The sequence below is a fragment of the Pristiophorus japonicus genome, chromosome 18 (assembly GCF_044704955.1).
Source record: "Pristiophorus japonicus isolate sPriJap1 chromosome 18, sPriJap1.hap1, whole genome shotgun sequence".
Taxonomy (NCBI): domain Eukaryota; kingdom Metazoa; phylum Chordata; class Chondrichthyes; family Pristiophoridae; genus Pristiophorus; species Pristiophorus japonicus.
Window position 1 is genome coordinate 32,905,760 of NC_091994.1, and position 72,089 is coordinate 32,977,848.

At 44.8% G+C, this 72,089-nt stretch overlaps 1 protein-coding gene across 1 annotated transcript; it reads left to right on the forward strand.

Moving 5' to 3' along the window:
- Nucleotides 1-11,417: 11,417 nt before the first annotated feature.
- On the forward strand, nucleotides 11,418-37,892 carry LOC139228636 (E3 ubiquitin/ISG15 ligase TRIM25-like). The gene is made up of 6 exons (XM_070859849.1): nucleotides 11,418-11,981; nucleotides 22,046-22,141; nucleotides 24,772-25,005; nucleotides 27,654-27,676; nucleotides 32,183-32,328; nucleotides 37,279-37,892. The coding sequence occupies exons 1-6, from the start codon at nucleotides 11,418-11,420 to the stop codon at nucleotides 37,854-37,856; spliced, it is 1,641 nt and encodes a 546-aa protein (XP_070715950.1). The 3' UTR covers nucleotides 37,857-37,892.
- The last annotated feature ends 34,197 nt before the right edge of the window (nucleotides 37,893-72,089 follow it).

Sequence of the window (72,089 nt, forward strand, 5' to 3'; positions counted from 1 at the left end):
CAGGTCATTTACATATATATGAATGGTGTTTCTCAAGGATCAGTATTGGGCCTCAACTTTTCACTATATTTATTAATGACAGCACAACAGAGAGTCACATATACAAGTTTGGGGATGACATGAAGATTGGTGGTGTAGTAAGTAGTTAAGATGGGAGCATAAAATGACAAAGAAACATTGATAGATTAGTGAGTGGCCAAAACTGGCAGATGGGTTTCAACACACGTAAGTGAAAGGTCATCCATTTTGGACCAAAAAGGGATAGATTTATTTAAATGGTATTATTTAAATGGTAAAAAGTTAACAATAGCGGTCCAAAGAAATTTATAAGCCCATGTACACAGATCATTGAAATGTAGTCTGGTACAAAAAAACTAATCAAAAAGGCTAATGGAATGTTAGCCTTTATAAACTAGAGGGACAAAATATAAAGGGGAGGAAGTTTTGCTACATCCATAGCAAGCACTGATTCGACCACAGTTCTGGGCATCGCATCTTAGAAAGGATCTATTGACCTTGGAAGGAGTGCAGTGCAGATTCACCAGAATGTTACTAAGGCTCCAAGGGTTAGTTTATGAGGAGATTACATAAACTAGAATTGTATTTCCCTGGAATATAGAATGTTAAGGGGTGATTTGATTGAGGTTTTTAGGATTTTCAAAGGAATTGATGGAGTAGATAGTACCACCACTTTTATCTGCTGGTGGGGAGTCTAAGACAAGGAGACATAACTTTAAAATCAGAGTCAGGCCATTCAGGAGAGAAGTTAGGAAACGCTTCTTCACGCAAAGGGTGGCAGAAGTGTGGAATGCTTTCCCACAAGCTCAATTAATAATTGAAGTCTGAGATCAATAGGGTGGAGTTGAGATACAGATCAACCATGATCTCATTGAATGGTGGAACAGGCTGGTGGGGCTGAATGGCCAACTCATGTTCCTATATAGTAAGTAAAGGTAGGAGTGAACGTTTGAGGTCAGTTAGTGAAAGCTGTCAAATTTGCTGATGACAAAGCCTTCTGGCAAGTACCATGGCTACTACAGTTGCCGATAGCCTGTGCTGCAGTAATGGGTTATGAAATGAAAATCAAAGTGGGCACGGTCAAAGTTATGAAGGTTTCTAGAAATACAGGTGAAAGAGTAAGCATTTTAATAAACTTGGATCAGGTGTAACAATTTAAATATCTGGGAAGTATAATGACTGAAGGTGGTAGATATAAGTGAGAGCTAGGATTATAATGGGAAGCATTGCTTTAAATAGGAAGGATATTGACTGGACAAATGAATAGAGAACTGAAGAGAAGATGAGTGAAGAGTTTGATGTGGAGTGGTGCTAAAAGACGGACACGCTGGGGAAAGAGGAGGTCTTTTAGGGAGCTTTGTGTTAGGGTTTTGGAGCGGCATGGAGAAAGTAAAGTGGATAGATAAGAAAAATAACAAGGTATTGGCGATAGAAGAATGCAGTTTGATATCAGAAAAATGCAAATGAATTGGATTTAGCGTGTGTTAAGAAGGGATGGGATATTGCAAGAGGCGATAGGACAGATGATAATGAATCAAGGGATTTCCTGAGATTGGCCTCATTACATACTCATGGCGATCCAAGTCAGGACTGGGTCTTGTAGCAGTTCACTGAGTAGGAAGAAGGACATATAGTCTGCATCTGCAACACTTAAAGGCTGCAGTTGCTATTTAAAGGGTAGACTGGTGCTGGCGAAGGAAGGAGAGGTAGTAAGTACCGGAAGGAGCATTTCTGCTCCATTCTTTGAATGTTGGATGTCCTGTTAGAAAAAGTGAAGCAAAAGAGCGTTGGTGCTTTTGACTTCACATGGCATTCTCTAAGAAATATGCTAGCTGTGCAGCAGGATATGGTTGTCAGAGTAAATTTAAATCTCCCAACTTTCAGAGCACCCGGAAGCAGATGATGAAAAGGTTGATAGTCTCAGGAAGTCTGCCATGGTAAGGCTAGCCAGTATTGCACAGTATCAAGTGGGCAAATTCACCTTGTTACAATTGAAAAAATGTCCAAAAAAAAACAAGCCTATCAAAACTAATCTGATACACGTTCATTTATTTGTACATAAGCTGCAATATGGGGTGGTTACTTGCCTGTAACTGGTCCATTTGCTCTTCAAACTCCCAACATCTCAAGACTACTCTAGCACATAAACAGGTGATTAGGGGCACTTCAATCCCAAAAGACTTGCAGACACTCATCTGCAAGCCACCTCACTTAGTCCAGTGGGACAACACCTAGAAGCAGCAGTAGGGATAGGTTCTAGAAGGCATGTGACAAATATTGTCAACAAGTGGAAAGTATCAGGCCAATAACGCATGTACAGGTTATGGTATATTTATTTGCAATATCAGCTGTAGCCAGACAATTTTCTTGGGATAATATAAAATAAGATTGTAACATAAAATAAGCCATTTCAGGCCAGTTCGTGCAGAGGCAATATTGGTGAGGTTATATTTGGTGACTCTTGTGCACAACTGGAGGACTGTTAATGCATCGGACACTTAGATGAAGGTTTGGCCAATGAAAGCCTGTCTGCTCTTGCTGCCTGCTCAGGTGGTTCAATGGGAATTTCTTCTGGCCCTATTTTTTATCTTGCTTAGCACTTGGCTATGGATTGGTGTCTCTTGTTTCACCTGCGTTATGCTTATGCCTGTTTAGCAAAGGTATGAAACATGATGATCGTTGGAGACCCTAGTGGGCTGCATAGAGGTGTCTCTTGATCTGTCCAGAATCTAATATGCTGTATCGAAATGCCAAAAATGTGTTTAACAATAATTCTGGTTGCTCTATGGGCCGATTACAGATTTTTGGGTCTGCCTTGTATCAGGACCAGGAGTTTATTTTCACTAGCCAATATCCAGACATGATAGCATAACCTGGGCGCTGTAACAATAAGATCGGCCTGTTATATATACTGAATAGTTTAATCCTTATACAAGCCCTCTTGTACGCTTCTTCAATCTTCCATAAGATGGAACTGATTAATATTTTGGTAAAATCGAGAAGCTGATTTATTTTGCAGAATGCGCATGATTGAGCAGATTAGTAAATCCAGAATTTTAAATCTCAACATTTCCTGTAATGTACAGAACAAGAAAGCACATTAATACAAAAGCAAAATACAGCGGATGCTAGAAATCTGAAATAAAAACAGAAAATGCTGGAAATACTCAGCAGGCCAGACAGCATCTGTGGAGAGAGAAACAGCATGAAGGTGCTCTGCAAAGTGATCGTCCAATCTGCGTTTGGTCTCCACGGTGTAGAGACTGCATTGTGAGCAGCGAATACAGTATATTAAATTGAAAGAAGTGCAAGTAAATCGGTGTTTCATCTGGAAGGAGTGTTTAGGGCCCTGAACAGTGGGAAGGGAGGAGGTAAAAGGGCAGGTGTTTCATCACCTGGGCTAGCATGGGTGCTAAGGGAAAGGAGGGAGTGTTGGTAATAATTGTGTTGGGAGTGGGCCAGGATGTCATGGAGGGAATGGTCCTTTCGGAATGCTGAAAGGGGAGGGGAAGATGTCTTTGGTGATGGCATCATGCAGGAGGTAGTGGAAATGGCGGAGGATGATGCATTAAATGTTGAGGCTGGTGGGGCGGAAGGTGAGGACAAGGGGACCCCTATTGTGGATCTGGGAGGGAGGGGAAGGGGTGAGAATAGAAGTGCGGGAAATGGGACAGACACGGTCGAGGGCCCTGTCAACCATGGTGGAGGGGAATCCTCGGTTGTGGATAAAGGAAGACATCAGAAGCAATGGTATAGAAGGTGACGCCGTCAGAATAGATGCACCGGAGAAACTGGGAGAATGGAATAAAATCCTTACAGGAAGCAGGGTGGGAGGAAGTGTAGTCAAGGTAGCTGTGGGAGTCAGTGGGCTTATCATAGATATTGGTTGACAATCTATCCCCAGAAATGGAGATCGAGAAGTTGAGAAAGGGAAGAGTCGGAGACGGACCATGTGAAGGTGAGGAAAGGGCGGAAATTAGAAGCAAAGTTAATGAAACGTAGATATTTCCTTAAATTCAGCATCACATGCTGGGATTTGTAAGGATCTCTGAATCACAATATCACCTGCCTAATATCTAGGTAAATGTAGTGAGACTCAAGGGTTGGAGAGAGAACCCTCAGCACCCTACTGCGACTTACTGGAATATAACACATGCTGCCTCAACCTGAGAATGAGGAAGGATATACACTCGGTGTCCGGCTATAAACCACTAGACATTTAGTGAACATTAGCCCTCAATGTAAAATTGACCCTTGGAGTGTAGTCTTTATTTCTTATGCGGCTATATGCTACCATGGTGCCCCCTGACTAGCTTCATATTCCTGATGGCCTCAGTCTGACTGACTATGTTGCAATACAGCCAAGATATAATTCCAAATTCCTTTGAAGATAGACCAGAACAAAGGGTATTAAAAATAGCTATGTCTCATTACATTTAGATGGTCAGGCAGTCACAGCATTGTAAACAGCATTTGCCCAAATAAATCATAGGCAGTCCCTCAGAGTCGAGAATAAATAGAGGTGTCATGTAAACATTACCTGTCCAAGGTGCTTGTAATTGATGGAATGGATTTGACTCTTCCCTGAGGAAAAACATTGATTTTTTTTTTCAAACTACTTGCAGTAATCGCAATTGCGCCCCATCCCCATTGCCCGCTCCAAATCCCCCTCCCAGGACCTACCTTCTGGATGCTGCGGGCATGGACTGCTTCAATATCTGAGGAACTGTGAATAGAGCTGAATATGGTGCAATCATCAATGAACATCCTCACTTCCAACCTTATGATGGAGGGAAAGTCATTGTTGAAGCAGCTGAAGATGGTTGGGTTTAAGAAGCTGCTCTGAGAAACTTCTGCAGCAATGTCCTGCAGCTGAGATGATTGGCCTCAATCATCTTTCATTGTGTCATTTATGACTCTAGACACACGGAGAGTTACCCCCCTAATTTCCATTGACTTCAGTTTTACTAGGACTCCTTGGCGCCACACTCGGTCTAATGCTGCCTTGATATCAAGGGCAGTCATGCTCACCTTACTTCTGGAATTCGGCTCGAATCCATGGAAGGTCCAAGGCTGTAATGAGGTCTGGAGCCAAGTGGTCCTGGCTGAACCCAAACTGAGTATTGGTAAGCAGGTTATTGATAGGTAAATGACACTTGATAGTGCTGTCAATGACACCTTCCATCACTTTGCTGTTGGCTGGGTTGGATTTGTCCTGCTTTTTGTGGATAGGACCTAGAATCAATGAATGATGCAGCACAGAAGGAGACAATTTGGCCCATCGTGCCTGTGTCGGCTCTTTGGTAGAAATATCCAATTAATCCCACTCCTCTGCTCTTTCCACATAGCCCTGTAATTTTTTCCATTTAAGTATTTATCCAATTCTCTTTTGAATGCTACTTCTATAATTTTTTGAGGATGTAGCTAGTAGAGTGGACAAGGGAGAACCAGTGGATGTGGTGTATTTGGACTTTCAAAAGGCTTTTGACAAGGTCCCACACAAGAGATTAGTGTGCAAAATTAAAACACATGGTATTGGGGGTAATGTACTGATGTGGATAGAGAACTAGCTGGCAGACAGGAAGCAGAGAGTCGGGATTAACGGGTCCTTTTCAGAATGGCAGGCAATGACTAGTAGGGTGCCGCAGGGCTCCGGGCTCAGTGCTAGGACCCCAGCTATTTACAATATACATCAATGATTTAGATGAAGGAATTGAGTGTAATATCTCCAAGTTTGCAGATGACACTAAGCTGGGTGGCGGTGTGAGCTGTGAGGAGGATGATAAGAGCCTGCAGGATGACTTGGACAGGTTAGGTGAGTGGGCAAATGCATGTTAGATGCAGTATAATGTGGGTAAATGTGAGGTTATCCACTTTGGTGGCAAAAACACGAAGGCAGATTATTATCTGAATGGCGGCAAATTAAGAAAAGGGGAGGTGCAACGAGACCTAGGTGTCATGATACCTCAGTCATTGAAAGTTGGCATGCAGGTACAGCAGGCGGTGAAGAAGGCAAATGGCATGTTGGCCTTCATAGCTAGAGGATTTGAGTATAGGAGCAAGGAGGTCTTACTGCAGTTGTACAGGGCATTGGTGAGGCCTCACCTGGAATATTGTGTTCAGTTTTGGTCTCCTAATCTGAGGAAGGACATTCTTGCTATTGAGGGAGTGCAGTGAACCAGACTGATTCACGGGATGGCAGGACTGACATGTGAGGAGAGACTGGATTGACTGGGCCTGTATTCACTGGAGTTTAGAAGGATGAGAGGGGATCTCATAGAAACATATAAAATTCTGACAGGACTGGACAGGTTAGATGCAGGAAGAATGCTCCCGGTGTTGGCGAAGTCCAGAACCAGGGAACACAGTCGAAGGATAAGGGGTGTAAGCCATTTAGGACTGAGATGAGGAGAAACTTCTTCACTCAGAGAGTTGTTAACCTGTGGAATTCTCTACCGCAGAGAGTTGTTGATGCCAGTTCGTTGGATATATTCAAGAGGGAGTTAGATATGGCCCTTATGGCTAAAGGGATCAAGGGTTATGGAGAGAAAACGGGAAAGGGGTACTGAGGTGAACGATCAGCCATGATCTTATTGAATGGTGGTGCAGGCTCGAAGGGCCGAATGGCCTACTCCGGCACCTATTTTCTATGTTCTATGAACCTGCTTCCACCACCTTTTCCAGGCAGTTTATTCCAGAACTTGCTGTGTTAAAAAAAAAGTTTGTTCATGTTACCCCAGGTTCTTTTGCCGATCACCTTAAATCTGTGTCCTCTGGTTACTGACCCTGCTGCAGCTGAAAACAGTTTCTCTTTATTTACCCAAAGCCATTCATGATTTTGAATATCTCTTTCAAATCTGTTAAGCTACTCTGTTCTGAGGAGAACAGCCCCAAACTCTCTTTTCCTGCACCTCCTCTAAAATTGTACCATTTAGTTCATATTGCCTCTCCTCATTCTTCCTCCCAAAATGTACCACTTTACACCTCTGTGTTAAATTTAATCCGCCTCGTGTCTGCCCATTTTACCAGTCTGTCTATGTCCTCCTGAAGTCTGTTACTATCCTGTTCATTGTTGACTACATTTCTGAGTTTCATATCATCTGCAAACTTGAAATTATGCCCTGTATACCCAAGCCCATGTAATTATATATATCAAAAAGAGCAGTGGTCCTAATACGGAACTCTGGGGAACTTCCCTCTTATCCGAAAAACAACCGTACACCACTACTCTCTGCTTTCTATTCCTTAGTCAATTTTGTATCTAACAAGTATATTATGTGCTACTTTGTCAAAACCTTGTGAAAGTCCACATACACATCAACTGCATTATCCTCATCAACCCTCTCCGTTACTTCTTCAAAGAACTCGATGAAGTTAGTCAAACAGGATTTGAACAAATCCATGCTGATTTTCATTTATTGCCCCATACTTTTCCAAATGCCAATTTATTTTGCTCCGGATTATTTCTCCAAAAGTTTCCCCACCACCGACTTTAGGCTGACCGGCTTGTAGTTGTCGGGTTTATCCCTCTTGTCTTTTTTGAATCATTGTAACATTTGCAATCCTCCAATCCTCTGGCACTAGCCTTTTATTCAAGGAGGATTAGAAGAAACATAGAAACATAGAAAATAGGAGCAGGAGTAGGCCATTCGGCCCTTCGAGCCTGCACTGCCATTCAATATGATCATGGCTGATCCTCTATCTCAACACCATATTCCTGCTTTCTCCCCATACCCCTTGATGCCTTTTGTGTCTAGAAATCTACCTATCTCGTTCTTAAATATATTCAGTGACTTGGCCTCCACAGCCTTCTGTGGTAGAGAATTCCACAGGTTCACCATCCTCTGAGTGAAGAAATTTCTCCTCATCTCAGTCCTAAATTTCCTAACTCGTATTCTGAGACTGTGACCCCCTTGTTCTAGACTTCCCAGCCAGGGGAAACATCCTCCCCGCATCCAGTCTGTCCAGCCTCGTCAGAATTGTATACGTTTCAATGAGATCCCCTCTAATTCTTCTAAACTCTAGTGAATACAGGCCTAGTCGACCTACTCATACGATAGTCCTACCATCCCAGGAATCAGTCTGGTGAATCTTCGTTGCACTCCCTCTATGGCAACTATATCCTTTCTTAGGTAATCCTTCATTCTGCATGTTGAGACTCTGCTTCTCATTTGCTGTCTTTGTGTTAGTTAGTGTTTAGCTTGTGCATGTGTCTTGTGCCTCTCATCTGACATGATGGCCTGGAGGCAGACTCCAAACCTGATACCTGCAAATGTGATCTTTGTGCAAGTATGAGGCACCAATAGGCAGTCTGGGAGCATGGGGAAATGGTTGCTGGCAACCACATGACTGACAAGTCACATGGCTAGCACAGACTCCTCAGACCTACAGAACAAATCAAAATCTTATTCATTTATAGCCTGAATAGATAGTTATTTTATTATAAACTGCTACATAAACATCCAAAGATCAATTACAAAGTTCCATACTCTATAGAAGGATCTATAGACAAGCTGTTCAGAAATACATTGAGCACAAATATTTTGGGAACCATGGAGAAGATCACAAGGGTATAAACCATTCCAGATTGCCACCTCTGCTGTGCTGCAGAATGGGACTACTAAGATACTCAAAAAGATAGATGAAAACCTGCAAGAGGCCAGGGAAAATAAGGCTGCTGCTCGAGGTGGAGACAGCCAATCTCAATCCAGTGGAATAGAGGCCACAGCAAGACCCAGGAGCACTCAATAGGTGTAGGGTGTGGGATTAATTCATTTGGCACATTTGTTACTTCATACAGACACAAAAGGCAACCACTCAACAGGGGAAGGTAGATTTCTATGCATGTGCACTTTTTTTGCATCTTTGTTCAAGCAGACCCAAGCTGAGTGAGTAGGCCGGGCCATGTATTATCAAGGGAGTATATATCCAAGGCCAGGTATGTTCGTGAGGCCGAGTGAATGTGTTAAACTATGCAGGGGAACATTGGAGCAACAAAAGATGGGATGGTTATATTTGTGTTATTCGCTCCTAAAATTGAGTGTGTGTGTTTATTATACACCATATCAATTTTAAAATAAGGAACTAGCTTTGATGTTTCTTCACACTACAAATAAGCCATTAGTTTGGTTGCCTCACTTATCAATAAATGTCCCGTCATTATGTTGAAAGATTTTTGATCACTTTCCCAGTGCAAACAGCCAGAAAATAAAGCAAAATCACTGACTCCAGCAGAGGCAGTCTGGCTCTTAAAAACAGGACATTGACTGCATGCAGTCAGCTAAAGGCTGCAAGGACAGGGTATTGGAGAAAGGAGTTAGGAAATCATTTTTAAGTCATGCAACATGATCCATTTAAATAGAATAGGATGATTGGTCATTATTTTTATATTGCACATGACAAGTTTTATGGATAGGAAATAAATTAATCGGATCCTAACTTTTCTGTAGATCCAGATGATAAAACTGCTTTACTTCTTATCAAATCTCAAATTACCAAATGTTTGTTCAAGTCTGCCTTTGGAGAAATTGAAGAAATGCATGTGCGGAAGGCACAAATATCTGGTCCGGATCACAATTCTCTACCACAGAAAGTTGTTGAGTCCAGTTCGTTAGATATATTCAAAAGGGAGTTGGATATGGCCCTTACGACCAAAGGGATCAAGGGGTATGGAGAGTAAGCAGGAAAGGGGTACTGAGATTGAATGATCAGCCATGATCTTATTGAATGGTGGTGCAGACTCGAAGGGCCGAATGGCCTGCTCCTGCACCTAATTTCTGTTTTTATGTTTCTACAAGGGAATGTTACTGTTATTCCTGAGTTGCACTATCATACAGATAGATAGAAGAGTGTGGCCAGCGGCTCCACAATTTTAACCCTTACTTCCCTCAGTAACCTTGGATGCATCCCATCTGGACCAGGTGACATTTCTACTTCGAGGCCTGCCTGAGCACACCTGAGCAATTTTCCATTGTTGGGTAGTTGCCAGTGTTGTAGCTGTACTGGAACAGCTCAGCTAGAGGCAGCTAGTTGTGGAGCACAAGCCTTCAGTGCTGCAGTCCGGATGTTGTCAGAGCCTAAAGCATTTGCTACGGCCACTACACTCAGCAGTTTCTTGATGTCATGTGGAGCAAATCGAATCGGTTGAAAACTGCCATCTGTGATGGTGAGGATTTCAGGGGGAGGCCGAGAAGGACCAAGCACTCAGCACGCAGGCTTAAGATAGCTGCAAACGCTTCAGTCTTGTCTTTTGCACTCATGTCCTGGGGTTGCACCATCATTGAGGATGGGGATGTTCATGGACCCTCCTCCCATTAGTTGCTTAATTGTCCACCACCATTCATGTCTGGATGTGGCAAGGTTGCAGAGCTTGAACCTGATTAGTTGGTTGTGGGATTACTTTGCGTTGTCTATACCATGCTGCTTTCTCTATTTAGCATGCATGTAGCCCTGTGTTGTACCTCCCCCAGGTTGGCACCTCATTTTCAGGTTCGCTAGGTGCTGCCAGATGCATCCACCAAATATGGGTGGGCATACTGAAATGAGGCGATGGTGCTGGAGTAATTTCACGTGTCGCATTTCTGTCATTACCAACAATGGACGCTGTTTACTCCAGAATTCAACAGGTTGGTGTTGCTAAGGGAGACAGAATGGTGGAAAAAATTGAAAGGCCAAAGCAGGGTGATAAATGAACTGGGTACAGTGGATTGACAGTTCTGTGGTAGATTTTGCCTATTCATTTGATGGCTGGAAATATTTATTTTTGTTTAAGTTGCTGCCGATGTTTCGTCAAACTGCACTGAGCAGGAGAGAATCCCACTGACAGTCCACAAAATAAATTATAATAAAGCTTTTCCAGAAAGCTTCACTGAAGTCAATGAGGGGACAGACAGGTGAGCACTAAGCTCACCTTACCACAGGTTAGGTAGGCCAGGGTGGAAATCGTTGTTGTTGATTCATGATTTAGCAGTTAAGTTCTGATTCAGACAGTCACTGGTATTTGGCTTGGTCTGAAAGCCAGGACCCAACAGATGTGGGCATGGCCGTTAACTTTAACATATATTGGCAGACAGATAGACAGGCACTGACTCAACTGTGCCTGCTTGTGTTAATCTATTCACACAAGCAGGGGAGATTGGAACTGTATCGTTCTTTATTCAGTGCTCTGCTGATTTCCAGGAACACACACTGGTTTTAAGGGAAAAAATAACCTTTTCCTCAGTATGTTCCTTTTAAAAAAAATACTCCTTTTTAAACAATTAATGAGGTTGCAATTAAAGAAACAGAGGCTCTGAAAAAAACTGTTCCCCCCCCTTCTCATTTGCAATGGTCTATTCTTAACCGTTATGCTCTGTGGTAGAAATGCTGCGGTTTTACTTTCTGTTCTTCCTGGTTCGGCGATGGCGGCTGCTTTACCTCCAGAGTGGTTGGAAGAAGAGTTAACCTGCCCGATCTGCCTCCAAATTTACACTGATCCCGTGATACTCAACTGTAAGCACAGCTTCTGTCGAGCTTGTATTGAGGAGTCCTGGAAAGAGCCAGAATCTGGCACCTACTCCTGCCCAGAATGCAGAGCCATGTACAGGGAGAGGCCTGCTTTGAAAAGGAATTTCAAACTGGCAAACATAGCTCTGAAATACCAGGCGGTGAATGGGACACCAGTCGCTTTACCCTGTAACTACTGTACCAGGAAAAAACTGACAGCTATCAAAACCTGCCTGAAATGTGAAGCCTCTATGTGCTCTAAACACCTCAAACACCACAGGGAGAATGCTGTGTTTAAGAATCACCCACTCATAGATCCCACTGCAGACATGTCTACATGGAAGTGCTTAGAGCACAAGAAACTGCTGGAGATTTATTGCAAGGACGACAAAGTATGTATCTGCTGTCTCTGCCCTGTTGTGGGGAAACACAAGAACCACAACTGTGTCAGCATCAGTGAAGGAGAACAGGAGCTGCGGGTATGTGTGCTTCTGTTATAGCTGGCTTCTTTACTAACTATGCTGCAACTTCCTTCTGTGCACAATGTCAGAGTGCGCTCTTAACCTGTTGGGCTCACCATTTTACTAGTTGCACAGTTGCCAAATCAAACAAGCAAAAATGGTACATTGTGAAAATTTAGTAAATACAGGGTATAGCCAAACGCTGCTGTAGACAAATTTGCAACCCCCCACCCCTGGTGTATTCAGCAGGAATCTTATGCATGGAATTGCAATCTCCAGCCAACTTGTTGCAATATTACAATTTCACACGTAATGTGGATTGAGCGTATAATTACTGCCCATTTCTCTCTTTCTGTGGGAGGCAGTTCTGATATGGCAACAACAACAATTTGCATTTATAAGTGTAAAGTCCTGTCCCTGCAGTACAGACACACACGAGGCACATGCTGAAGTCAAGGTCACTCAGGACCTGCAACTTTATGTCACAGCTCTAGAATGCCACACTTGCCTGAGACCTATCTTTATATACCTGTGTGGAACAGGTATGCAGTGTCTCCTGCAAGTGCACCCCTGGTGATAAGGTATGGTTACAGGTCATAATTAGTTACAGTCATGTATAACATGGTAAGATACAGTTATGTACAGTAATGTGAGATACATGACATCACCCTCCCCCAAGGTCTTATTGTCTTTATAGATTCAGTCTCAGGTGGTCTACGCTCTCGCTTGGAGCGTCTCAGTTGTGGTTCAGTTGTTTGCCTTGGTGCCTGTTTTTCTTTTGGTGTGATTGTTGGTATCTCGCTTGGGCTGTCTGTTGAGATAGCCCTTTCCTCAGGTTGTTCCCTCTGTCTGTCCACCAGGTGTGGTGTGAGTTCCACATTGTAGTCTGCTTCTGGTTCTGCAGTGTTGTTGATGAATCTACTTTTTACTTGGTCTACATGCCTCCGACAGGTTTGGCCATTGTCCATTTGTACCACCAGTAGCCTGTTTCCTTCCTTGCCTGTTACTGTCCCTGCAAGCCATTTGGGACCCCTGCCATAGTTTAGCACAAACACTTTGTCCCCTATCTCATTCCACCTCCCCCTCGAATTTCGGTCATGGTACTCGGTTAGCTTATGGCGCTTTGCCTCAACGATTTCATGCATTTCTGGGAGGATTAACGAGGATTAACGAGAGCCTTGTCTTTAAGGTCTGTTTCATCAATATTTGCGCGGGGGGGGAACCCCAGTCAATGAATGCGACCGAGACTGCCAGCAGCAGTCACGACAGGCGGCCCTACAGCGTGGGACCTTGGATTTTAAGCATGCCTTGTTTAATGATTTGCACTGCTCGCTCCGCCTGGCCATTGGAGGCCGGCTTGAACGGTGCCGTCTTAACGTGATTTATGCCGTGGTCAACTATAAAATCTTGGAATTCTGCTGGTGAAGCACGGATCATTATCACTGACCAATATGTCAGGAATTCTGTGCGTTGCAAACATGGTTCCAAGGCTCTCCACAGTGGTGGAGGTGATGCTCGAGTTTAAGATGGTGCATTCGATCCACTTTGAAAATGCATCGACGACTACGAGGAACATTTTGCCCATGAATGGGCCCGCATAGTCTACGTGCACCCGCGACCACGGTTTGGTGGGCCAGGGGCTCGGGGGCCTCCCTAGGGGCATTACTGAGTTGGGCACAAATGGTGCACCGACGGACGCAGAGCTCCAAGTCCGCATCAATGGCAGGCCACCAGACGTGGGATCTGGCTATGGCCGACATGAGAACGATCCCCGGGTGCTCGCGGTGGAGCTCCCGGACAAATGCCTCTCTTCCTCGCAGAGGCATAACTACTCGGTTGCCCCACATCAGGCAGTCTGCCTGTAGTGACAGTTCATGCATGCGCCTATGGAAAGGTTTGATCTCCTCGGGGCAGGCATCGCCTCTGCCCAGTCACCGGTTAAAACACATCGTTTGACTAAGGATAACGCGGGGTCGCTGGTTGTCCAGGCTCTGATTTGGCAAGCCGTCATGGGCGAACCTGTGGACTCAAAGGCATTGATTGCCATGACTATCTCACAGTCCTGTTCGTCAGACCCTTCCATGGTCGCCAGGGATAGCCTGCTAAGTGCGTCGGCACAGTTGCCTGTGCCTGGTCTTTGTCTTATTGTGTAGTCGTAAGACGCCAGCATGAGTGTCCACCGTTGAATGTGCGCCGAGGTGTTGCCGTTTATTGCCTTGCTCTCGGATAGCAGGGACATGAGGGGCTTGTAGTCGGTTTCTAACGCGAACTTGGCCCTGAAAAGGTATTGGTGCATCTTTTTGACACCATTCACGCATGCGAGCGCCTCCTTCTCCACCATACCGTACCCGCGCTCCGCCCGCGAAAGTGACCTGGAGGCATAAGCTATGGGTTGTAATTTACCCGCACCATTGACATGCTGTAAAACGCACCAGACCCCGTACGCTGACGCATCACATGTAAGAACTAGCTTTTTACCTGGATCAAAAAAAGCCAAAACACTGTTGGAACATAGAAGGTTGCATGCCTTATTGAAGGCGCGTTCCTGGGCGTCCCCCCAGAACCAATCGCACCCTTTTCTGAGTAGCACGTGGAGAGGCTCCAGCAGCGTGCTTAAGTTCTGCATAAAGTTCCCAAAGTAATTGAGTAGCCCAAGAAAGGCGCGCAGTTCCGAGACATTCCGGGGCCTGGGTGCCAGACGAATTGCTTCGGTTTTGGATTCTGTTGGGCGGATTCCATCAGCGGCAATCCTTCTGCCCAAAAATTCAACTTCGGGCGCGAGAAACAGACACTTGGATTTCTTAACTCTTAGGCCTACCCGATCCAACCGCTTTAGCACTTCCTCCAAATTGCGGAGATGGGAGTTGGTGATCAGTATGTCGTCTTGAAACACAACCGTCCCCGGGATGGACTTGAGCAGACTCTCCATGTTGCGCTGGAATATAGCAGCTGCCGACCTGATGCCGAATGGGCATCGATTGTACATGAAAAGGCCTCGATGTGTGTTGATGGTGGTGAGTAGCTTAGACTCTTCGGTCAGTTCTTGCGTCATGTACGCAGATGTGAGGTCTAGTTTCGAGAAAAGTTTTCCTCCAGCCAATGTGGCAAATGGATCCTCCGCTCTGGGCAGCGGGTATTGGTCCTATAGGGAGACTCTGTTTAAGGTAGATTTGTAATCCCCACAGATTCGTACGGATCCATCAGGCTTCATGACTGGGACAATGGGACTTGCCCAGTCACTAAATTCCACGGGTGAGATAATGCCTTCCCGCAGAAGCCTGTCCAGTTCATGTTCAATCTTTTCCCTCATCACATAGGGCACAGCTCTAGCCTTGTCTAACATCCTGTGTGATGTAGATTTTAACTTTAGCCCCATTGAAAGTGCCCACACCTGGCTGAAAGAGATGTTCAAATCGACTTAGAACTGTGATGACATGGCGTGAACATCATCCCATTTCCAATTTAGTTTTGCCAGCCAGCTTCTCCCCAGGAGTGCTGGGAGATCTTCGTGGACAATCCACAGGGGAAGTCGGTTCACTGTCCCTTTCTGCCAAGGACTGGGATGATTTCCTTGGTATAAGTCCTTAGTTTGGTGTCGACCCTTGTGAGTTTTGGTCTGTTGCTTTTGTGCGGCCACAGCTGTTCAAATTGTTGAGCGCTCATAAGAGATTGACTCGCTCCCGTATCCAGTTCCATGTTGACCGGTATCCCGTTGAATAGGACCCTCATCATTATTGGAGGCGTCTTGTTGTAAGAACAGTGTCCATTGATCGTGTTGACTCGGTGTCCCGGGCACTGTCCCCACCGTCTTCTGGTCCGCTTTCCGACCCTTCCGATTCATATACCAGCCGAGCTGCTGTTTTTCTGCACATGCGGGCCAGATGCCCTGTATAGTTGCAGTTTCTGCAAACGGCATGCTGAAATCGACACCCCCTTGATGAGTGCCTTCCCCCACATCTCCAGCACAGACCACTTCCATTGTTTCCGAAGGATGAGATGCGTCTGGTTGATCTCTCTTGAGCTTCTCTCAGTTTGTAGTTGATTGCTCGCGTTGTGGGTTGATGAGGTGTGAACAGCCGTTCATGTGGCCCTTGATGGCTTCTGGCGCCACTGCCTGCTGTTGAGGACCTGCTCTCCTGCCTTTGTCTGTGTGTGGGGGTAGCGGCTTGTTTCACGCTGTGAGCCCCTTGTTCCGATGTTTAGTTAATTGTCGTACCCGCAGTGTAGATCAACCTCGTTTCTTCTTCTCCTGCCAAGAATGTCTGTGCAACCAGTCCTGCTGCATCTAGGGTCAAGTTTTTGGTCTCTATGAGCTTTCGGAATATGCCTGCGTGGCCTATTCCTTCAATAAAAAAGTCTCTCAGTACTTCTCTCCTTAGTTCATCGGAGAATTCACATAAACTAACCAGCCTCCGAAGTTCCGCCACAAAGTCGGTTATGCTGTGGCCCACACAGCGTCTGTAGTTGTAGAACCTGTGTCTGGCCATGTGTAGGCTGCTCGCTGGCTTCAGGTGGTCTCTTACCAGTGTGCTCAACTCTTCAAACGACTTGCTTGCTGGTTTCTCGGGTGCCAGCAGGTCCTTCATTAAGGCGTATGTTTTCGAGCCACAGCTGGTCAAGAGATGGGCTCTTCTCTTGTCTGCCTTATCGTCGCCCAACCAGTCTTTGGCTAGAGGCTAGAGCCTTTCTATAAAGTCCTCCCAATTATCTCCAGCATTGTATTTTTCATCTGAGCCGTTGGTCGCCATTCTGTGGATTCTGTGATCCCATAACTCGTCACCACTGTAAAGTCCTGTCCCCTCAGTACAGATTCACACGAGGCACATGCTGAAGTCAAGGTCACTCAGGACCTGCACCTTTATTAAACAGTTCTTGAATGCCACACTTGCCTGAGATCTGCCTTTATATACCTGTGTGGAACAGGTATGCAGTGTCTCCTGCAAGTGCACCCCTGGTGGTAAGGTATGCTTGTGGTTACAGGTCATATCTCGTTACAGTCATGTATAGCATGGTAAGATACAGTTATGTACAGTAATGTGAGATACATGACAATAAGAACATAAGAAATAGGAACCGGAGTAGGCCATGCGGCCCCTTGAGCCTGCTCCGCCATTCAATAAGATCGTGGCTGATCTGATCATGGACTCAGCTCCACTTCCCTGCCCACTCCCCATAACCCTTATCGTTTAAGAAACTGTCTATTTCTGTCTTAAATTTATTCAATATCCCAGCTTCCACAGCTCTCTGAGGCAAAGAATTCCTCATCTCTGTTTTAAATGGGCGACCCCTTATTCTAAGATAATGCCCTCTAGTTCTAGCCTCCCCCATCTTCTCTGCATCCACCTTGTCAAGCCTCATAATCTTATACGTTTTGATAAGATCATCTCTCATTCTTCTGAATTCCAATGAGTAGAGGCCCAATCTACTCAACCTTTTCTCATAAGTCAACACCCTCATCCCCGGAAACAAACTAGTGAACCTTCTCTGAACTGCCTCCAAACAAGTATATCCTTTTGTAAATATGGAAACCAAAACAGCACACAGTATTCCAGCTGTGGCCTCACCTATACCTTGTATAGCTGCTTTTATACTCCATCCCATTTGCAATAAAGGCCAAGATACCACTGGCCTTCCTGATCACTTGCTGTACCTGCAAACTATCCTTTTGTGTTTCATGCACAAGTACCCCCAGGTCTCGCTGTACTGCGGCACTTTGCAATCTTTCTCCATTTAAATAATTACTTCTTCTTTGATTTTTTTCTGCCAAAGTGCATGACCTCACACTTTCCAACATTATATATCATCTGTCAATTTTTTCCCCACTCACTTAGCCTGTCTATGTCCTTTTGCAGATTTTTTGTGTCCTCCTCACACATTGCTTTTCCTCCCATCTTAGTATCGTCAGCAAACTTGGCTACGTTACACTCAGTCCCTACTTCCAAGTTGTTAATATTGCTGATAAATAGTTGGGGACCCAGCACTGATCCCTGCGGCACTCTACTAGTTACTGGTTGCCAACCAGATAATGAACCATTTATCCCGACTCTCTGTTCTCTGTTAGTTAGCCAATCCTCTATCCATGCTAATATATTACTCCCAACCTCGTGAACTTTTATCTTGTGCAGTAACCTTTTATGTGGCACCTTGTCAAATGCCTTCTGGAAGTCCAAATACACCACATCCACTGGTTCCCCTTTATCCACCCTGTTTGTTACATCCTCGAAGAACTCTAGCAAACTTGTCAAACATGACTTCCCCTTCATAAATCCATGCTGACTCTGCCTGACCGAATTTTGCTTTTCCAAATGTCCTGCTACTGCTTCTTTAAGAATGGACTCCAACATTTTCCCAACCACAGATGTTAGGCTAACTGGTCTATAGTTTCCTGCTTTTTGTCTGCCTCCTTTGTTAAATAGGGGCGTTACATTTGCAGTTTTCCAACCTGCTGGGACCTCTCCAGAATCCAGGGAATTTGGATAAATTACAACCAATGCATCCACAATCCCTGCCGCTACTTCTCTTAAGACCCTAGGATGCATGCCATCAGATCTAGGGGATTTGTCCGCCTTTAGTCCCATTATCTTACTTGGTACACCTCCTTAGTGATTGTGATTGTGTTAAGTTCCTCCCCCCCATAGCCCGTTGACTATCCACTGTTGGAATATTGTTAGTGTCCTCTACCGTAAAGACTGATACAAAATATTTGTTCAGAGTTTCTGCCATCTCCATGTTCCCCATTACTAATTCCTTGATCTCGTCCTCTAAGGTACCAACATTTACTTTAGCCACTCTTTTTTTTCCCTTTTTATACACCTATAGAAACTCTTGCTATCTGTTTTTATATTTTGTGCAGCGTCTTTAATGGAGTAAAACATCCCAAGGCACATCACGGGAGTGTAATCAGACAAAAATTGACACTGAGCTAAAGGAAGAGACATTAGGACAGAAAGGAGGTTCTAAAACGAGAAGAGAGATGCAGAGAGGTTTAGGGAGGGAAATGCAGACCTTAGGGCCTTGGCAGTTGAAGGCATGCTTGTCAATGGTGGGGGACGGACGAGAGGCCAAAGTTGGATGAATGCAATCTCAACTGAAAATCTCAAACCTAGAATTTGCCCAGTATTGACAACTCTGGGTACAAGTAGGGTGAGTGTGTGAACAGGCCACCCCCCTCCAGCACAATACAGAGCTAGACGTTCCTTCTGTTTTCCACCTGTTTTCTGGATTCAGGGTAGACTGTGGGGGTGACCTAGCACAGATTTGCTGGCAGTAAAAAAAAAAAGTTACAATTTTCCTCCACCCCCTGATGTGGATGAGCTGCAGCATCTGCCACAATCCCATCCACTGCAGAGAAAGTGCATTTAAGTAAGGCATTGACTTACAGTGCATAATTTCCCTCACCTACCACCAGTAGCCCATCTCCAAAATACACCTTCTGTATAAAAGAGGATTGCTGGTTGTTAGACTGTGGTATCCAGCAAAAGATACTGGGAAAGGCCACATTGCTTTGAGCATTTCTTTGTCTACTCAAACCCTTCTTGTTCTGTGCCTGCTTTGTTGTTGCTTTTTGCACCTTTACCTACCTAATATTTTCAGTATTACTCCTGGGGCGTTATCTCTTCACTTACCTCTTTGCGAGCTATGTCCCACCTCGTCCCAAACTACACACATCCTATCGCTGATTCAACATCTTATTACGAAATAACTTGTGTCTCTAAGGAGAGATATACTTGCATTGGAGGCAATTCAGAGAAGGTTTACAAGGTTGATTCCTGAGATGAAGGGGTTGTCTTATGATGAAAGTTTGGGCCTGTACTCATTGGAGTTTAGAAGGATGAGAGGTGATATTGAAACATATAAGATTTTGGGGAGGCTTGACAGGATAGATGCAGAGAGGATGTTTCCCCTCGTAGGGGAATCTAGAACTAGGGGGCATAGTTTCAGAATAAGGGGTCGCCCATTTAAAACGGAGATGAGGAGGAATTTCTTCACTGAGAGTCGTGAATCTTTGGAATTCTCTACCCCAGAGAGCTGTGGAGGCTGGGTCATTGAATATATTTACGGTGGAGATACACAGATTTTTGAATGATAAGGGAGTCGAGGGTTATGGGGAGCGGGCGGGGAAGTGGAGCTGAGTCCATGATCAGATCAGCCATGATCTTATTGAATGGTGGAGCAGGCTTGTGGGGCTGCATGGCCTTCTCCAGTTCCTATTTCTTATGCCTTACTACTGCTTTTTCACACCATGCCTTTTCTTGCTGCCTACACTTGTACACCCTTCAAACCAAACCTCTTGCCTCCTTGGTGTTCTCTGAGTGGCAGGAGGTCCTGAGAAGTAGCTGGCTTGTGCTTTCCAATAGGATCCTTGGAAGCCTGAGGTGGCCCTCACCTGTGGCAGCAGTTGCAGCCTCCATGACAGAAGCTATGACTCTCTTCAGACCCTCTGTTGGGGAGGGAGCCTCTGCTGAAGATCGTGCTGGAGCTGTCATGCACTCCAGGGTTGACTGCACAACTGTGTGCACACACATCATGACAGGTGGGGAAGGAATTCGGGGCGGATTGCTGCCCCTCCATCCTCCTTTATTTTGCTCAGTCAAATTTCTGCCGGGTGTGAAGGAAGAAGCATCTTGCATCCGCCCCCTCTCATGCAGACGTCACACAAAGAGGCAGGAATGGTGGATTTACTTCATTTGCCAGAGTTACCAACAGTTCTGCCTCCCTTGCCCCCTAACATTGTATACGTTTGCGTATTTGTGTGCTTGGACCTGACCCTGGCAGAACTGGGTCCCGTTTTTCTTTTAAAGGCCGGTTTCCCCACAGCTCATCAAATCTGTTTGCCGGCAAATTTTAAATGAGATTTTTCAAAGGTCTTTGGCCCAACAAGCCTGTTTCTTCCCCTGGCCGAGTACAGTCTGTTCGATCACGGACTCTCTATCTCCCGATCAAAGGCGCTACACAGTTTCTTGCTGCCCAAAGGTAAAACTTCAAGATCTTTAACTGTACGTCCGACAGGAGACATCCATGATTTGTTTCCTTTCTTGAAATGGCACTTCCAACATTCCAGCAACCGCTGAGTCATCATATTCCACACATAACTCCCTTATCTGTAGCTGTATTTCTTAGGACGCACCAATCACATTACTAACCAGATATTTAAATAGGTCCTTTTTAAAGCTAGTGGCTCTGACATCAATTGCTCTGAAATATAAATTCCTCTGAAATATAAATTCCTCCGGGCTGGATTCCTAGGCGATGTCCACCTCTGGAAGTAGTGGAAGGGTGACCATCATTTTGTGGATTCTGGTGATCTTGACCAGGGTCTTAATGCTCACAGTCACCATCTTGGTGATGACAGCTGCCATGTTGTGATTGAGAATTCTTGTTATCACAATATGGGCCTGCTGCTTCTTCAAAATGTTAGCTCTTCAGTATTGCTAGGCCTATCATCAGTCTTAACTATACCTATATTTGGCTCCATCATTCTGTCTCCTCAATTTGTCTCTCTCTTCAGTTCTCTATCTCTCTCACTCCATCACTCTCCCTATCTGTAATATATGCGCCTGTGAGTATGCTCACAGGTTTGTAGAGCTGTTATGCCCAAAAAAAAACACAAAAAAAGAACAAAAAAACTCTCCCAAAATAACAAAAAAGGGCCTTGAGAAGTGTTTGGAGTGTCCCCCAGATCAGGGGGCACTTGATTTAATTTTGTTTTCTACAAAAGAGTTGTAGAGCTATTGCATTGTGAGTGGCTTAGCCAGTCACGTGATGTTCACAAGACTCAATAAAACCCCAGTCAGTTGAGCCTAGGTCATCCTCGATGAGGTGTGCAGTTGTGAGCCTAGTGAATGAACTGGTAATGTGTAGCTTGATTGTTAAACCTTTGTTAATAAACCAACTAGCTCTTAATAGCGATATGTTGCTATCAATTCTTAAGTAAACAACCCATAAAGCAAATACATTACACTATACTTGCTCTCTCTGCGTCGTCTGTCACCTATCTCTTTTCCTCTTCAGATTCTCTCCCACTCATTCTCTACCTCTGTCTCAATTGTCAGATTAAAGTAACTATTTTGATTTATTTTAAGGATCACTTGCAGCAGCAAATAGAGAAGGTCAGGACAAATACAACCGCTATCCAAGCTGGTCTTGACCATCTCCAGACTCAGAAGGAAAATGCCCAGGTGAGTTTGCATTATGAAAGATCTGATGACTTCCACCGTAATTATTAACAGTCTGTTTTATTTACCAAAACAGACCAGGCCTGTTTCTTTTACATTGACCTGTGTTTGGTGCGGACTCTTGGAGCTTATCAAGGTAAGGGTTGACAATTCTAGGATTGGAAAACTTTTACACCCAGTGTCAGTGTCGAGCACTTCATGTCAGGTACAGAACAGGTTTAATTCAGGGTAAAGCTCTTTCCGCACTGGCCTGTTAAGCATTCCAAAGTAAGTAAAGTAATACACAGTTCAAATGCAAAGTAAAACTGCCTCTGCACAGTCCCACCAAATATTGTTGAGTCAGATACAGCATTGGTTAGGTACAGAGTAAGACTCCTCCTACACTGACTGCATCATCATACACTTTCAGATCAAATATCGCATAGAGTTTAACTTATCAATGGGACCAAAATTCCTCTTTTCATGATAAAATGTAAGGTGTCTGATTTAAAATAGTGAAATCACAGGAAGGCACAAAATTGAAATGTGTGATTCCTGCAAGAAAAACTTAATTGGTGGTAAAACGCAATCAGTCCATTGCAACATACTTAATAATGAGCCACTTGTGTGGTAGAAATCTCCCAAATGTCAAATCAGGAGTGTGTATTTGTAGTGGAGAATGGTTCAAACTAAAGAAAATCCCATTTCAGTGATGCTGTATTGAAAGCTCTAGCGAACAGTTTAATAGAATGTCTTAACAGCACTTGCGTGGGTCTGAGAACGAGGCAGGCAGGGACGCTATCCCCCAGGTAGTGTGAACACTTTGCAGGACTAAATGGACCTGGCAGGAAGTGAAGGGAAACATTGCGCAACTTAAGGAAGAGCACAAAAGAAAGGCCTGAATATTTCTGTATGTGCAGATGATGGAAAGTTGGGAATATTTTTTTTCTATATACACTGCTGAAGAGGATGCATGACAAAGCTAGGCTTCAGAGGCCTTCTTAATGGAATTATACACAGCAAACCGGCTGACTCCTATGCTGTGCCCTGCAGGTGCTCCTTGTGACATTTGAAAGTAGTGGTGACCTTCACTGCCACTGGAGATGCAGTGCAGATGGTTGATTAGCCCCGCAGGCAGCCTTGGACCAGATGGTACGAGTAAGGCTGAGCCGTTCGATACCGCCACTCCTATCACGTCCAGATAGGTTTTGCGGTCGAACCCTCTCTGGCGTGGATTGTACGCCTCCTTCACCCTCTCTGCTCCCAGACTGCCCTCTCCTCCTTTTCCTCCTGCAGTAAGGCCAACCTGGTCGTGGCTGCAGTCCCCAATTTGTGGGACAGAAATATTCTCCAGGCATCTGTGATTGCCATGCTGATTCTTCCAAATCTTTGAGGACAAATTCTCACTTTTCAAAGAGCTGACAATGTAGTGCAAAGGGGCACCATTTCCCATGACACTTTAACAAACTTAAAACATTTCCCCACCCTTCTTTGCGAAGATTCATTTATCTATTTTTGGAGGGATTGATGCCCTCAGAAAAGCTCTAAGTGCAGATGAATCGTCCATTTGCACTTTCTGTACACGTTCTCCCATTTTTTACTCTCCACCTTTTGTTTTGCTAAACTTTGGACAAAAAAATAATGGCCCGGGCCTGCGGGTGCGTATGAGGTGCGTGTGTGCCTGTATGGGCCCTGCAAGTTCTGGGCTTTCGGGCTTGAAGCACATGTGCGAAAATCTTAAACTTGCGATCTGTCATTAATCTTCTTAACAGATCATCCGCATTCCCGGGAAAAGGGCCGCATTCCTGGGAAAGGGGCCGCATTCTGGGAAAAAGGCATCTGCGGCCGGCAAGTTAGGCGGTTTGCCCAACTACTGCCCAGCGAATGCCCGTGAAATTCATACACCTGGTAAAAGCAGGCACAAGGCTTGCTTTTTACCAGCGTAAGGGTTCAAATAAATATTTTTTAAAAAATTAAAAAATTATTTAAACATTAAAACACCTGTAAAATAAGTTACGGTTATTTTAGCCCCTATAAAACATTTAATTTTTAATGATATTTTTGTTTTAAATGTTTAATTAAATTGTATTTTAATTCATTTTAAATATGTATTTTAAAAAATGTATGTTATGTAAATGTGTTATTTTATGTGATTCCCATTCCATATGTACGGAACCCCCATAAGCATGAATGGGGATCCCCTTCTTTCATTGGTTGGGCCGGCTCACGCGATCCCAGGGATGCTTGCAAACCATCTGTGCTCCTGGGATAGGTGGCCTCAACGCATCCCGCATAGAGACCCAGGAGCGCGAGACTCCATGGATTTAGGACCATCGGGTAAGTTTGTATATTTTTTGCTGTTCAGAGGCATCCGCCCGCGGGAAGCCTCCAACCGCAATTTCAGGCCCAATAAATTTGGCTCCGTGGGTACTAAGTCCAGCAGGAAAAGACACTCTTACTGCGATGTCCGGTCCGTGCTATTTCCTGTCGCGCCCGTGTGGCCTGTCTGATCGAAATGCATGAGAGAATAAATGAGAGGGTAACATACTCTCTAAAGCACAAATCTACAGAGTGCCTGAGTAAAGATTCAGTCAGAAAAGCTACTTGCAGTTGACTGACCTGCAGTGTAATAACCAGAGCATTTCTACTTACAGAGACTGATCAGAGAAACCAAAATCCAAATTCAGGAGAAGTGCAATGCATTACGGAAATATTTTGAAAATGAAGAAAAAGAAGCATTTAAATATCTCGATAGAGTGCAGAACCATGTGACCGGAGAGATTAATGCACAGATTCTCGAACTGGAAATTAAAATGGAAGCCTTTGAGAAAAATTTGGCTGATTTCAGTGATCTTTTAACGAAAAATGAAAAGCTGACTTTTATACAGGCAAGTAATTTATGCTGTGGCCTCTTCTATGAATCACATTATTTAACTGCATGATACAGCAGAATTTTATGTCATAGCTTTTTTGTTTCCAAAGTTCAAGACCCATAGGAAAATGTTACACATTACAGAGGGATAGGAAGTGTATGTATGTGGCGGGGGGGGGCGGGTGGGGGCTCATTTGTTGGGGGCAGGTCTAGGAGTATGGGAGAAAATGTTGAAGTTTTGGAGTATTGAGGGCCATTGAGCCTAGGAGTAGTCATTAGTGGGGAGTTCTGGAGTTTAGGAGTGTTGGAGGCTGGTAGCGGTCGGGGGGGGTGGGGGTTGGTAGCAGGCCACGGCAGAGGAAGGTTGGCTGGAAGTGGGCTGTAAGGTCCCCTAGCACAGGGAGTTGCGTCTCAGGGATATGTAAGCAATTGAAGATGGATGATAGCGATTGGGAGCAGCAGACATAAAGATTGTCTCTGGGAGCATTGGGAAGGACTACTGCAAAGGGTCCTGTGGGTTGGAACCATTAGTGGTGGGGGGGTGCGTGGGTGGCGGCGTCACTGGTTGTAGGTGAAGCGGGTGTGGTCATGCAATGCAGAAATACGGAGGAGGTTGATATGAGAGTCAAGAATGAGTGGGGAGAGGGGTCTTGGCGTCCAGGAAGATTGAGAGTTGGCAAGGTGTAGTACTATTGTGGGGAGGTGCCCCGAGATGTGATCGTGTTGGGGGAGCTGAGATCTGATTCTCTTTTTACAAGGGGGGGGGTTGAAGGAGAATGAATTCTGTAAGCCATTATAAATTTCCCCTTCCCAGAAGTTTTACAAGTGTTTTTCCTGGTGCATTTTTTATCTAAGATTTAACATGGTACTTAAGGGGTTAAAAACAAAATCAAATCCAAGCCTAAATTTTCCAACTACTTACTAGCAATGAGGGACCTCACTTAGTGCCAGCACATACTGGAAAATCACGGGCATGCTGCCACGATTTTCTTTCATCATGTGTTGAGAGAAAGCGAGGCTCCTCACTGCCAGGGCATATGTGGAAAATTCCCTTCCCCATTCCAACTCAACTCAGTACAGTTTTTGCAACAGTTGGTTGGGTGTGTCTGAAGGAGGGGCCACCCCATTCAATTCAAATACAAACATCTTCAGGGACTGTTGAGATTTGTAGTTTAAAAACAAAATGAAGTCAGTTATTCAGATTTGCTGAGTTCCAGTCCCTATTTGAAGGTATTTATCAGCTTCTGCTCAGATCCAGGAGTCTGTGTTCTGTGAAGAAAGGCCAGACGACTTCTGTAGATGCTGAGAGAAGCAGAAGAACTGCTTTGTAAAAATATTACTTAAAATCATCGTTTAGCACAGCAGTTGTGAACTATTTTCTATTACACAAGTAGCTATAAGTTTAACTATAAGATATGTGTGTGACTGTTTCGATTCACGCGTTCACTCGCTGTTTAATAAATGTGTTTGTCAGTTAAAGCCTAACCTCCCCTTTGCTGAACTATGAAGAAACTTATAAAGCCGTCAAAACTTAAGAAAATAAAGGGGTAATTTGATTGAGATGTTTATAATAGTGAAAGGAATTGAGAGGGTAATTAGAAATGACTATTTCCTCTGGTAGGGAAATCCAAAATAAGGGCACTTAATATAATTTTAAAAATTAAACTGTCAATTAAAAATAATTCCAGAAAACAATTCTTCAAAGGATTGTGAAAAAAATCGAGTGCACTTCTCCAGAAGGCCACAGAGGCAGAATAAATTGAGGTATTTTAAAGGAGATAGATGCTCACTTGAGGATAAGAGTGTTAAGGGATACGGAAAATTGATGGGGAATTTGGATGAAAAAGATAAACCGCTCCCATAGCTAATAAAGTATAGTATCAGGCAGTACATCGTATCACGGATGACTTGCTTCCACATCAAAAAGGGATAAGTTCACAGATGTTTCAATGAGGGACCTGACATTTTAGGTCCCGAACTACATATTGAAGGGTGGAAGATGCCTGTGCGTGGATTCTTTTAACGTGGGGTGGCTGTTGCACACCAGCCACCACACGTGCTTGACAGAGCAAGGTCTTGATCAGGGCCCAGAAGAGGTGAGGGCCCAGGGGCAGCACGGGCCAGTCCACACTGCGATCTATGGATAGTAGGAGCATGTGTGCGCACTAGGTCCGTGCAGCAGAGCTTGGTCTCTTGGTTAACCCTTGCCACTGGATCAAGCTAACAAAATGGGGATGCTGGCTCAATGGGCGGGATGGCCTGCTGAGGGAGCTATATTCCTGAACTGAGTCCTGTCTTGAGGAACACAACCCCTGCTAATATTCCAGGCATGGCTCCTTGATTTCCAATCAGTGCGTTTCACACTGGCAGTAAGGATGTATTTTTAGGGGTCGGGAGTTTGTTTCCTGCTTGTAATCGTGGTCTGCTGTATTTGGTTCGTATAGTTAGTGACATTTCACAAACAGCAGGTGGCAGAAGGATAAAGGGAGACATTTCAAAGGTTCGTTGTGCTTGCTTTGTGATAAATAGATGCATAAGAGACCCTGATTATAAATTAATCAGACAGGATATATTCTCCAACAGTATTACTGACATTTAATGCACTTGATGGATGTCTATCTTATACGAATATTCATATTAATAATTTTTATCTCATTATTTCAGGGGTTTAACTCAATGGCAGTGAGGTAAGTGAAATTAACTGATATAATTCACTGAAATGGATTAAATCTATAGCAGGTATTGTGTAGACAACAGCATGCCCCTTTCAGTCCATTATTTAAATGTATTTTTATATATCTTTGCTGCCATAATATGTGCTACATCACATGTTACGGTTCTCCAAAATAAAGTGTCAGCTTGGCTCCATGGTCGCACTGATATAGGTGCTAAATAAATGCAAGTTGTTATTGCTGTTGAACCAGACAGTCGTGAGTTTTACCCCACTCCAGGAATCGTGGTTGACACGTCAGGGCAGTACTGAGGGAGTGCTGCATTGTTGAAGGAGCTGTCTTTCAGATGAGATGTTAAACGAAGTTACCTTTTCAGGTGGATACAGGAAAAAAAACATGGCACTGTTTAAAGAGGAGCCGGGAGTTCTTGCCATGTCCTGGCCAACGTTTATTCCTGAACCGACCCCATCAAAGTAGATTAAATTGTCATTTATCTGATTGCTAGTGATGGGACTTTGCTGTGCCCAAATTGTCTGCTATAGTAGTCCACATAACCACACGGACTGCATTTCAAAGTAATTTATTGGCTGCAAGATGCCATGGGACATCAGGAGAATACAAATGGCACTATATAAATGCAAGTTATTTCTTTATTTCTTTCATGAATAACTGAATGCAAATCTCCTCAAATTATATTCTCTGTTTATCAATCAGATTCTTTCTGCGGTTACTTTGAACAAACTTCATAGTGGTGAAATCTTCAAACTACTGAACGGCAAAGGAGATATGGGCACTTGTTCACTTGCTAGCCTGCAATTTTCATCACATTCATATTGATGCGAAAGATAATTGTGGGCTAGTGAGTGCAGAACAGAAAAGCTATGGCAGTAATCTGTAGCTGTTCAACATCTGAAAATATCTATAATTGATGAAGCAGTCACCCTGTCAAAATCAACTTCACTGCTTCCCTTTCTCTGCTGTGCCGATAAATAATTGTGCATATGTATAAATAGTCCATTAAATGAGAAATTGAATGCATGTATAAATAATCTATTAAATAACATGTATTTATATAATGCCTTTAACATGGTAAAACATCCCAAGGTGCTTCACAGGAGCGATATCAAATAAAATTTGACACCAAGTCACATAAGGAGATATTTGTGCAGATGACCAAAAGCATGGTCGGAGGTGGGTTTTAAGGAGCATCTTGAATGAGAAAAGAGAGGCGGAGAGGTTTTAAAACAAGGATGAGAATTGTAAAATCAAGGCGTTGCTTAACCGGGAGCCAATGTAGGTCAGCGAGCACAGGGGTGATCAGTGAATGTGACTTGGTGCAAGTTAGGACACAGGCAGCAGAGTTTTTAGATGACCTGAAGTTTATGGAGGGTAGAATGTGGGAGGCAGGCCAGGAGAGCAATGGAATAGTGAAGTCTCGAGGTAAACCAAGGCATGGATGGGTGTTTCAGCAGCAGATGAGCTGAGGCAGGTGTGTAGTTGGACGATGTTACGGAGGTGTAAATAGGAGTCTTAATGTTGGCGCGGATATAGGGTCAGAAGCTCATCTCGGGGTCTAATATGACACCGAGGTTGTGAACTGAGAAACTGAGTATGTATAAATAGTCCATTAAATGAGAAACTGAGCATTTGTATAAACAGTCCATTAACTGGGTAGTTGAGTTTATGTATATTCAATCCATTGTCCAGGGACCTGACTGTATGTATGATCACTCCATTACCTAAGTACATCTAAATTCACCGCAATAAACAGTACCACCAAACGGGAAATGGGCGGCAGATCTGCACGTTTTCTGCCTGGGGAAAACAGTTAAAATTGACCCTTGAGTGTTCAGGATCACGCCATTAACCAAGAAGTGAATATATGTACAATCACATGATTAAATGGTACCAGAGTGTGTACCTGATTATATGTTTAATCAGCCCGTTATAAATTTCAGACCTGCCTTCGATATTCTCTCCGTTTCAGCATGTCACTCTTGTAAATGGTCCCTGCATCTTGTGTCCAGGAGTGCACGCACACTGCTTAATATCTAATCATACGTTGGCATAACCTGAGGGTGCAACAATAATATCCCATGTGATTTGAACAGGCTATTGTCTATTTTGCACATGTTCTCACTTGTGCTTCTCCAGTCTTGCAATTTACGGTCCCCCAGGAGGTTGGAACTTGATTTCTGATCCCTTGCCCTGTCTAGGGTTGGGCAGAAGAGCTGTCGATCAGTTTTGGGACTACACCTCTGATTGCAGATCCCTAGAAACTATCTTGTAGGCAAACATAGCAGCCAGTTTGTGCACAGCAAAGTCTGACAAAAAGTAGTTAGGTAAATGACCAGATAATCTGTTTTCTGGTGGGCTTGGTTGGTGGGGGCGGGGGGAGTATTAGCCTGGACATCTGAAGAACTCCCCTGCTAGTCTTTCAATAGGACCAAAGGATCTTTGCTGAAAATAACTTCGAAGGGTGATAGGACTCAAAGACTGGAGCTAGTCATCCAGTGAAGACCTCGGCAAGTGGCAAGCGAGGGAGGGGCAGCAGCGCTAGTCCTGGCAGGGACGAGAGGAGGGGCAGTGAGGTAGTAGTAGAAACATAGAAACATAGAAAATAGGTGCAGGAGCAGGCCATTCAGCCCTTCTAGCCTGCACCGCCATTCAATGAGTTCATGGCTGAACATGAAACTTCAGTACCCCCTTCCTGCTTTCTCGCCATAACCCTTGATCCCCCGAGTAGTAAGGACTTCATCTAACTCCCTTTTGAATATATTTAGTGAATTGGCCTCAACTACTTTCTGTGGTAGAGAATTCCACAGGTTCACCACTCTCTGGGTGAAGAAGTTTCTCCTCATCTCGGTCCTAAATGGCTTACCCCTTATCCTCAGACTGTGACCCCTGGTTCTGGACTTCCCCAACATTGGGAACATTCTTTCTGCATCTAACCTGTCTAAACCCGTCAGAATTTTAAACGTTTCTATGAGGTCCCCTCTCATTCTTCTGAACTCCAGTGAATACAAGCCCAGTTGATCCAATCTTTCTTGATAGGTCAGTCCCGCCATCCCGGGAATCAGTCTGGTGAACCTTCGCTGCACTCCCTCAATAGCAAGAATGTCCTTCCTCAAGTTAGGAGACCAAAACTGTACACAATACTCCAGGTGTGGCCTCACCAAGACCCTGTACAACTGTAGCAACACCTCCCTGCCCCTGTATTCAAATCCCCTCGCTATGAAGGCCAACATGCCATTTGCTTTCTTAACCGCCTGCTGTACCTGCATGCCAACCTTCAATGACTGATGTACCATGACACCCAGGTCTCGTTGCACCTTCCCTTTTCCTAATCTGTCACCATTCAGATAATAGTCTGTCTCTCTGTTTTTACCACCAAAGTGGATAACCTCACATTTATCCACATTATACTTCATCTGCCATGCATTTGCCCACTCACCTAACCTATCCAAGTCACTCTGCAGCCTAATAGCATCCTCCTCGCAGCTCACACTGCCACCCAACTTAGTATCATCCGCAAATTTGGAGATACTGCATTTAATCCCCTCGTCTAAATCATTAATGTACAATGTAAACAGCTGGGGCCCCACTGCAACAAGGCCCAGTGGAAGCTCTTCACCCAATTTATTTTCCTTTTCCTCCACTATCCCTCCCAATTTTGGGCAGGACAGTGGAGGAAAATTCCCTCGAATGAATCAGCTGACTTTAACTGTCACAGTTTGAAGTAATGTGTGAGTTGCAGCATTCCAGAAACTGGTCCATCTCTTGTTATACTTCAGGTTTTAGCTGCAGGTTGGCCTTTCCGCCTTTGTGGACTCTTTCACTTTTTAAATGCAAAAGTTGATTATATCTGCTTCCCAAAATCCTTTCCCGAAAACAATGATCAAAAATCCCAACACATGATAACACCATTAGCCAGGTATGAGTGTAATCACCATAAACGAATATCTGAGTGTGCAAAACCACCCCATTAACCAGGTCCCGAATTATACTGTGTCTAATTTTTTATTGGAGTTTTGCTTACCAGTTTCCTTGTGGTTAGTGTTAAAGACCTCTCCAGCAGTACATGAACTCTCCCTCCCTATGAGCTGGTGTATGACTTGAATTGCACAATGTAGAGTGCCAATGGCTCAAGCAAAAAAAACATTTCTTGGTGATTGTAACACATCTCAGTCCCTGTGTTCTCACAACTGATTTCGTTTTCACATTTTATTACTATTTTATTTTCAAAATACTTTTTTTTTAAATGAAGAAAGAAAAAAAGAATTGAGATGATGAGACAAAACTGTTCCCTTTAACATAACCCCAAAACTGAAATACTGAAGTTAAGCCTGTCAGCAGCAGGACAGGCTGGCCTTGCCTAAACCTGCACGACTGCTCCATCGATTACTTGTAATAGGCTCATTTCCCACAAAACACCTTCACCATTTACCCTGCATTGATCTGCTTCACTTATTTATATAGCACACTGACTGTATTTTATAATATAGCCTATGTATTTTTTAGAATAAAAGAAGCAGCTGAAACACTAGCACCACAGCCACCTCCTCCTGATGTCAATAAAATAACCGAGGATAAGATAAACTGGGTGCAGAAACAGTATGAAATGGTTTCCCAGCTCGAGAGGGATCGAGACATAATGGCGACTGTGTGTAAGTACAACACTGCTCACCCTGTGTTACTATGTCACTTACCAAACTGCATCGAGGCTTTTCAATAAAAGTGTGCATCCAATTAAAACACTGCTATAGCTGGTGCATCCGGCTTAAATAGTCCACTGCACCAAAAAAATCAGGGTCATAAATCTGTGGCACTTCCATTGCAGTCCTGCTGTACGATTGGCAGAAAGGCATCAAATGAAGCTGGGATCTGGATACACTGGATCTTGGCCTTTCCCTGGAGCTTCCACTGGGCCTTGTTGCAGTGGAGCCCCAAACAAGGTCTCTGGCATAGGAAGGGGCTTGGCCAAAACAGGGACTGCCAGGCTGGGAGTTTCCGTAGCTGTAGCCTGGGATACGTTGGGCTGATCTGATGAGTGGAAGCATGCATCCAACCACTGCAATGATAGATGTGGGTCCAGGCCTGGGATCTAGCTTAGGCCACAGTCGTGATTCCGGGATAGTATGTTGCTTCCCTGGTGCCAGGGTCAAGGATGTCACGGAATTGCTGCAGGGCATTCTCGGGGGGAAGAGGGTGAACGACCAGAGGTCATGGTCCATTTCAGGACCAATGACATAGGTAGAAAGAGGGATGAGGTCCTGCAGGCAGAGTTTAGGGAGCTAGGCGAGAAATTAAAAAGCAGGACCTCAAAGGTAGTAATCTCCGGATTACTCCCAGCGCTATGAGCTAGTGAGTACTGAAATAGGAGGATAGAGCTGATGAACGCCTGGCTAGAGAGATGGTGCAGGCAGCAAGGCTTTAGTTTTCCTGAGGCATTGGGACCGCTTCTGGGGAGGTGGTACCTGTACAAGCTGGACGGGTTGCACCTCAACAGAGCCGGGACCAATATCCTCATGGGGCGGGGGGGGTGGGGGCTTGCTAGTGCTGTTAGGGAGGGTTTAAACTAGCTTGGCAGGGGGATAGGAACCTGAAAATAGATTCAGTAGGGAGGGGAGTAAAGCTGGAATTCGAAAACAAAAATAAAGAAAGTGAGTTTGAAGGAGAGAGGAAACAAGCAGGAAAAAAGGGTAAAAAAAAAATTTAAAGGCTCTTTGTCTAAATGCACGGAGCATCCGTAACAAAATAGATGAGTTGACGGCACAAATAGATACAAATGGGTATGATCTGATAGCCATTACAGAGACGTGGTTGCAAGGTGACCAGGTCTGGGAACTAAATATTCAGGGGTACTTGACAATCTGGAAGGACAGACAGAAAGGAAAAGGAGGTGGGGTAGCTCTATTGATAAAGGATGAAATCACTGTAATAGTGCGAAACGCTATTGGCTCAAATGATCAGGATGTCGAAACAGTTTGGGTGGAGTTAAGGAATAATGAGGGAAAAAGTCAGTGGTGGGCATAGTCCATAGGCCCCCTAACAGTAGCAACTCTGTTGGTCGGAGTATAAACCAGGAAATAGTGGGGGCTTATAAAAAGGGAACAGCAATAATCTTTTAACCTCCATATTGATTGGACAAATCAAATTGGTTAGGGTAGGCTTGAGGAAGGGTTCATAGAGTGCATAAAGGACATGTTCCTTGAGCAGTATGTAACCAACCAGGGGGCAGGCTATCTTGGATCTGGTCCTGTGTCATGAGACAGGATTAATAAACCATCTCCTAGTAAAGGATCCCCTCGGAATGAGTGATCATAGCATGGTTGAATTTCAAATTCAGATGGAGGATGAGAAAGTTGGATCTCAAACCAGCATACTAAGCTTAAATAAAGGAGACTATGAAGGTATGTGGGCAGAGTTGGCTAAAGTGGACTAGGAAAATAGATTAACATGTAGGACGGTTGATGAACAGTGGCGTACATTTAAGGAGATATTTCACAACTCAAGAAAAATATATTCCAGTGAGGAGGAAAGGGTGTAAAAGATTGCCATCCGTGGCTAACTCAAGAAATAAAGGACGGTATCCAATTAAAAACAAGGGCATACAAAGTGGCTAAAACTAGTGGGAGGACAGAAGATTGGGAAGCTTTTAAAAGCCAGCAAAGAATGACTAAAAAAATGATTAAGAAAGAGAAGATAGACTATGAAAGTAAACTAGCACGAAATATAAAAACAGATAGCAAGAGTTTCTATAGGTATATAAAAAGGAAAAGCGTGGCTAAAGTAAATGTTGGTCCCTTAGAGGACGAGACCGTGGAATTAGTAATGGGGAACATGGAGATGGCAGAAACTCTGAACAAATATTTTGTATCAGTCTTTATGGTAGAGGACACTAACAATATCCCAACAGTGGGTAGTCAAGGGGCTATGGGGGGAGGAACTTAACACAATCACAATCACTATGGAGGTGGTACTCAGTAAGATAATGGGACTAAAGGCGGATAAATCCCCTGGACCTGATGGCTTGCATCCTAGGGTCTTAAGAGAAGTAGCGGCAGGGATAGTGGATGCATTGGTTGTAATTTACCCAAATTCCCTGGATTCTGGGGAGGTCCCAGCAGATTGGAAAACTGCAAATGTGACACCCCTATTTAAAAAAAGGAGGTAGACAAAAAGTAGGAAACTATGGACCAGTTAGCCTAACATCTGTGGTTGGGAAAATGTTGGAGGCCATTATTAAAGAAGCAGTTGCAGGATATTTGGAAAAACATAATTCAGTCAGGCAGAGTCAGCGTGGATTTATGAAGGGGAAGTCATGTTTGACAAATTTGCTGGAGTTCTTTGAGGATGTAACGAACAGGGTGGATAAAGGGGAACCAGTGGATGTGGTGTATTTGGATTTCCAGAAGGCATTTGACAAGGTGCCACATAAAAGGTTACTGCACAAGATAAAAGTTCACGGGGTTGGGGGTAATATATTGGCATGGATAGAGGATTGGCTAACAAACCGAAAACAGAGAGTCGGGATAAATGGTTCATTCTCGGGTTGGCAATCAGTAACTAGTGGGGTGCCACAGGGATCAGTGCTGGGACCCCAACTATTTACAATCTATACTAATGACTTGGAAGAAAGGACCAAGTGGAATGTCGCCAAGTTTGCTGACGATACAAAGATGGGAGAAAAAGCAATGTGTGAGGAGGACACAAAAAATCTGCAAAAGGACATAGACAGGCTATGTGAGTGGGCAAAAATCTGGCAGATGGCATATAATGTGGGAAAGTGTGAGGTTATGCAAAGAGCAAGTTATTATTTAAATGGAGAAAAATTGCAAAGTGCTGCAGTACAGCGGGATCTGGGGGTACTTATGCATGAAACAGAAAAGGTTAGTATGCAGGTACACCAAATGATCAGGAAGGCCAATAGAATCTTGGCCTTTCTTGCAAAGGGGATGGAGTATAAAAGCAGGTATGTCTTGCTACACTTATACAGGATATTGGTGAGGCCACAGCTGGAATACTGTAAAGAGTTTTGGTTTCCATATTTACGAAAGGATATACTTGCTTTGGAGGCAGTTCAGAGAAGGTTCACTCGGTTGATTCCAGAGATGAGTTATGAGTAGGTTGGGCCTCTACTCATTGGAATTCAGAAGAATGAGGTGATCTTATCGAAACGTATAAGATTATGAGGGGGTTTGACACGGTGGATGCTGAGAGGATGTTTCCACAGATAAGGGAGACTAGAACTAGAGGGCATAATCTTAGAATAAGGACCGCCCATTTAAAACTGAGATGAGGAGGAATTTATTTTCTCAGAGTAAATCTGTGGAATTCGCTGCCTTAGAGAGCTGTGGAAGCTGGGATATTGAATAAATTTAAGACAGAGATAGACAGTTTCTTAACCCAGAAGAGAATAAGGGGTTATGGGGAACGGGCAGGGAAGTGGACCTGAGTCCATGATCGGATCCGCCATGATAATATTAAATGGCGGAGCAGGCTCGAGGGTCCGTATGGCCTACTCCTGTTTCTTATGTTCTTATGTGCAAAAGTTTTACAGTTATTTTTCATCCCCTTACTAAGGGGGGGCTGATGAGGACAACCTTATCCTCTTTCTAGAGGAGGAGCTCAACCGCCCCTATGTGTCCCTCCCCCCCACCCACAGAGTTGGTATGTTCTGCTCCAGTTTGTGGCCTTTTGGTGCAGGTGGTCATCTGAGATATGCCACTAGCTATGTGGGCAGTATTTAATTTAAGTGATCTCCCCCTGACCTTGCCAACTTTGTCACATTCCAGCACTTGTACCCAGGATATCCACCCCACTGGTGTTCTGGCCCTTCCTGTAGAAAGAAGTCATGCAGTTAAAAGTGTATCTAGTCCATCAGTTATATCCAGTGTAAACCAAAACTCATCATCATAGGCAGTCCCTTGAAACGAGGATGACTTGCTTCCACACCAAAAAAAAAGGATGAGTTCACAGGTGTTTCGAATGAAGAACCCGAACTACATTCCGTTGCATACCAGCCACCACACGGGCTTGACAGAGCTAGGTCTTGGCCCAGTGGCAAGGATTACCCAAGGCAACTGGAGACCTGCTCTACTGCATGGACCTAATGCGCACACATATTGCAGTGTGGGCTGGCCCGTGCTGCCCCTGGGCTCCTGGCTCAGAACTCATACCTCCCCTGGGCCCCAATCTCTCATAGCTCCTTCGCTCCAATCTCGCCGCTCCTGCTGTATCTGCCTGCGCTCCAATCGCCGACCTGGACCTTGCTGACATCACTCTTCGCTGCACCTTGAAGTGGTACGCCTCCACGCTGTCCAGGGGCCGCACGCCGCTCCTTTTTATGGCCCTGACCTGCCGCTGATGGTTTCTCCAGGTCGGGGCCTCCACATAAACCAAACTATATCCTCAAGCACAGCCATATGCTGCTTCCAGTAAATTATACATCAACGTGGGTATGACGATTATATAAGCCAAGATTTAGCTGAGCTGACAGGCTGAAGTTACAGTAAGTATGCTCGAGACAGCTGTTAAAAGCAAAGTAAGAAGTAAGTAGCAGTGATGTGTTCACAGATGAGAACAGTTACTCACAGATTTTACTTTGTTCCCAGATGGACAGACACCGACTCTAGATGTGAATACTGCTCATCGAAGTCTCATTCTGTCAGACGATAAGAGGATAGCGTCTGGATCCCAGTACAGACAGCCCTATCCCGCCAATCGGAAGAGATTTGACTGCTGGGGGCAGGTGCTCTGCTCGGAGGGAGTCGATAGTGGTCGCTCTTATTGGGAGGTGGATATCGCAGGAGCTCGCGGCAAATGGGCGATTGGGGTCTGTTATGGGAGTATAAAGCGAAAGGGCTGGGATAAAGAATGTTTGCTGGGAGAGAACAGTAAGTCATGGAGTGTGTGCTCAGGGAAGAACAATAATTTGTGGAGTTACTTATCAGGGTCACATTCAATTTTAGCCCAGCACAGTGATACTGTTACAGATCTAACTGTTCGAACAACCTCTAAAGTGGGAGTATTTGTGGATTTTGATGCTGGAATAATCTCATTTTATAGCGTATCAGACAGCAAGCTCAGCCTGATATGCACATTCCAGCAGCAAACATTCTCTGAGACTCTCTACCCAGCTCTGAGAGTTGGTGACTGGAACACAGCTCTATCCCTGTGCTCTCTCAACTGATTTATTTTTCTAATTTTATTCTCAGAAGACTTTTTTCTTAAAAAAAACCCCACCAAATTGGGCTGATTAACCGAAGTTGTTCCCTTTCACATTATAACCCCAAAATCCTGTTGCTTTTGAGGTTATGCCCAGCAGCAGTAGGGTGGGCTGGCCTGGCTAATACCTGGAGGGGCTAGTCCACCGACTACCTGTAATGTTGCCTGGGAACCGAGGGCTGGGAGCTTAGCCCAGCAATCAGCAAAACTCTGAGAAAGGTTAGTAAAGAAGTGAAGGAAATAATTAAAAATGTTGGTGTCTGCATCAACTTAATCAGGGTGCAAAATCCAGCGAAATATCTCGACCTCCAAAAAGCAGCACACGATGGGGTACAGTTAGTCTTGGGCAGTTGCGCAGAACAAGTGCTACAGTTGTACAGGGCCTTGGTGAGGCCACACCTGGAGTATTGTGTACAGTTTTGGTCTCCTAACTTGAGGAAAGACATTCTTGCTATTGAGGGAGTGCAGCGAAGGTTCACCAGACTGATTCCCGGGATGGCAGGACTGACATATCAAGAAAGACTGGATCAACTGGGCTTGTATTCACTGGAGTTCAGAAGAATGAGAGGATCTCATAGAAACGTTTAAAATTCTGACGGGTTTAGACAGGTTAGATGCAGGAAGAATGTTCCCAATGTTGGGGAAGTCCAGAACCAGGGGTCACAGTCTAAGGATAAGGAGTAAGCTATTTTGGACCGAGATGGGGAGAAACTTCTTCACCCAGAGAGTGGTGAACCTGTGGAATTCTCTACCACAGAAAGTTGTTGAGGCCAATTCACTAAATATATTCAAAAAGGAATTAGATGTAGTCCTTACTACTAGGGAGATCAAGGGGTATGGCGAGAAAGTAGGAATGGGGTACTGAAGTTGCATGTTCAGCCATGAACTCATTGAATGGCGGTGCAGGCTCGAAGGGCCGAGTGGCCTGCTCCTGCACCTGTTTTCTGTGTTTCTAAATCGGCAGCTCCCCCCTCACCCCCCCCGATGTTTTATTCCATTGACTTCTCCCATTTTGTATGGGAGAGGCAGAGTGGAGATTGCCCAAACAACATGAGTTTCGGTTTGGACTTCCATTAACATAACAGTTAGAGGCAAAGTAAGGACAGTTTCGTGCTGTGGGTTAATGGCTTGAGGAAATAGTCAAAATGTCACCTGCGATGGCAGCTCCATGTTGAACTCCTGTAGCCGTCCTTATCCATCCCCGTCCTTTTCCCCCAGTTTCATTCTCTGAGACACTACTTCTTGTTCTAACACATTCCATTGTAACTTTTTAAGTTTTCTAAGTTAGGTCCGAGTTTAGTGCCTCCTTGTTGTTTTCATTTGTCTGAGGGCTTTGGACCCGGTTCTCCCTGCAAATTCACTGTCTCTGCTATTGGGATACTTGTTACTGGGCTGGCTCCTGTTTATTTTCTGCTGTGGCGCTGTCTTAACTCGTGAAAGTCGACCTTCTCACCATCAAACCTCAGTGTTATTTGTATCAGCACAGCACGGCATCACTGGGTCTTCTCGCATTGTTTCACCAGCCGAGATCTTTAAATCTCCTCCGGGACTTCCACAACTGTCTCTCTTGCTGGCACCTTTAAATTGGACTGAAGTTCTCCAGCGTCTCATCAAATTTGTCACGTTTGCTAGATTCTGGGCTGTAGGGCAGAAGTCCGCCGCTCCCCTGGCTTCTTGGCTTGAAGTACGCTACTCTGTTGGATTTCTTGGACTGATGCCTTTTGCCGTACTAGCCTCCTAGTTGGTACTTTCTCCTCTGCAGTCTCCTACCTCTAGCTCCCACCTGGTTACCTATGGTTCAGCCAACTTCTGCACAGTTCTCCAGATAAAACAGTGATCCTTGGCTGCGCTCCTTCAATATCCACCCCACCACTGCTCCCCTAAATGATTCTTTGCTGCTCCAGTGGTTCCTGATCTGTACCTCACTCCTTCAACAACGATTGGGTCATTTCCCACTCCTGCAATGGCTCCAGGATCAATCATTACCTTCACTCTACTGCGGCTTCCTGCCCAGAGATCCGTTTTATGCTCTAAACAGATGATCATAATCTAGACTGGTTTTGTACCTGATATCAGGCCCTCTGCAAAGCATTGTCTACGTTCCATGTAATCATTTACGTGCAGACTTCGGTTGGAATGGGCTCAAGTCTCCTGTCACCACATTTTTACTCTTGGCAATCTGCAGGTCCAACCCTGTTCTCTTCTCCACACCCCATTCACCTATAAGATTGAGAGTATCCTTGCAGCTGGCTCTGCTACTTCCTTCCCTTCTCTCTTCCCCAGCTCCATATCTCCTCCCGTCTCCCACCCACTCTAACCGATTCCTCTCTGTAGTTTCTCCCACATCTCGGTCCATGCCATCTCCATGCTCATCTCTTCCACAAGACCCACCTCCTTTTCCTTTGACCCCCCTCCCCACTCAACCCTTAACCACTCAACTTCCACTCCTGGCCTTCATACTAACTGACATTGTTAATGGCTTCCTTTCCTGAAGACACTTTCCATCTCACTTTCAAAACTACAATTATGATCCTCTTTTTCAAAAAGCGCATCCTCATTCCAACCTTTCCTAAGGTTCTCAGACACCATCATCTCCCATCGCCATGCCCATCTCTTCCAAAGTTCTTTGTCTAAATCCTTCCGGCTTAATTGCTGCCCTTCTCATAGCACTGAGACGGCTGTGGTCAGAGTCACAAATGGCATCCTCTGTAACTGTGACCACGGTCTATTATTCCTTCTTGTGCTCCTATGCCTCTCTGCAGTGTTTGATATTGTTAACCACACCATCCTCCTCTATCTCCAGCTCTGTGTGATTGCTTTTGCTTGGTCTGCTTCCTTTATATGCAAATGTAGCTAGCGTATCTCCTAGAATTACTTTTCTTCATGTCCCACCTCTGGGGTTCCCCAAAGATCTATTCTTGATCCCTTCTCTTCCTCATCTAAATCCTGCCGCTGGGTGAACTTGGTTAAAACTATGGTTAACATTTTGGGAGGATGAGGAGAGACAAAACACACTAAATGGTACAATTTTAAAGCAGGTGCAAGAAGAGAGAGACCTGGAGGTGCTTGTGCACAAATCTTTGAAGGTGGTGGAAGAAGTTAACACAGCAGTTAATAAAGCATGCGGGGTCCTGGGCTTTATAAATAGAGGCAAAGAGTACAAAAGCCAGGAAGTTATGCTAAACCTATATCAAACACTAGTTATAATGTATTAGTCATCTGTAAACCAAATTGTTTCAGAGACAGCTGCAGTATTGTATCCAATTCTGGGCACCAGACTTGAGGAAGGATGTGAAGGCTTTGGAGAGAGTACAGAAGAGATTTACTAGAATGGTTCCAGATATGAGGGATTACCGTTACATGGATAGACTGGAGAAGTGGGGGTTGTTCTCCTTCGAGCAGAGAAGGCCGGGGAAATTTGATAAAGGTGTTCAATATCATGAAGGGTTTAGATAGAGTAAATAAAGGGAATCAATTTCCAATGGCTGAAGGATTGATAACGAGAGGGCACAGATTTAAGGAGATTGACAAAAGAACCAGAGGTGACATGAGGAAAAACATTTTTACGCAACAAACGGTTAAGATTTGGAATGCACTGCTTGACCGGGCAGTGGAAACAGATTCAATAGTAGCTTTCAAAAGGGAATTGGATAAATACTTGGAGGAGGAGGAAAAATTGCAGGTATTATGGAGTAGTGGGACTAACTGGATTGCTGTTTGAAAGAACTGGCGTGACTCGATGGGCTAAATCTTCTGTGTTGTTCTATTCTATGATTCTATATTATCCATAAGGACTTGATCAGCTTATTTATGAATGCTAAGAGCACCTAATTCCACCTCTCTTGACCACATCATTACCTCCGTGCTATTCAAATGCATAGCTCACATCAAATCATGGATTACATCGGATGTACGGCACAGAAACCGGCCATTTGGCCCAACCAGTCCCTGCCGACGTTTATGCTCCACTCGAGCCTCCTCCAGTCTTCCCTCATTTAAATCTATCAGCATAACCCTCTATTCCCTTCTCCCTCATATGCTTGTCTAGCCTCCCCTTAAATGCATCGATATTATTTGCTTGAACCAGTCTCTGTGGTAGTGAGTTCCATATTCTCACCACTCTTTGGGTAAAGAATCTTCTGAATTCTCTATTTGATCTCTTGGTGACTGTCTTATATTGATGGCCTCTAGTTATGCTCTTCCCCACAAGTGGAAACACTCTCTCTCTGTCTACTCTATCAAAAAGATTGATCACTACTTCCTTCAACTGAACATCAGGAAGATTGAACCCAGTGTTAATGGCGCCTGCTACATACACTGCTGTATTGCCACTGGCCGCGACCCTTGGCTCAGTCTGAACCAGACTGTGAAATCTTGATGTCCTGATCGATCTGGAGCTGAACTTCAAATCCCACATCTTATCCATCACTAGGACTGCTTGCCTGCACCTCTGGAGCACCTCTTGCATCTGGTCCACCTCAGCCCCTCCACTGCCAAAATCTTTATTTGATTCGAAAAGCCGATGTTTTAACCCATTGCATCGCCCAGTTCTAGAGGTGAAAGGGCAGTGTATTAACCCATGCACCACCCAATCCAATCGGCATTGAAGATTTGGACGTTCTGACCTTCTGCTTTTATTTGAAATTGATCCGTGCCGCTGATATGAAGATGATCCTAATCTTTAACATCTGTAGTGGGGAAAATGCTTGAAGCTATCATTATGGAAGAAATAGCAGGAGATCTAGATAGGAATAGTGCAATCAAGCAGACGCAACATGGATCCATGAAGGGGAAATCATGTTTAACTACTGGAATTCTTGGAAGATATAACGAGCATGGTGGATAGAGGTGTACCGATGGATGTGGTGTATTTAGATTTCCAAAAGGCATTTGATAAGGTGCCACACAAAAGGTTACTGCAGAAGATAAAGGTACGTGGAGTCAGAGGAAATGTATTAGCATGGATAGAGAATTGGCTGGCTAACAGAAAGCAGAGAGTCGGGATAAATGGGTCCTTTTCGGGTTGGAAATCGGTGGTTAGTGGTGTGCCGCAGGGATCGGTGCTGGGACCACAACTATTTACAATATACATAGATGACCTGGAAGAGGGGACAGAGTGTAGTGTAACAAAATTTGCAGATGACACAAAGATTAGTGGGAAAGTGGGTTGTGTAGAGGACGCAGAGAGGCTGCAAAGAGATTTAGATAGGTTAAGCGAATGGGCTAAGGTTTGGCAGATGGAATACAATGTTGGAAAATGTGAGGTCATCCACCTTGGGGGAAAAAAACAGTAAAAGGGAATATTATTTGAATGGGGAGAAATTACAACATGCTGCGGTGCAGAGGGACCTGGGGGTCCTTGTGCATGAATCCCAAAAAGTTAGTTTACAGGTGCAGCAGGTAATCAGGAAGGCGAATGGAATGTTGGCCTTCATTGCGAGAGGGATGGAGTACAAAAGCAGGGAGGTCCTGCTGCAACTGTACAGGTTATTGGTGAGGCCGCACCTGGAGTACTGCGTGCAGTTTTGGTCACCTTACTTAAGGAAGGATATACTAGCTTTGGAGGGGGTACAGAGACGATTCACTAGGCTGATTCCGGAGATGAGGGGGTTACCTTATGATGATAGATTGAGTAGACTGGGTCTTTACTCGTTGGAGTTCAGAAGGATGAGAGGTGATCTTATAGAAACATTTAAAATAATGAAAGGGATAGACAAGATAGAGGCAGAGAGGTTGTTTCCACTGGTCGGGGAGACTAGAACTAGGGGGCACAGCCTCAAAATACGGGGGAGCCAATTTAAAACCGAGTTGAGAAGGAATTTCTTCTCCCAGAGGGTTGTGAATCAGTGGAATTCTCTGCCCAAGGAAGCAGTTGAGGGCTAGCTCATTGAATTTATTCAAGTCACAGATCGATAGATTTTTAACCAATAAGGGAATTAAGGGTTACGGGGAGTGGGTGGGTAAGTGGAGCTGAGTCCACGGCCAGATCAGCCATGATCTTGTTGAATGGCGGAGCAGGCTTGAGGGGCTAGATGGCCTACTCCTGTTCCTAATTCTTATGCTCTTTCCATCGTTTCCTCTCATTCTATGGATGAAGGGACCTTGTCATGTTTCCAGGGGCCACCAACTCAGGAATGTGCAGCTTGCATCAACCTGTGTGTTCCATCTGTCAATAAAATGCAACCTCAGTCATTTAAGAAAATAATTGTAGAATTTTCCCAAACTTTCCAAATGATTGCTTTTGCAGTATCTTCTTTCAAAATCATTTAGGCTCAGCAGTGTATCAGAAGCTTCAGGTATAATCAACCTATGTTCAAATACTCATTTCTCTCGATAGTTTAAACTTGTCATCATGTGTGATAAGGAATGTATTCAATTATTTATCCAGCTCTCACTTCATTAAAATGTTACTAGACTTCAATCACTTTCCCAGTGTTCAGTGGGATCACTCACTGGGGCCAATAATATGGTCTCCCCATGTGCCTGCACACAAATGAATTGACCTCCTCCCTTAATGCTTAACATTTCTGGGTGCCCATTGGTACATTGAACATGGTTCATACTGGGAGTCCTTGGGGGAGAGGGGCGGGCGGGATGTTGTTGGAGGCCGGAGTTTCGAGTGCCAGCCGCCGGTACAGGGCTGCTGGCTGCCCATGGAGTCCTGGCATTTTTTATTCAATGGGAGGGGATGACCAAGCAGGAGATTCCAGTTTGATCCCCTGTATGTGCTGAATTTGTAGATTTTGGCTGGGGTGGCAGGCTATAGAGGGGTACGCTGGCCTCCGTGACCCTGTGTTAGAGGGGGTGAAATCATCTAGGACTCCTGGTTTCCAGAGACCCCTGTTGTGTGGACATTGGGTCACGCAGAATTTGCATGTCTGTGTTGCTCCATCTCCAGTGGTAATTAACCTGCTGATACCAATATGGACACTTGGGAGAGATACTGGATGGTGACCAGCATCTGTGGAAACAAACTCTGTCGAGGAGCCAGCACCTGCACCATAGATGGGGGGCAGTGGAAAATTTGGCGAAAGGTAAAATATTTCAACCAAACGTAATGAATGATCAGACACTGGGTTACTATATAGTGATAGGAACCTTTCGCCTATTTTTGCTAATGGAAGAGGAGCAAAAACAGAGTCATTTTAACCGCTTTTAAGGTGCATTGGGGGTTTGATACTTGGATTATCTTTATTGTGCAAACATGATTTGCTTGCATTCTGATCATTGAACAGCAGAGGGGGGTGTTGCTTTTGAAAAAGGATTCTTACATATTGTAACGTCCAATATTACTGACTCCCTGAATCACACACAAGCAACCTGGAGGAGCCCAGTGTACCCAGCCAGGAAGGCGGGTGGGCCCTCCAGCTCCTTTCCCTCATCCGCTGAAGTAAATTGTGCGCTAACTAAATGCGGAGACTCTGGACACCAGCAGCAACCTCATTTTAAAGGAAACATTAACCATTCTGGGGTGAGAGGGCCCCGAGCCACCTGCTGTTGACGTCAAGAGAGCTTCTGCAGGCAGGGTAAGGTGGGCTGTGCCTGCAACATGCGTCAATGGAGCACCTGAGAAAAATTCAAACCATGATCTCCAGGAGGCTCGAGAATCAAGAACACATTCTAAAAGTGAGCATATGCATTTGGCACTTAAGGTTTCCGTGATTTTATTTGCAATTATAGGGGCCGAAATTGCCCACTGACAAGATGCACCGACTGTTTTCGATGTGTTCTGGCCACCCCAATACATGGAGCAGCCTAACTGTCGAAATTCAGCACTTCGGGGATTTTCTTTGGAGCGGGGCGGAAGTGGCCTCATCGTGAGGGCGGGGCAGAGTGGCCGTCACTAGCGGGGCGGAAGTGGGGGCGAGGCGGAAGAGCCAACGCTGTCAGTCATCAGCGCCGTGATGATGACGTCATCGCACTGGCGCGTCACATCATCTCTCCCCTTCGGTTAAAGGGGAGGGCCGCTGTGAACTCTGCAGCCACTTCAGTGGCAAACGCTGGGCCACCAGGGAGGGTTTCGACCGGGCCAGCGGCCTGGTGCCCAAGAGGGGGGGTGCCAGGCTGCATGTTGGCGGCCCGGCCGAACCTGAAGCCATAATTGTCGGACCGACCTGGCAATCGGTTGTCAAAAAAAATAAGATGGCGATGTCGGCAGCGACACCTCCCCTTTAAGAGCGGCTGCGCCGCCAGCCACAGAAAGGGCACCGACAGGAAAGCCGTCGGGGGCACCGATCAACAGTGGGGCCGCTCCCACTGGGCAATTTCCAGAGGGGCAATTTCACGAGTGAGTCCCCGCCAGTCGGTAAGGGGTCAGCGCGTGCACACCGCGGCAGGAAAACGGGATAAGCAGTCCCGAACACCGCTGAAAACCTGAGGACGGGCAATTTTCAAAATGGCGGCCCCTCCGTAGAGAGTTGGCAGCCATTCCGTACCGACCCATGACCCCCGCTTTCAGGCGGCCAGAGGCCTTATCGGAAGGGCAAATGTTTGCATTTGTTGAAAGAAAGCAATTGTGCACATAAAGATAGTGCATAATGATAGGCCGCAGCAGCTTCTTTCAGTTACAAATAAGCCATAAAACTCCAGCACATTAATGCCACGCAACTGTCCGCTGCAATCCATGTGACAGATGCAGCTTGCCCTGTTTAACCTGTTTATGATGGCATGAGTTGATGCCTCAGGTATACGTTTCACTTCTGAAAATTTCATCCTAACAATCTACATAAGAAATAGGAGCTCTTCTCACCTCCGCCCTACATGGCCAACCCCTTATCCTGAGATTATGGCCCCCAGTTCTAGACACTCGTCAGGAGAAACAGCCTCTCAGCATCTACCCTGTCAAGCCCTATAAAAATGTTATACATTTCAATGAGAACCTCTCATTCTTCTAATCTCCAGAGATTATAAGCCCATTCTACTCAATCTCTCCTCATAGGATTGCCTTCTCATCCCAGGAATCAATCTAAAGAAATAGGAGCAGGACTAGGCAATACAGCCCCTTGAGCCTGCTCCGCCATTTAATGCGATCATGGCTGATTCAATCATAGACTTCGGTCCGCTTCCCTGCCCGTTCCCCATAATCCCTTATCGGTTAATGTCTATCTCTGTCTTAAATTTATTCAATGTCCCGGCTTCCACAGCTCTCTGAGGCAGCGAATTCCACAGATTTACAACCCTCTGAGAGAAGAAATTCCTCCTTATCTCAGTTTTAAATGGGCGACCCTTTTATTCTAAGATTATGCCCTCTAGTTCTAGTCTCCCCTCGAGTGAACCTCCGTTGCGCCCCCTCCAATGCAAGTATAACCTTCCTTCAGTAAGGAGACCAAAACTGCACAATGCTCCAGCTGTGGTCTCACCAAAGCCCTATATAATTGCAGCAATCTGTCCAGCATTACCTTTGACCTTCGTCCTATAGTCAGAAGGGTGTGCCATGCTGCTCCAGCCTGAAACTTTCATTCTTGCCTTTCTGACCAAGACCGCAAATCCAGAGTCAAACTGTGGGCATTTCTGACTGCGCCCATTGGATCTTATATCATCTTCCTGGTCTAATCTCTGGTTATGGAAGATCCTTGTATGCAACAGAAAGACGAGGCTTTCATCTCATCAGCCTGGGTTAGATTCAAACCCAGGTTCTAGTGAGAGACCCATTTATTAACCGACTGCACCAAAGGCTTGTCCCAAAATGTTTACAGGTGTTGTAGTTCAGAGCGAACTAGAGCTGCAGCTTGTGATTTTTGTTGTTCCACACATATTGTCGGAATAGAAATGAATTAGGTGCTGTAAGGTATTCTGCCTTCGAGTCTTCACTGTGGTCAACGTTGGCCCATGAGGTCTCATCTCCAGGTCTGCTTCCTGTCATCTAACCCAGCATATAACAAGATGCCAGCTTTCAGCTGATATAACTTAACCAGCGGAATGAAAGCTTGTACCTAATCCCACAACATCTCCATTATAAATCCAGGGGCCATTGGAACAAATCATTTCAGGAAAAAGGACCTCAAAACGTGTTTTTCCTCAGGTTAAGACACGGTGTTAACAGCAGATTGTCTCCGACATTCTGCTTGTGCGGGGACCAGTTGTAAATCATCCATATCCTCCTCACTCAGGAACTAACCTGTGTCCTGATATTTTAGGCTGTCTTGTAGACTGTATATTGTGTGGGATAACAGGTTGATCAGACCTCAAACCAGCACAGAATGAACTGCTCTCACCATGTGCAGCGAGCTTGTGAACAAGTTCTTTGTGTGTGTATTTGTGATGTCGCTACACATAGCAACCACAGCAGTTCCCCAAGATTTTTTAAATATCAGTGTATTTTATAACATTTAATTTCTGCATAAACTGCAAGTTACAGCTTGTTCTATTTTTATACATTGCTTCCAGTTATTCGTGGACTCCTCAGGGTGTTGTTGCTTAATATTTGAGTCCCTCAGCATGAGTTACTCAGCAGTTTCATTTCTGTGCAGTTCATTGAAGGTTTTTCAATAAAAAAATATTTTCATATATTCATCTTTAACGGTATAAAGGTGCTGTTAGAGAAGACTTGTGCTAAGGTGTTCATAGTATGTGTGACGATTAGCTAAACCGCTCTCAGTCACAGTACAATCTTTGTGCTGAGTGCTGGCGTATAGATGTTTTTTTATCCTCGTAGACTGTAAACAAGCTGTTCACTCTGGAGAAACGTGATGGAAGACACCAAACGTCAACATGTACTGATAAAAAAAAATTCCCACCAATTGATCAATATGTGGTATGTCTCTGTCACACTAGCCTTTAGTAGGAGTGTGTCCGAGAGGCATTGTGTGCTGATTATGTCGTCATTCATTTGCTGTTGAGACTTTGCTGAATGCAAATTGGCTGCTCTGTTTACATAATAAGAATGAAATCAAAAAGCAATCAAAAGTAATTCATTGGTTATAAAGTGCCCTGGGTTGTCTTGAGGACATAATAAGGTGCTATGGTAATTAAAGTTGTTAATGATCTCACCAGCAAATGAGGAAATGGTCCACTACAAGGTACATATCATGTCAGTGATTTGGTGATTAATATAGTCTGTTCAAAGAGAAGTGGCAGCACATGGTTGAGCTGCTGATAATTTCTCATAGCTTGGGGGTATGTTCAGGCGGGTTAGTGAACAGAACCACTTGTCTTATTGGCTTCATGCCTGCAGTCCTCTACAAGTCTCAACTACCAAATGGAATCCAGACGTATCCCCACGGGAAGGGAGGAGAAATCAAAAGGTAGTTACTCCCTCATGTGCATCTCCGAGTGAACAGCCACACAATATTAGTGGAGACCTGGAAATAGATCTCCACACTATGCTCTTGGAAAGGAAAGGTACAAAACAGGAAACTCAAAGGTAGAGAAATAACAAATCGATTGAACATAGACTGATTTGTACGTAGCATGAATTTTCCTTTCTGTTAACCGTTTTAAATTGTATTTTATGTTAACCAATAGCACCTGTAAGCTTAATAACATTTTAATAAAACCCCATTTACTTATTTCTGTGTCTAAGTTGTTTTCGAAGAATAATGATGTAGCAATGCCATTGTTGGCACGGGACAACGTGAACAGCCACTTACACTGCTTTCAGAGGTTTCTTGAAGATATCTATTGGCTTGTGATATACGCTCCCAAACTAGCTCCTTGTAGAAGATAGATTACTCTTTCCGTAGAGTTCCCTCTTCCTGTCACATGTTGTGTGTACCCATCAACATTATCGTGCCATAAATACACCTTCCTGTCACAATAGTGTCCTCGGTGCACTCTTGACGCAAGACACAGCACAGACCCAGCATCAATGAAGTATATCACAGGGAGAATAATGTGTGATAGGCCATAAAATCAATCATTTATGTGCAGTGTTACAGATTTGAGATTTTGCTGACTATAAATTGTTCAAGTTGTATTCCCATAATAAACCTTGATTACTCAGGTGTGAGCTTGTTGACACCTGTGTTTCTATATTCTACAGGGTACTCTGTTTCTGTGCAGTTACTGTGTTCTCAGCATAATGGTACAAAATAAGGCTATGTCTATTTGTACTAACTGAAAGGCAGCCGTGTCTCTGACTGGCTCTCCATTTTCACATGACCTATTGCTGATCGGTCCCCTTGGAGGATAAGCCACACCCTGAAGTTCCTCTGCAATGTGTAACTGGAACCGCCCAGCCCAAGTTCTGAGTGACTTTCCAATTTGTAATTCAATCCATTTTGACTTCAGAAGCCACAGAGGATAGATCTCCCCAAAAGCCACCAAGTTCCAGCCGAAGTCCCTTATCCCAGCGCAAGACCTTACCCCCCCCCCCCCCCAAAGATGGGGCATTGTGTGCGGATTGTTATGTTTATTGGGTATGAAGTGAATAGTGACAGTGTCATAACTTCTGCATTTCATCCACCCCAACGATGTCCCTTGTAACACATGCACCGAGCTTGCATGCACCAGGGGGTTGGAAGAACGTGATCTGTGTTCCCAGAGTTCCCTCTCTCCCCTCTGATCTGCTGCCTCCCCACCCCCTCTCAGGCCCCAAGCTCTCTCTCTCTTCCCCTCCCACCATGCTCTCTCTCTTCCCCCAGGCTCTCTCTCTCTCCAGCCCCCATCCCACCAGGCTCTCTCTCTCCCCTAGGCGCTCTTTCTCTCCCCCCTGCATGCGCAGAAAAGGGTTAGTAGGAATTGCGCTGGGGGGGGTGGCGGCGGAGTCAGTGATATTTGTCCTAACTCTCGCTTCTGTGCATGCGCAGAAGGGAGACATAGTACAAATAGTTACTCTGATAAAATAACATATACTGAGCAGTAGATTCTGACTGGGAGAGTGGTGAGGAACAGTAACGTGATTATAAATTGTTCCACTAATTAGCATCTTCTACCTGCCAGTTGGATAACACAAACTTAGGCTGCCATTTTAATACAGATAAAAATATTTAACAAGGTTCAATTAGTTGAGGATTATGTAATACTGCAGCTTTAGGCCTCATATATATAAGATACTCACACGTGAAGCCTTAAGCTGCAGTATTACATAATCTTAAACTCTGTACAATTGCATATGTAATATCATCATCCAAAAGGTTTGTGTGAGAATTTCATATAAAAAACTTAAAATGATTCAAAATAGATGATTAATGTGTTGTGGATTGAATATACAAAACAGCAACAACTCATGATGAAGAAACCAGTTCATATGTGATTCATATAAGGCAATCTTATCACCAGTTTGCTGGCATTCCCACACCGAGCATTCACCTGCATGCTATCCCGCTCTGTACAATGAATGTTGGATTTCCAACAGCAGTTTGGTTCCCCCATTTTGTTATATAATAAAAATTTTCATTAAATTTGGCAAACTTTCCACATTTCCATGGGTTCTGCCACATTACAGGTCATATTACATGGCACTTGCAGTTACAGGAAGTGATGGTTTTACAGTTCTGAGCATGTCATTAGCACCGAGTAATGGTTGATAGAGTGTTCTTTCACTGAGAGCCTTGGGCTGGGAAAAGGGGCTCACTGAACGAGGACAGGATTTGGAGAATAGATAGTTTCTTTGAGTGCTGATGTGGGGAGTGCAAAGCTGGGCTGCCCAGGTGTCCCTCTGGCTGGGAGGCTAGAAAGTGGATTGGGCTGGATAATTCACACCTAAGTCCTTTGGTCCTACTTTCTTGATTTTCTTTGAAGCAATAATTTGAATTTCCCATTTGAGATTTTAAATAGTTCTATGAGGTCTCCTTTAACTATCTTCTATCTAGACTGTAAACCTGAAGTTTCTCTAATGATTCCTCACTGTATCCTATGCAATCTATGTGCAGCAAGTTTGTTCAAATGAAGGGGCTTGCTTTGCAAAATGTGATGAGGACAGCTCTCCCCGATGGCAGATCACCTGTGCCTCATGCAAGTACAGCCCCAATTTGGCCATGAGGCTAATAATGACAGTAACTAGCATCTATATAGTATCTTTAACGTAATAAAACATTCCAAGGTGTTTCATACGAGCGTTATCAAAATTTGGCACCAAGCCACATAAAGAGACATTAGGACAGGTGACCATAAGCTTGGTCAAAGAGGTCGTTTTTAAGGTGTGACTTAAAGGAGGAGAGGCCGAGAGGACTAGAGGTTCAGGGAGGGGATTCCAGAGCTTGGGGCCTAGGCAGTTGAAGGCACGGCCACCAATTGTGGAGCATTGGGAATCAGGGATGTGCAAGAGGCCAGAATTGGAGGACAGCTTTCAAAGTTTTCTGTACAAGGGACCACTACCGACACACGTAAGGACCCCTGAAAGCATTGAGACATTCCTGGGGAAACTTGCAAATAATGTCCCATTGTTAGTGACCCCCTGTAAATAATGACCTGTTCCCAAGGATCCACTGCGAGTGTTGAATTCTCCTGAGGTCACCTTGACAGTATTGATACACTGAACAGACTTCCTGCAGATGGATAGCATATGCAAGGAGGTAAATAAGAAATAGGAACAGGAGTAGGCCATAAGGCCCCTCGAGCCTGCTCCGCCTCAGGTAGGCCTGGAAGCTGGCCGGGCAAGCCAGCAGGTTTTAGAGAGCTGCTGCTTGCCCATAAGGAATGTCGCCTGCAATTGCTTTGACGAAGGGAACAGCAAATCTGGCATCAACATCAGCACAATGAAGTGTTCGGCTTCAGTAGCAACTCATTGGAGGTGTTGGAGTAATGGAGCTCATGTCCTACCTAAAGAAAAACAATATGGCAGCAAACATTTACAAATGCAGAAAAAAATACAGCAATCTGATGCCCAAAATACAGAAATCAGATGACCTTGTGAACTCCCTTGATCCCAGGGACCCCGCTTTGAAAACCTATGCTGCACGTCACATTCCTTCTCGCACCACCAACTCTCATTAGCACAGTCACTAAAACCAGGTGTCACGGAAACTAAAATCATTCAGAAAACCTTTGCTTCATTCTATATACCGGAGCTAACATTTGCTTTAACCGCAAAGCTTATTATAGGTTTGACTCCATCAACTATTGAGAGATACATCCACTGTGTTTCATTGTTCTCATAAACACCGTATAAGAGCCCAAAGAGCAGGAGATTAAAAGCTAGAATCACTTGAAGTGGCACTGTTAATAATGACTGTGTTTTTCTGCCAGCAACAGACAGGAAGGATGGTGCAGTGATTAAAAATACTGGTTCGTGAATGTAGTTTATAAATACACCAGTATTGTTTTTTTTGGGTTGCTAAGAGACAAATGGTTGGAGGATGTGGGGTCCAATACTCAAATCATAGTGACTTCAGTTGAAAGGGAAAAACACAAGTCGAACTATAAAACAGAATTGGAAGCAGGCACCCCATAGCGAGAGAGAATGCTTGCCATACAGTAATCGTCCGAAGACTGGAGGGCTGTTAGAAATATTGCACTGAACTGGTTGCCCATCCAGAAAACAATCAGAACCAAGACTGAAGGTGTGGGCATGGCGTGTGTCTACATAGGAATCGAAAATTAAAGCTCATCCTGTCCTCAGCAAAGGATCACAAAGTTAATTCAATAAAGTCTGGAGCAGTGTTCAGTGTCTTTGCCAGGAAATATCCTGCTGAAGAGTATCTACAGACTGCCTGGTAACAACGCCTTCAGACTCACCACCACAACAAGCACCCCACAGCCCATTTGTTCCTCTCTTCAGCATCTGAATTTAAGGAAAATGATCCACTTTACATCATATAACCACCGTCAGAAACTCTCAAATAAGGATTACTGGGGAAAAGACTACTGATAGCAGGGCAGTAGAGGAGGAGGCTCACTGCCTAAACCTCATTCAAAGAATGAGTCTCATCATGACCCGATTTAAGGAGCAACTCTGAACTTCAAATTGTCTCAAAGGTAAGGATTATAGAGAAAGGGTAACAGTAGGGAGGGTGGAAGTGTTGACAATTTCATAGAGATATTCAGTGACTGCTTCTTAACACTAGATGTGAAATAGAGAATTAAGCTGAAGCAATTTTAAATTTCGGGGAGGGAAGGAGGAACTTGGCCAGTAACCACCTTAATTTAACATGTGCAAATGAGTTTTTATATCTGCCCTACAGAGGCGCAAACACGAGACAATGATTTGTAATTACACCGAGAAAGCCAAAGTTCCGTGTATCTGATTAAATGCCAAGAGTTATCTGGGGGCACATAAACCTCACCCACCAACAACTGAAACCTACTGAAGGATAGGGTGTTGTTACAGAAAATTATTAGTGCCTGGTTAGTGGAAGACCAGAAGATTGAAGGGAGCATGTAAGGGGACAGGAACTTCGAGGAACAACAAAAAACCCAATCATATCGATCCCACTGAACCACTATCTCACCATAATCCCTCAACTCCATCTAACCACCATCTCATCACATCCCTCAACCTCAGCTACCTGCCTTCTCACCATAATCCTCAAATCTACCTACCCACCTTCTCACCATATCCCTCAACTCCACCTAACCACCTTTTCATCATATCCGTCAACCCATTCCCCGTGACAAAGCATTCTATGCTTCAACAACTTTCTATGTAAATCATGTTTTCCTAACCTGTCTCTTAGTGATCGTCCTTCATCACTGACTGTCCAACCAGAGAAAATAATCTTTCTGCATTCACTTTGTCAAAACTTTGAAAACTTCATTAACTCTCTTCTTAGCCTTCTCAGCTACAGTAAAAATAGGCCTTTTATTTCAGGTCTCTCCTCATAGCTACAGTTTCCTATCCCTGGCACCCACCTGGTGAACATACACTGAAAACTCTCCATTGTGCTTTCCTTAATGGGGTACACAAAACTACACATAGTAACTGTAGTTTAACCAGTGTTTTGTTCAAATTTATCATTACTTCTTTGCTCCAATTTATAAAACCCAAAATTCTAAAAATTGCCTTTTTTATGCCTTTATCTATCTGCATTTGCACTTTCAGGGAATCACATTTTTGAATGCTTAGGATTCCCTGTTCATTTGCACTCCTCAGTGACCCCTGGGGTACCCAACTTCCAACACTTGTTACACTATAATTACACCCTCCCCAGCCTACACTGTGGTAAGAGGGTATAATTATAGGCGATGAATATAAGTGAAGAAGGTTCCATTACAAATGTGGATACTAGGAATTTATAATGGAAAAAGTTGACAGGAAGAGCACACAGCTGTAGGACTTTTAGTACATTTTAGATATTTTGCACTGTTGGAAGCGGCATGTAAGGGGTTAACACCCAAAGTCACACAGTATCTCGTCCGCAGAAAGCTATCAGTTTGTAATGGACCAATCATCTCGGAAAAGACTCCTCAAGGAATAGGCTTGTTTTGGTCACACAATGGTGGTTTGAAATGTTAACGGGTTAATCATTGTAGGAGGCCATTATTTGCAATCCAAATATCTTATGGCCCACATTGTTCCTCAGATCTACTTTAGGACACTCTTCTGCTTAAGATGCTATTTTATTCACGTTGCTCAGCATGGCATACTGTCAGTCCGACTACAAGAAGCCCCCCTGATCACACATCAAAAAGACAGACTCCTGCCTGAGGTAGAGACTTTTACTGCCAGCTATTTCTAAGATCTTTGAGAAGGGGGCAGGGTCTTTAATTGAATGGAGCCTTCTGTGATTGACAGGCAGGAAAGTGGAGATCCGATCAGCCATGATCTTATTGAATGGTGGAGCAGGCTCGAGGGACCAAATGGCCTACTCCTGCTCCTAATTCTTATGTTCTTAAGCTCTTATGACAGCTTGGTGGGCAGAGACTTCATTTTACAGATAGACTGGCAGATCACAGGCTGAGTTCAGTCAGAGAGCAGTCAGTATTCTGAAATAGAGCCACTAGCTAAATGCCTTGGGTTAGTGCTTGCCAAAACCGAGGGGAATTATGGTAGAGCGAGTTTGCAGTAAATGTATTTGCATTTACAGGTCCCTGTCTCAAAAGAAAGCTAACTGTGTCTATGCTGTTTTAAATATCGAAGAGTGTATGAAAATATATGTCTCACTGTGTTAAACTGTACACTGTTTGTTCATGTATCACATATAAACAATACCAATGATTGGTTCAAAGCTTGTATCTTGATTTGGTAAGGTATTGGAATTTCCTTAGGAGTTCTGCTGTAACTACACACCCAGAGAAACAGCATAAAATGTGAAGAGTGTCATTTTCACTGTTTCTCCAAGGTTTCCGACAATCTTCTGCTGAAGTATCAGCGGGAATTCAGCCCCAGAGGGTTTATCCTGTCCACCATTTGGAGAGAGAATTCACTTGGCAGCATCAGATACATCCTTGTAGCTGGTGTACGAAGTAAGGGTTCTCTGCCAAGATCCCTGGGATGTACTATTGTTTCCCTAGATATCGAACAGAAAAAGATACACTCCGGATTGCAAGGATGCAAGATCCGCCTACAGGACTGGCTGGGGACACCAAGACTGAGAAAATAGCGTGTAAAAAAAAAACAAAGATCTGAAAATTGGTTGCCACAGCAAAACGAGTACAATCCATATGATTCATTCTGGTTCCACCAGCACTGTGGTGAGACCTGATCCAGATAACTACAAGCCATTAGCCTTACATCAACACTGGATAAACTAATGGAAACCACACTAAGGAGTGGATTGGAGGATTACCTGTCCAATAATAGTTTAATATGTACAACAGGTTGGATTTAAGAAGGGCAACTCCAGCTTGAAAAGTCCCTTTCTCTTCTTTGGAGACATTGCAAATAAAACAGATTATCAAAGTCCCCACAATGTCGTTTATTTGGATTTCTAACATCTTTGACAAAGTTCCTTAGACTTGAATCTGTTATGAAAAACAGATAAACAGCAAATGGAATGTAATACTGACAAATGCATATTGGAGCATCATACATGTAAATGAAGGGAATAGAGTTAGCACAGGGTGGCTTTGAAAGGGGCTGAGGAAGTACAGCAGGCTCCATCATTTGCAGTGTTCAGAGAATGAGTGCATTGTTGATGTTAGTACATTTTTCATTGCTGGTGCACTGCGAGAACAACCCTGTGCTGTTAACTGTCCCCTCACTTATTTAGTGCTGGCGCATGCTCAGTGTGAGTTACATGCTGTGTCGGAAATGCAGGGCCCAACAGGAGTTGGATATCTTGGGCAGGAGCAGCAGAGTGAAGTGGCCATTTTCTGCTGAGCTGAGATGAGGCAGAAGTCTGCGAATGTATAGGGAACAGGGAGGATTTATCTTAGGAACAAATGGATCGAATCCAAAGAAACAAGGAATACTACAATGCAAAGAAACCAAAAATGACTAACTATGAGGAATAATCTCACCAAAACGCTACAACAGACAGTTTAAAATGATATAAGACCTTGTGCCAATGGTACAATGCATCAGAATTCCCAGGGCAGGAGGGACAATTTCAACAAGCCACTAATGTGGATTGCACCGTAGAGCAGTGCACAGACAATGGCAATCCCGGGACGAGAGCAAATCTGGTGCACATAATCCAACCCTCCTTTTCCTCTCCTGTGTGCCCAGCCCCTGACAGAGCAAATTGAATCTTTGGGATACATACAGAAGAGTGAGGTATAAATCTACAGAAATGATGCTGCAGCTTTATAATGCACTGATCTTCAGCAGCTTTACAATGCAACCACCTTGAGCTGCTTCAACAATGACCTTCCCTTCGTCATAAGGTCAGGAGTGGGGATGTTCGCTGATGACTGCACAGTGTACAGCGCCATTCGCAATTCCTCAGATCATGTATCTTACATTATTATATATAACTGTATCCTAACATGCTATACATGACTGTAATAAGATATGACCTGTAACCACCAGCATACCTTACCACCAGGAGTGCACTTGCAAGAGACAGGTATATAAGGACAGGTCTCAGGCAAGTGCAGCATTCCAGAGCTGTGAAATAAAGGTGCAGGTCCAGAGTGACCTTGACTTCACTACATGCCTCGTGTGAATCTGTACTGAGGGGACAGGACTTTACAGTGGCGACGAGTTACGGGATTACAGAATCCACAGAATGGCGAACAACGGATCAGATGAAAAGTACAATGCGGGAGACAATTGGGAGGACTTTATAGAAAGGATCCAGCAAAGCTTTATAACCAAAGACTGGTTAGGCGACGATAAGGCAGACAAGAGAAGAGCCCATCTCTTGACCAGCTGTGGCTCGAAAACATACGCTTCAATGAAGGATTTGTTGGCACCCGAGAAACCAGCAAGCAAGTCGTTTGAAGAATTGAGCACACTGGTAAGAGACTACTTGAAGCCAGCGAGCAGCCTACACATGGCTAGACACAGGTTCTACAACTACAGACGCTGTATGGGCCAGAGCATACCCGACTTTGTGGCGGAACTTTGGAGGTTGGCTAGTTTATGTGAGTTCTCCGATGAACTGAGGAGAGAAATGCTGAGAGACTTTTTCATTGAAGGACTAGGCCATGCAGGCATAATCCAAAAGCTCATAGAGATCAAGAACCTGACCTTAGAGGCAGCTGCACTGGTTGCACAGACATTCTTGGTAGGGGAAGAAGAAACGAGGTTGATTTACAATGCAGGTACGTCAACTAACGAAATATCGGAACAAGAAGTTCACAGCACTAAACAAGCTGCTATCCCCACACACAGACAAAACCAGGAGAACAGGCTCTCGACAGCAGGCAGAAGCCATCAAGGGCCACAGGAACGGCCGTTCACACCTCATCAACCCACAATGCGAACAATCAACTACAAACTGAGAGAAGCTCAAGAGAGATCAGCCAGACGCAGCTCATTCTTTGGGAACACTTTGAACAATGGAACAGGTCTGTGCTGGAGGTGTGGGGGTGGGCACTCGTCAAGGGGATGTCGATTTCAGCAGGCTGTTTGCAGAAATTGTGAATATACAGGGCATTTGGCCCGCATGTGCAAAAAAACGGCAGCTCGGCTGGTATACGAATCGGATGGGTTGGAAAGCGGACCAGAAGATGGTGGGGACAGTACCCGGGACACCGATGTACAGTGGATCAACACGATCAATGGCCGCTGCTCCTACAACAGGACGCCTCCAAGAATGATGAGGGTCCTACTCAACGGGATATCTGTCAACATGGAGCTGGATACGGGAGCGAGTCAATCTCTCATGGACGCTCAACAATTTGAACAACTGTGGTCGCATAAAAGAGACAGACCAAAACTCACAAGGGTCGACACCAAACTAGCACCTATACCAAAGAAATTGTACCAGTCCTCGGGAGCGCCATGCTCTCTGTCACACACAAAGGGACAGTGAACCGACTTCCCCTGTGGATTGTCCCTGGAGACCCCCCAGCACTGCTGAGGAGAAGCTGGCTGGCAAAACTAAACTGGAAATGGGATGATGTCCATGCCATGTCATTAGAGGAACGGACCTCCTGCTCAACAGTTATAAAGCGATTTGAACATCTCTTTCAGCCAGGTGTGGGCACTTTCAAAGGGGCCAAAGTCAAAATCTACATCACACAGGATGCTAGACCAGTCCATCACAAGGCCAGAGCTGTACCCTATGTGATGAGGGAAAAGATTGAACACAAACTAGACAGGCTTCTGCGGGAAGGCATTATATCACCTGTGGAATTTAGCGACTGGGCAAGTCCCATCGTCCAGTCATGAAGTCTGATGGATCCGTACGAATCTGTGGGGACTACAAATCTACCTTAAACAGAGTCTCCCTACAGGACCAGTACCCGCTGCCCAGAGCGGAGGACTTATTTGCTACATTGGTTGGAGGTAAACTTTTCTCAAAATTAGACCTCACATCTGCGTATATGACGCAAGAATTGACCGAGGAATCCAAGCTACTCACCACCATCAACACACATCGAGGCCTTTTCATGTACAATCGATGCCCATTCGGCGTCAGGTCGGCAGCTGCCATATTCCAGCGCAACATGGAGAGTCTGCTCAAGTCCATCCCGGGGACGGTTATATTTCAAGACGACATACTTATCACGGGCAGGGACACCGACTCCCATCTCCGTAATTTGGAGGAAGTACTAAAGCGGTTGGATCGGGTAGTCCTACGAGTCAAGAAATCCAAGTGCCTGTTTCTCGCACCCGAGGTTGAATTTTTGGGCAGAAGGATTGCCGCTGATGGAATCCGCCCAACAGAGTTCAAACCAGAAGCAATTCGTCTGGCACCCAGGCCCCGGAATGTCTCAGAACTGCGCGCCTTTCTCGGGCCACTCAATTACTTTGGGAACTTTATGCAGAACTTAAGCACGCTGCTGGAGCCTCTCCACGTGCTACTCAGGAAGGGGTGCGATTGGTTTTGGGGGGATGCCCAGGAACGCGCCTTCAATAAGGCACGCAACCTTCTGTGTTTCAACAGTGTTTTGACTTTCTTTGACCCAGGTAAAAAGCTAATTCTCACATGCGATGCGTCAGCGTATGGGGTCAGGTGCGTTTTGCAACATGTCAATAGTGCGGGCAAATTACAATCCATAGCTTAAGCCTCCAGGTCACTTTTGCGGGCGGAGCGCGGGTACGGAATGGTAGAGAAGGAGGCGCTCGCGTGCGTGTACGGTATCAAAAAGATGCACCAATACCTTTTCGGGGCCAAGTTCGCATTAGAAACCGACCACAAGCCTCTCACGTCCCTCCTATCCGAGAGCAAGGCAATAAACGTCACACCTCGGCGCGAATTCAACGGTGGGCACTCATGCTGGCATCCTACGACTATACCATAAGGCACAGACCAGACACAGACAACTGTGCCGACACGCTCAGCAGGCTACTCCTGGCGACCACGGAAGGGTCTGATGAACAGGACTGTGAGATAGTCATGGCAATCAATGCCTTTGTGTCCACAGGTTCGCCCATGACGGCTCGCCAAATCAGAACCTGGACGGCCAGTGACCCCACGTTATCCTTAGTAAAAAGATGTGTCCAAACCGGTGACTGGGCAGAGGCTCGCGGTGACTGGGCAGAGGCTCGCGAAGCCTGCCCCGCGGAATTAAAACCCTTTCACAGGCGCATGCATGAGCTATCACTACAAGCACACTGCCTGATGTGGGGCAGCCGAGTAGTCATGCCTCTGTGAGGCAGAGAGGCATTTGTCCGGGAGCTCCACCGCGAGCACCCGGGGATCGTTCTTATGACGGCCATAGCCAGATCCCACGTCTGGTGGCCTGGTATTGACGCGGACTTGGAGCTCTGCGTCCGAAGGTGCATCATTTGTGACAACTCAGCAATGCCCCCAGGGAGACTCCACTGAGCCCCTGGCCCTGGCCTACCAAACCGTGGTCGCGGGTGCACGTAGACTATGCGGGCCCATTCATGGGCAAAATGTTCCTCGTAGTTGTAGATGCATTTTCAAAGTGGATCGAATGCACCATTTTAAACTCGAGCACAACCTCCACCACTGTGGAGAGCCTCGCAACCATGTTTGCAATGCACGGAATCCCTGGTCAGTGACAATTGCTCAGTGACAATGGTCCGTGCTTCATCAGCGCAGAATTCCAAGACATTATAATTGACCACGGCATAAATCACGTCAAAACGGCACCGTTCAAGCCGGCCTCCAATGGCCAGGCAGAGAGAGCAGTGCAAATCATTAAACAAGGCATGCTTAAAATTCAAGGTCCCACGTTGCAGGGTCGCCTGTTGCGACTGCTGCTGGAATACAGATCTCGTCCGCACTCACTGACTGGGATCCCCCCGCGCAACTGTTGATGAAAAGGACTTTAAAAACAAAGCTCTCATTAATCCTCCCAGACATGCACGAAATCGTTGAGGCAAAGCGCCGTAAGCTGACTGAGTACCATGACAGAAATTCGAGGGGAAGATGAAATGAGATAGGGGACAAAGTGTTTGTACTAAACTATGGCAGGGATCCCAAATGGCTTGCAGGGACAGTAACGGGCAAGGAAGGAAACAGGCTACTGGTAGTACAAATGGACAATGGCAAAACCTGCCAGAGGCATGTAGACCAAGTCAAAAACAGATTTACCAACAACACTGCGGAACCAGAGGCAGACTACAATGTGGAACTCGCACCACACCTGCTGGATAGACAGAGGGAACAACCAGAGGAAAGGGCAATCCCAACAGGCAGCCCAGGCGAGTCAACAACAATCACACCAATCGAAACAGACAGCCCAGGCAAGATACCAGCAACCACACCCAAAGAAAAACAGACACCAAGGCAAACAACTGAACCACAACTCAGATGCTCCACGCGAGAACGTAGATCACCTGAGAGACTGAACCTATAAAGACAATAAGACCTTGGGGGAGGGTGATGTCTTGTATCTTACATTATTATATATAACTGTATCCTAACATGCTATACATGACTGTAATAAGATATGACCTGTAACCACCAGCATACCTTACCACCACTTGCAAGAGACAGGTATATAAGGACAGGTCTCAGGCAAGTCCAACAGGCAAGTGCAGCATTCCAGAGCTGTGAAATAAAGGTGCAGGTCCAGAGTGACCTTGACTTCACTACATGTCTCGTGTGAATCTGTACTGAGGGGACAGGACTTTACAGAAGCTGTCCATGACCGCATGCAACAAGACGTGGACGACATTCACGCTTGGGCTGATAAGTGGCAAGTAACATTCGCGCCACACAAGTGCCAGGCAATGACTATCTCCAACAAGCGAGAATCTAACCACCGTCCCTTGACATTCAACGGCATTACCATCGCCGGATCCCCCACCATCAACATCCTGGGGTCACCATTGACCAGAAATATAACTGGACCAGCCACATAAATACCATGACAACAAGAGCGGGTCAGAGGCTGGTACTCTCTGGCGGGTGTCTCACCTCCTGACTCCCCAAAGCCTTTTCACCATTTACAAGGCACAAGCCAGGAATGTGACAGAATACTCTCCACTTGCCTGGATGAGTGCAGCTGCAACAACACGCTTGATTGGCAGCCCATCCACCACCTTAAACATTCAGTCCCTCCACCACCGACATAACGTGGCTGCAGTGTGTACCATCTACAAGATGCTGCAGCAACTCACCAAGGTTTCTTCGGCAGCACCTCCCAAACCCGCGACCTATACCACCTAGAAGGACAAGGGCAGCAGACACATGGGAACATCACCTCCAAGTTCCCCGTTAAGTCACACACCATCCTGACTTGGAAATATATCGCCGCTCCTTCATCGTCGCTGGGCCAAAATCCTGGAACTCCCTCCCTAACAGTACCGTCACCACATGGACTGCAGGAGTTCAAGAAGGCGGCTCACCACCACCTTCTCAAGGGCAATTAGGGATGGGCAATAAATGCTAGCCTTGCCAGCGATGCCCACATTCCGGAACCAATAAAAAAAAATCAGACCTCACTTGGAAGACTGTGTGCATTCTGGTTGCCGCACTTCAAAAGAGACATTCATGTATTAGGAAGGGCACAGAGAAGAGCAACAAGAATGATTCCAAGTGTTAAGGGGATGAGCTATGAGGAAAGATTAGAGAAGTGTAAGCTTTACAGTCTCGAGAGAAGGTTAAGGAGCAACCTCACTAAGTTATATATTGAGTGTCAGTTTGGCTCAGTTGGTAGCATTCTTTCATCAAGTTGGTAGCATTCTTTCATCTTGAATCAGAAAGATGTGGGTTGAAGCCCTGCTAAAGGCAGAAGCATGCAATTTAGGCTGACACTTCAGTACAGTACTAGGAATGCTGCACTGTGGGAGGTGCTGCCTTTTGGATGAGATGTTAAACCAAGGCTCCGTCTGCCTCGTTGAGCAGACATAAAGGATCCCATGACGCTATTCAAATAAATAAAGGATTTATATCGCACCTTTCATCACCTCAGGGTATCATAAAGCACTTTTCAGCCAATGAACTACTTTTGAAGTGTAATCACTTTTATAATGTAGCATTTGTAATTAGCAAGGTCCCACAAAACAGCAATGAAAATAAATGACCAGATCATCTGTTTTAAGTATTGGTTCAGGGATAAATGTGGCTTGGACATCTGGAGAACTTCCTGCTGCACTTTTAGTAGTGCCACGGAATCTTTTATCCCCACCTGAGAGGGCAGGCAGGCCTTGGTTTAACAGCTCATCCACAAGATGGCGCCTCTGATAGTGCAACACTCTTTCAGTAGTGCACTGAAGTGCCAGCCTAGATTTGGTGCTCAAGTCTCTGGCCTGGGGCTATGAACCCACAACCTTCTGACTTAGAGGTGAGAAAGCTACCATTGAGCCAAGGCTGACACTGACAGAAGAGCTGGCTGTTGTCCTAGCCAGCATTCCTCCCTGAACTAGGCCAGTTGCAAAGAGATCATAAATTGAAATTAGAACTTTTAATAGGAAGAAATACCTTGGATTTATATAGTGCCTGATCACATCCTCAGGACATCTCAAAGTGCTCAATCAATGAATATCTTGTACGGTGGCCACTTGTGCAGAGTGAGATTCCACAGAGAGTAAATGCGATAAATGACCAGTGAAACTGCTTTTGGTTGAGGAAGGAATACTGACCAGGACAGTAGGAGAACTCCTCAAATAGTACCACAGGATCTTTTGTATCCTCCTGTTTGACTCATCCAAAAGACTGCAGAGTAGATTTTGCTCTTTGCGCCTCTGCTGGAAGTCTGTCAGGCACAGTGTACCACCTGTGGGTGGGGGGGGGGGGGGGGGGACGGTGAAGTACCCTTAAATGTTCTAACTGTGTGGCCAGTGTACATAGCGGATGCAGGCTGGGCCCCTGGCAGAACCTTTTGTTGGAATCAGGCTTCATGCTCCATAGTACAATGTGTTACTGTCCCATTACAATATATTAGTACTTCATGCTATTTTACTTAATTAGTCCATCACAGTATGCTGCTATTGAGCAGTTTACAGTATTGTTAACTATCACAAGAAGTTAATGCTGTGTTGAGGACTGCCTCATGGGGGACAATACTATGATGTCTGGCAGAAACCTGACACTACAATACGCCCACGGTGCTCAGTATTCTAAATGATGGCATGCTCAGAGCCTGTATACAAACTGTGCACTGGGCTCGTTCAGGCCCTAGGAAATAGCTAAGTTAGGAGGCCTCCCCATACTGTGACTGCAGTACCAATCACTGCGTGCCCACGTGGAATGGGTGCTTCAGGTGAGGCCAATGGAGCAGAAGCGAAAGTTTAATCTTTGATGGTCCTCTCCATGGTACAGCTGAACATGGTAATGCTTGTTCTGAAGGGTTTTTCACTAAAGAATGAAACCAAAATGCAAATTTTCTTATAAATAAATCCTCGTTAGAGCTTCCGCTTTTGGTAGAAAGCGGTACTGTCATTCTTGTTTAACACAGAGTAGTTTTTACTTCAGCCAACACTGGGAGATTTCTCCCATGTGTTGCTGTAGCAAAATCATGAACCTATTCTTGAGGAAGAGGTTTACAATCTGACTTCAGCTCACACACAGGTGAAATCTGTTATGTTTGTAATGTACTTATGAATGACTCCACGAGGCAATGTGTTGTACTCAAACTGTAGTGACCTTGGTCCTTTATTTGTAACTCCAGAGTGAAGCACAAGCATGGTGGGCAGCCTTTTATACTGGGCCCTACACACCTATGCAGGTGACCCTCAGGTCTCCCACCACAGTGCCCTCTGGTGGACAGCCTCTGCCACAGGGACAGGAAACCCCGGTCTCCACCAGTTGCACCCTCTAGTGGTGCCAGCATAGTATATACACAGTGTAAACCTTATTGATAGTACATCAGGTAACAATTCTCCATCTTATGCAACTATACAGTGACTACACAGAGAGTATAACTATAGTCTGCATATATAACAAAAGCTTCCCTCATGGCTTCAGAAATGACAAGGACTGCTTCTCAATATTTACCTCATTGGTATATGATCTGATGATACTATGCTCAGACCTATTGGTCAGGGTACATGATCTCCAATGCCACCTTCATCCCTATTATCCAAGATACTGGAATAACTTTAACAAACTCTTTCAGTTAAATTGGGTTGGGGGGGGGCGTGCAGGTTAGAAATTAGCCAAAGAGATAGAAGTGAGGATTTAGTAACTAGTGAGTGAAGGATGAATTAAGTGGAGTGGGACTGAATGAAAGAACCAAGACCAAATGGAGAGGGGAGGTGGTTGAACTTCTTTTTTCATAGATAATGTAATGGAATTGCTTTTGATTTTTCAAGTCACATTTTGGGGACGGGTTTGGGACTTTTACTCTCTGGGTTCTGTTGAGCGCCTCACATTTAACTGTTAAACGAGTTTTTGAAAACAAAGCACACAGAGGCTGCTGCAGTAACTGCTCGGTGTGTTTGGTAAAGTCTCTGAGGCTGAACATCCACAGGGATTGTGGGCTCTATTCAGGCATAAGTGGTGAGGTTTGGCACCTCTGCCACTGGACTCAGGGGACTTTCCAAGGTCACAGATGGGTTTGCTACTTTGCATTCCAATGGTGGGTTCCTGCATCACTTGGGGTACATCTTGGGCATCCGCTGATCAGGCCACTTACTGGGGCACTGGTTGCTGGGTCGGGGCAGGGTAGTCCTCCCTGCCCTCAGGGACACTTTAAAAATGAATTCTTACCTCACGTTTTGGATGGGCTAGGCCACAATCCTGACCTGAACCCCCAGGAGGGGCCCAGTCCACCATTTGGTGATTCCACCTGGCATACTGCCCGCTGTTGGTCCGCTAGTCCTCTGGGCATCCCCACACCTGGTCCCGTGCCCTCCTTTGCCATTGGCCTTATTAGGAGTGGGTGGAGGCTCTGCCCCACAAGTCCGAGTGGGAACTCCAATGCAAGACTGGGACCCAGATATGCCTAATTTCCAACCCTCCTGGCATACTTCCACTGGAAGGGCTGGAAGGGCTGTGGATTTTCAGCCTCATGGATTAATACCTGCTGGGGCAGTTCATTCAGGCTTTTCTATATTTGTGTATGGGGGGTTGTTAAAATAAAGGGAAACAAAGACTTGCATTTATATAGCGCCTTTCACAACCCCAGGACGTCCCAAAATGCTTTACAGCCAATGAAGTGCTTTTTAAGTGTATCATTGTTGTAATGTAGGTTGTAATATTGAGTGTAAGAGGTGGAAAAACCTTGGTTCTGAGAGCTAGCAATCTTCACCTACATTGTTTTTTGATGATGTTAGATAAAGCGACTGTGAGCTGGTTTATTTGGACTTTCATTTTTTGACAAAGTTCTGAATGAAAAGTTTAGAATTACACCAAGGACCACTGGAATCCAAAGTAAAACATGGGATTCAATAAGAAGTTAGTTAAAGAGGTTGGGAATGAAGAGTAGTCTTTAGAGATGGTGGAGGTGTTGAGTGCAGTCCTTGTCTTCCTAATCTGTATATGAAAACCAAATGTAAGCTTGTCAAGTTGAATGATGACACTAATATAAGAAAAGCAGTGGAGACAGAGGATATAGCTACAATTGGCAGAAGGATTTAAATCAATGATACAATTGGACAGACAAATGGCAGATGACAAAGGAAGAAAAAAACAGATGGCGAACCTTTGTGGGAGAGTTAAGAGAGGTGATTGAAATCTTTACCAAAGACATGGGTTTTCCGCATGTTTTTAAAGGCAGAGCGAGGCAGATGGATTTAGTAAGAGGATTTCAGAGTGTAGCATCAAGTCAGCTGAAGGTTCTGCCATCGATGGTGGAGCTGAGGGAGGGAGGACATGCATAGAAGGTTAAAGTTAGAATATCAGAGGGCACAAGAAGGGGTGTAAAGCTGGAAAACAGTGCACTTGTAGGATGGGTGAGGCCATGCAGGGACTTATAGATGAAGACAAGAATTTTAAATTCAATGCATTTGTGGATGGGGATCTATTGTGGGGCAGTGAAGACTGATGAGTGAGAAGGGCTTAGTGTGGAAAAAAGAAAAAAGAGAGACTTGGATTTGTATAGCGCCTTTCACGACCATCGGATGTCTCAAAGTGCTTTACAGTCAATGGAGTACTTTTTGAGTGTAGTCACTGTTGTAAGGTAGGAAACGCAGCAGCTAATTTGTGCACAAGCAAGCTCCCACCATCAACAATTTTAGTGTTAGTGTTCTCGATCAGGCCAACATCTCTAGCATCGAAGCACTGACCACACTCGACTAGCTCCGTTGGACGGGCCACACTGTTCACATACCTGACACAAGACTCCCAAAAGCAAGCACTCTATTCGGAACTCCAACACGGCAGACGAGCCCCAGGTGGGCAGAGGAAATGCTTCAAGGACACCCTCAAAGCCTCTTTGATAAAATGCAACAACCCCACTGACACCTGGGAGTCCCTGGCCAAAGATTCCCCTAAGTGGAGGAAGAGCATCTGGGAGGGCGCTGAGGACCTCGAGTCTCGTCATCGAGAGCATGCAGAAAACACGTGCAGGCAGCGGAAGGAGGGTGCGGCAAACCAGACTCCTCACCCACCCTTTCCTTCAACGACTGTCTGTCCCATCTGTGACAGGGACTGTAATTCCCGTATTGGACTGTTCAGTGACCTAAGAACTCACTTTTAGAGTGGAAGCAAGTCTTCCTCGATTTCGAGGAACTGCCTATGATGATGATGTGATAATGACCAGATAATCTGTTTTTGTGATGTTGATTGAGGGATAAAAATTTGGCCAGGACTCTGGGGATAACGCTCCTGCTCTTCTTCAAAATAGTGTCATGGGATATTTTACATTCACTTGAGGGAGCAGGCGAAGCCTTGGTTTAATGTCTCATCCAAAAGATGGCACCTCCAACTGTGCAGAGCTCCCTCAGCACTGCACTGGGGTGTCAGTCTAGATTTTTTGTGCTCCAGTCCCTGGAGTGAGACTTGAACCCACAATTTTCTGATTCAGAGGCAAGTGTGGCTACCCACTGAGCTGAACAGGAATTGAGCTATAGCACTTATGGATGAGTTGTAGGTTAGAGACCAGTAAGGCCTCTAGGAGGATTGGGCTGTGGCTAGGGAGGTTTGGTAATAATACTTAACATAGTATTAATGTGCGTTTAAGTTTATGGCATCAGACTTTAGATTGCAGGATGGGAATTGTACCAGGGGAACAGCAAGGGTGGGAGATGGTGAGTGACTTATTGGGGACAAGGACATTGAAAGAAGAAAGTCAACAGTAGGCCAACAACAGTAATGGTATCATAATGAGTGGAAGGCCAGAGGAGGGGGAGTTGGGAATTAGTGAGTGAAGGAGCTGAGAGCGAATTTTTAACAGAGGCTCAGGGTAAGGGTAACTGGGTTGAAAGGGAACAGGGTGATGTCCATAGTGAGCGAAACAAGGAATTGGTCAAATCAGTGATTGAGATGTCAGTGTGTGGGACCACACGAGATGATGAGTTGAGAGGATGTGTGGGAGAGTCCACAAAGGACGATACCACAGGTGGAGCAGAGAAGGTCATGTCCGGAAGAGATTCAAACTGGGACATGGCAGGGGGTGAGATTGGTCGGAGGGGTAGAATCAAAAGGACTGGGGACTGAAAAGGGCATATTGTGAATGGGATATAAGAGACAGAGAAGGTTAAATCTTTGTAACAGTCAGTCCACACATGGTATTTTATTCAATTCTGCTCACACCACAAAAAGACACATGCCTTGGAGAAGCTACAGAGTAAAACAGCAAGATTGATGGCAAGTGATTAAACTATAGGGAAAGATTAGAGAAATTTAAAGTCAACATTCTGGAAAGAAGGAAGTTAAGGGGAAATCTCATTGAGATATAAAAATGTTAAATGGGATAGAGAAGGTAAACTTAGAAAAATATTTCAAAGTAAACTAACAACTAAGTATGATTGAAGAACGTAAATTTAAAGCAGGTATTGGAAAGATCTCAAAAGGTGATAAATGTTTGGAAGAATCTGCCAGATATGATCATTAGGGATATTCAAAATACTAAAATGACAGTGTATTGGAGGGATGAGCTTTGATGGGCTAATGATCTTTTCTTGTTCTTAGCTTTTCTTCTGTTCTTATGTTTCCATCTCAGTTAGTAGTGCCTGCGGGTTTGAGAATATCCTGTGAGAAAGAGAGCTAGCTTATGTTTCTCTCTCATCCTACCCCCAGTAAGAATAGATAAAAACTGTATTATTAGCCAGACATTCTGAGTGACAGCCAGGGTTTTGTGAGAGACACATTGCCTTGTGCTGGCATTGTCCTCCTCATAAATGATTCAGGTAGAGCTGAGGAAGATAAATTTGATGTTGTCTCGAGTTACCTCTTTCCCTCAATATCCAAAAACTGTTTGTTACTGGAGTCTCACTATGGCCTTGTCTCAATAACAAAAGAATGTCTTCATCTTTTAGCACTCACTGTGACATCTGGCATGGTTTCAGTTTGTAGGACGCTCCTCAGTTGCTGAGTCAAGGCCCCGAGCTGCAGGTTAAACAGTGGGAGGGTGACTCACAGAACCTGCAGATAAAGGCAAAGGTCAGCATCTCCTGATTGTGTTTCTGCAACTAATGGCAAGAGGCTTATGTACACAGGTGATAGATCTGAGGCTAACCTCCTCAGTCTGCCGCCATCCTGACATTGAAATCAGATAGTTCCCCATCACACTGCAGTCTTTAGCAGACAATCTACTGCCGCTGATGGTCCGCTAGTCCTCTGGGAGTCCCCACACCTGGTTGTAGGACTTTTAGGGGCAGTAAAAAGTGCTCAAACATGAGGCGCAAAGGTTGGCCTGGTGCCACCAATTTCCATCAAAAAACAGCTAAGTTGGCTGACAGAGGACCTTGTTTGTGTTTGAGTGCAGCTTCTCAGTACTAAAGGAAGACTTCATTTTTAGAAATGCTGTCTTTCAGGTGAGATGTTAAACTGAGGCTCGTCTGCCTTTTCAGGTGGACATAAACGACTTTATGGCATTATAAGAAGAAGGGCCGGGAGTTCTGGTGTCTTGGCTAACATTCTTCCCTCAATCAACACCACCAGAAACACAGTAAATGGAACTTCCTCTGGAATTGTATATTTATTTTTAAACCCCCTTCAATGTTCTCCCATTACCTCCTCCTCTATTCAAGCTGCTATCTCAATATTTTTGTATGATTCTGTGTGGGAGAATAATTCCATTCTGACCTCACCACATGCATTTCTCCAAGAAGATCCCAGGTTCAATCACTGCTCTTGGAGGATCTCAGTTGTGGCAACGATGGGAACACTGCAGTTGGTGATGATGGGGCGGTGGGGGTGGGGCGCGAAATCAGGCAGGATTCTTTCTCCTGATACTAGTCAGTAACTCTTGCTGGGAAGTGGGTGTGAATGTTGGCTGAAGACAGAATAATCTGTGACTGTGATACACTCTTGGCAGGGTGATTCTAGTCAGTGGAGCTCTGGCAGGGATTCACAGGAAGAGGATCCTGCACTTTTTCTGCTGTTTTCAATCATTCTTTGGCAATTTCTGCATTGACAATTAAGGACAATTCTGTCATTATTTAGTACAGTGTTTTTTTTGAACAGCTGGGGTTAAAATGGAAGCTGTGATAACTCAAAATGGAGGCAATGAGTTACGCTGTCTATTGGACCCAAGCTGGGTTGATTGATCTGGAAATTGATCAGGATTAGGATGTATTGTTCTCGGTGGAATTTGAATATGTTGTTGGTGCATTAACAGGAAGCCAGACAATGTCTGAGTAATTGTTTATCAGCATTCCATGTACTTATTCGTGTGTATTATCAAATTCTCCTGTTGTCTTTTTCTGTAACAACAGCATCCAAACTGGATCTTGCAGGTGTCCATGTGTAACAAATCATCTTGAAAGTCTCCCAAGAGCGAAAAATGTTTCTGCAAAACTCCTGTTGCTTGTCAGAGTCTGTGAGACACACATTCTGATACTGGTATATTAATCCCTTGCGAACGGAGTTCGGTTCTATTGTTTTTAAGTATTGTGCCGTTTTAATATATTCTTCATACTATGGCTGATTCAGCAATTCTGCACTCTATGGGTACACCCACACATGCTGAGAGCATGCGTCACTGGCCGGAAAACTCGATTTATGAGGTGCTGAATTCAGCAACCAGAAATTTTTCAAATGTTTTGCCAGCCTGATAATAAGTGTGCGACAGTTTCATTCCGGCTCCGGATTGCAGCAATCTCATGTATATTGGTCCCACATTGAAGTCACTGACTGTTTGCACCCGGCCACTCAATTAATGCTGCTGGCCCATAAAAAGCAGGCAGCGTTGGCATTTTCTGTTGGGCCTTTGGGTGTTTGTTTCTTAAAGGTGTATGCAGCTGTTTATTATTGGATTTCAAGTTTGTTTTTTCTTTGCTTTTTGGGTGTCTTTATCTGCATTC

Excerpts from the sequence above, each read along its gene's own strand:
- LOC139228636 (XM_070859849.1), top strand. The coding sequence starts at position 11,418 with ATGGCGGCTGCTTTACCTCCAGAGTGGTTGGAAGAAGAGTTAACCTGC. Across the intron at positions 25,006-27,653 it reads AAAAGCTGACTTTTATACAG|GGGTTTAACTCAATGGCAGT; the intron begins GCAAGTAATTTA and ends TCATTATTTCAG. Across the intron at positions 27,677-32,182 it reads TTTAACTCAATGGCAGTGAG|AATAAAAGAAGCAGCTGAAA; the intron begins GTAAGTGAAATT and ends TGTATTTTTTAG.